Consider the following 72,089-nt stretch of genomic DNA (forward strand, 5'->3'; position numbering starts at 1 on the left):
ATCAAAGGGCTTTTCCCACTCCCACTATAAGGGTTAGGCCTCTTCTTTCCCAAACATAAACTCTCATTAATTGGCATAAACCCATGATCAAGGGATGGCTTCTCCATGTTCTGCTGAAGGTCAATTTGGTCACCTCCATAAATATTGTCAAGATCTTGAAAAGAAGAAAAACCAAGAGGGGAACCAAATTCCTTCATCACTCCCATGTCAGGGATCCCTTGATGAGGTCCAATAGTACCCTTTAAGTTAGTAGCAGCAGATGCCATGTTTTCACCGGCAAGTGTTTGATAAGCCTTCTCCAATATACTTTGCATGTATTTCCCTTGTGCTTCAATCCTTAGCTGAAGGTGTTTCTGAACCTGCCAGATAGATACACCTAAATCCATGTACAGACATGTCCATTGCAGGGAGAGAGTAATCAAAGCGATACAATTGGTGCAAAAGGGTGGTAATGTTTAATTACCTCAAGTTGTTCATGCAATCTTCTCTGCACCTCTATTTGCATCCTAATCGCATCAACCATGTGTGAGTTACTGTTTCATACAGTGTTTCACACATACATTCCACAAGAAAACCCGAATCCCCCCATACCCAAAAAAAAGAATAAAATAAACTTCTTCAAAATCGTTTACATGCATGTTGATTCACAAGAATTTGGATGAAAGAAGTGAGGCATACTCATTCATGTTGCGGCCAATCATGGCAGAAGATGAAGCAGTGTTTCGTTGCAGTTCTAAAGCCGAAGCTGCATGCCAGTACAAAAAGATTTTGTCAATATAAAAAGAACTGTCATGAAGTGTAAAGATCATAAAAGTTCAAACCCAAAAAAAAAAAAGAAAAAAATTGAGGAACCCTAGAAAGAAGAGTCACCTCTCATACCATCCTTAATCGAGTGATCATTGAATTCCTTGTGGGGCTGCTTGCCAAGCCTAAATTTCTATTGAATGCAGACAACAAATAAAAAAAATATAAAGATAAAGGAAGAAAAAAAAAAAAGAAAAGAAAGAGAGAGAGACATTAAGCCAACCTGAGATATTGGCAGTGTCATAAAAGTGTTTCTAAAACAAAAAGCAAAAATTAAAAGCATGAAATATGGGTTTTGTATTAACCAAACCTGAAGGTGGCTCTTGAGGTGGTAAAGGGTAAGACCCTTCACACCCATAACCCTCATGATTGTTTTAGGAGTGGCCTCTGAAAGTTTAAAAGACGTGATCATTAAACAAAAGATCATGGAGATCATCATCATCCAAACATATAGATATAGATATCATAATATGTTCATATATAATATTGTAGAAAATAAAGAAAAGGGTGAGAGAAAAGGGGAGAGAATAGTACTATCAGGCCCTCCAAGCTGAGTAACAGCATCAACAAAGCGTTCATGGAGTTCAACAGTCCAACGAAGGCGAGGCTTTGGGTCAGTGGTGAGGACAAGACCCGAGTCCCCTTGAACACACATGGGTCTGTCATGGGAATTCATAGTTGAGGGCTTCTTGGGAGGGAACATTCTGTCCATCTCTCACTTTCTCTCTCTCTCTCTCTCTCTGATGAGAGGCTCTGAGGAGAATACCAAAGAGATTCAAGAACAAATGCGATGCAAAATAGGGAAGAATAGGGTGCGTTTTGAAGAAGAGAGAGGGGTGTGAACGGCTTTGGTTGCCTCCTCAGGTATAAAGCACAATGGGAAGGAGCCAGCATTACTTAAAAGAATGTATTCAATATATGAAATTTATTAAATTAATAAATATTAAAATAAAGCTACCTATTATTCCAACATGCAGAGTCCTTCCTTTGTCAAAAGACACCTCACTCCCCCCCCCCCTCTCTCTTTCTCTCTCTTCAACCTTGATTACTATATTGAACATGTATATATAATTTATTACATTCCAAATAGAGAGATACCCTTTATTAAATTTTGTAGCATAGATAGTTTTTTTGAGGCATCATGAGGGAGACCCTCATGCAATGATAATGATGGACAATGTTATGGAGTGAAATTTTTTGTCCACTACCTCTTATATGAAATTGAACAAATGTTCTCACTGCATTATGGACATAATCTCATATTTGGCCGTTTATGTATGCATGGGGCATTTCGTGGTACGACACACTTTTTAGCATAATTATTAGTACGAACCCATCTATGACCTATCAGGTACATTGGTAATAATAGAAAGCATTGGCTTTATGTCATTACCATGGAAAAGTTTTCAATCATATATTTGACAGAATTTTTCGTTATTTAGTGGGATAGATCTACGCGGTGAGCACATTGGCATGCGATTCACTGCCCGCGGCTAGTTGATTACCAACTCATTATCTAAAAGATTAACTTCAATAATTTTAAATTAATGTTGCAGGGAAGTCTCAAACAATATCTACAAAACTAAATAACGAGGTTTTCTAATATGGGTATAATAACACAACAAGAATTAATTAATAATAAATTTTCATTAACAAATATAACAGTTACTACAATTAATATATTAAATTTTATAATTTCAATAAAAAATTATTATTCATAAATTGTTATCTTATTCTTAGACACGCTAAAAAATTTACTAAATAACTTGCAGTATGGTTTATATATGCATATAATAATTCGCGTAGTATGTAATGCAATATGACTGTATTAATGAACATTCATGGTACCAAGTAATGATTGCTGTAAACTATCGACACAATAAAGTATAAATTTAAATAATATATATTAAAAGTTTAAAAGATTTTTTATATTTAAGTATAAATTATCCATTTAGCATACATATTATCGTATTCAAACAAATATGTAATAACATTAATTTTGTTCCTTAATAGTTTTTAATAATAATACGTCTAGTCGTTAACTAGTTAATAAAATGATTAGATTTGAGATGCAAGTATAACTCTATCCCACGCAAAATAAAAATGATTAGTTTCGTACCGAATAATAATCTGTGCTTGATTATCCACTTCCACTGAAGATTTTTATTTGTTTTCCCTGTGGACTTATTAATTAATTGCAAGAGCTTTAAGATCGGATCGTGGATCAAGTTGCTCAAAATTCAAGCAGCGATTACTCACTCCACTCCCTCATTAATATTTGGCAAGGATTCGTAAACTATTTACTTTGCTATGTACTCTTCGACATAAGTAATATAAAAGCAAAAGATAAAAATAAAAACAAAAATGGAAAGACAGCAGCAAACCCTTTCCACTTTTCGCTTTTTGTAACCCCCTATATCTCTAACATAGTTTCAATTAATGTCCATTCGTACTCAACTCAAAAATACTTAAATTCGATCGTTCCGCTGTTTTTCGTGTTTTCCCACCAAAATCACAATTTACATATGAATATGTTTAGAAAAACTAATAAATAAGCTAGTTATAAGTTGGGAGTTATAAATTTATAAATTTGTTAATTGAATTAAAAGTTTTTAATAATATTAGTTTATATGTATAAAATATAAGAAAAAAGGTTATGATAATAATATAATAAAGAGAAATATAAAAATAAATTGAGCAACAAACTCATAAGCTTTTATACTACATGAATGAATGTTAAAAAAACCACAATCCAATACTAACTTACTAAAATAAGTTCATTTTTTAAACAAAATTATTTCAATAAAAGAAGTATTTAAGTTAGTCAAATTACTATACATGCTCATGAACTTAAAGTAACAAAATCTTTTGTTATATATATATATATATATATATGTGTGTGTGTGTGTATGTATGTATGTACCTAGCTGAACGGATTGAATGTTGAGTGCAATTCGAAAACATGGAACTCGATGAGTTGATAAGGCAAAATGTACTAATATGACAATCAAAACAAGTTTGTGTAAAGCGAAGATGTTGAGAAATTTATTGGTATTCCATGTCACGACCCGTCACTTTTACAAATGTCAAAGTTAACAGGGGCCGGGAGTGTGCAAAATTTAATATCTTTATTATTATTATTCTCTTTGTCAAAATAAATTTTATTGATAAATTTGAGTACAAGAGGTACTCCGTAAGAAAAGCAATATATACAGTAGTAAATAAATATTATTGAGGTTAATTCTATGTACAAGTAAGATAATCCAATCACTAGTATCACATAGCATCCAATTTTTAAAAATGTTGAGAATGAAATCGAGGAGATATATGCAGTTAAATATACTCTTAGAATGCGTATTTTAAATCTTATTTTATAAGGGAATATATATATATATATAACACCAGATTCTTGTGAAAAAGACCTGGAAGTGATCATGAGTATACATTTGTTTGCACGTTCTTTTTCCCAAGCGTGCATGGCCTTTTTAATATGTAGAATATAACTTTTAGTTTCTGCACTTCCCAAAATAAAGCAAGGCCAATTTGAATATTACGTTATTTTTGCTGTGAACTCTTGCAAGAGACAACTCTTTCAATATGTCAAAAGTTTTAAAGAACAAAATTATGATCGATTATTTAAACTAGTATATTGTTCATAAAATGCCTAACTTGATAATGATGATGATGATGATAATAATAATAATAAAAAAAAGATCACGATGAGATCAGTAACCATTTTCTTTTTTTGTTCTTCCATACATAAACACGAGCTTGCAATTGCCCCTTTTTTAATGCTTTATACAGAATAAACGTTTTTGTTACAACAAATGGAGTTCAAATTGGAGACATATCTATAGGCTGGTCTAAATCAAGATAAGAGTTTGTATATCTTTTTCAAAATAAAAAGAAGTCAAAATTTAACAACCAAATTGTGATGTTACCAGGATGAGAAAGCACAAACAAACAACGTAATATGGAACAAAACTTTAGTGCCTGTGGTTGGTAATATGTGAGGACGTAAACATCAATGCGTAAGGATATTGCTATGTGGAGCTTTTGATGAGAGAAGTGGGGACCTTCTAATTTTGTAAAGCATTTGATCTCAAACCCTTATCACTTACGTGAAATTGACGATTGTCCTTCCATATATTCATTTAAAGATGGTAAAATGAGTTCAATATGACCAATTAATGCATTATAACGTTTATTATGGCAGGATGAATTAGGGTTCAGAGTTTATTGTCCCGATCTTAACCCAACTTACCTAATCCATCTTCTGAATGGGTTGGCGAATGTTGAACTTATTTAATAACTATTATATGATTTTAAAATTATTATGGTTAGTAATTAAATTTATCATGTTTGAATGTGAGACTTTCACATTTGACTTTATAATTTCTTTCGTTTCTAAACATTTTTGCCCCTTTTTTATTGATTAATATATTTTAAGAAATTAAAAAAAAGAACATGTCGCCCATCCATCCTAACGAAGACGGTATTATTTTTAACCCATTTTCTAAAATGATAGTGTTGAAACGATCATTAATGATAGATCAGGTCCAATTTGTTTGTTTTACCATTCCTAATTCATCTTGCCATCAACTAGAATTATATATTGTCATTCATCAATATTGTTTCGACAACTTTAGTGTACGAAATTAAGATGACTAAACTCTTTTTTTAGTCTTTAATAAAATAGTAAGCATTAAATATTTTAGTTTTTAAAATTTTAAAAATATCACGTTAATCTTTAATTTTATCTATGTTCATCATTTTTGTCATTTAAGTTACACATTATCAATATATAATAATGGAATGTTAACATGTTATCTTAAATATCACATCAACCACATGGTAAAAACGATGTTATTTTACATCAACATCACTTCTTTTATGGCAATACTTCTATCATGGGTGGAGGCCAACACATGAGATCGCACCACTTTGCTGCCAACAATACTAAAGTCTCAATTTCCCATTCCATGTTGTATTCTCCTTTTAGAAATTGTGGAAGAGAAAGAAAAAGATAAGGAGAGGAAATGAGGGTAGTGAATGGAGAGATGGTGGGGGTTCAAAAAAGGGATTGTAAGTGATGAAGGTAAAGGTGAGAGCGAAGGAGAAGAAGTTGATGTTGGTGCAAGCGATGGTGTTAGGTTTTTATCATCGATGATAGGAATGGTTTTGATTTGGGTGGTGGTGGAGTTGTTGTCGGTGACTATGTAGGTGCTCTTCCTTAGACTTATGTTATACACTTTGATTTTTAAAGTTTTTGAAACTCCAAGCTTCATCATTAACAACCTTTGTCATCTTCTTCTCCTTTACCCTTACCTTCACCTCCTTCTTCCCTCCACCTAAGCTTACATTTAGACTCATCAAAGGTGATTGCTTACACTTAACTTTTTCCATTCTATCAGAGTTTCTAATATTGATATGGTTAAAAATTTTAATTGGTAATTATGTTTTTTTATGGAGAAGCTTGGAAAAGTGCCAAACAAAGAATACAAATGTTGAATGTGGCTGCCAATGGTAGTTAAGAGTGATGGTAAAAATAAAGAAGAAGAAAGATAGGTAGACAAAATGTTTAAGAAGCAATGAGTAAAATAGTTAACAGATAACAATTTTAGGGTCTAAAATGTCTAACAATAACAATTTCAAAGATTAAAATAAAATAAAAACACATATCACAACACATATGACATTATTTTTATCATGTTATTTAATGTGACATGTTATTATGTCATTATTGTATACTACGGTGTATAACTCAAAAGACTAAAATGATAAACAAAACTAAAAATAAATAATTAACATGACATTTTGAAATTTTCAATAATGAAAATGTTCAACGTTTACTATCTTAAAAACTAAAATAAAGTTGTAGTCAAATAAAAATGGATGAATATTTTGATATATATTATGTAAGTTTTCTTATTTTGAATTTCAAGTGTAAATAACATATAAGTTTTCTTTTTTTGTAAAAGTAATTTACATTATAAACAAATTTATGACACACTACTAAACATTTGGATCAACCAGTTAAGATTAACTACAATAAATATATATAATCTAACAAAAAAATTATATTCAACAATTTTAAATATGATTTTTATTTTTTAAAAAATAATTAATTTTAATTTGTGTAAAAATTATATTTAATCCTTACTTTTTATTTTTTTTATTGAAATACATGTTTTTAATTTTTATAGATATATTACTAGATTATTTTAATAATCTATTTAATAGCTTAAGTAACTTATGGTCTGACTCTAATTAAATTATTTAATGTGATGACTGTTAATTATAAAAGATAAAGTTCATGGATACCTCAGAGGTTGGTCCGAGTAACAAGTGACTCGGTATTACTTAAGTAAGATTTCAGATTTTAGATTTACGCACCATTTCAAGGATTGAACTAGATGGAAAAAAAAAGAGTCAATGAAGGTATAATTGTAAATATTAAAAGGGAATCTCTCCACTCTTTTCGTATAACTAGAAGAACAATTATTAAAATAATAAAAATTACAAATATTAGTACTTTTTAATTCTTTTTTTGTTTGTTTTCTATTCGGTTTAATCCGGATCTAACCTAGGTCGCGCATTTGAATGTGGTGGATGATTCTACCTCTGGAGATTTTTTACATACACAAAAACTCAAATTAAAGACCTTACTTAAGGTATACCAAGCTGTTTATCAATTGACCCAATCTTCATTTATCTTTTTAATTCTTTAATTGTGTAAAAATTATAGTAAAAATGAAAATTATAAAATTTAACATCAATGAATACTAATAATTTGAGAATAATAAATAATTAAAAATAAAAATTACATCATAAAAAATACATTTAAATTAGCTTTTCATTTTTCACATTTAAATTTATTTTATAAATTACAAAAAGTTAAACTACATCGTTCATAATTTAATATCATATTTTATTTTTAACATAAAAATATAAAAAAATAAACACGTATGCACAATAATATAAAATAATCCACAATATTATAAAACACCAAGCTAATAATAACATTAACAGGTGTAAAGGATGACGATAATAATAAAATTTAAAATTATTTTAATAGAATATCTAATAAAAAAAGTTTTTATATGCACGTGTTTGACAATTGACGTTCAAGTCTTGAATAAGTTTTAAAATTAAGAATTTTAATTTAAATGTAATAAAAAATACATTAAAATAAGATCAAATAAAAAAAAAAGAACTTCCATTAAATTTGTGGACAACATATGTATTAAGTAATTAACGTTAACTCATAATCATATTTATTTATAAAATAAATAATACAAGGAGGAGCTTTCAAGCCATCCCTTCCTAAATACGCAAAGCCTAAAAGAGAAAAACAGAAAAGATTTAAATTTATTCAAACCTTCAGTTTGAATATCTAAACTCTTATTAGTTTTGTTAAGTATTTTTGAGCTAGTATACCGAGTAAGTCAGTTTTGCCAAGGTTACAATTACAAAGTTTTTAGATTTTTTATTTTAAAAAATGTAAATACGTTCTATATTCACTGCCCCAAATTAAAATGAGAATATATGCTTTCTTCTTTCACAATAAAAGGAAGATTCCTCTCCGAAACATGTAAAACTGATTGTGATATACAAAATGTTATTAGTTTTTCATAGTTTATATTTTCTCAACTCTCATGTTATTGAAACCCATCATATTTTGCATTAATTGGTCCCACCATTATTAAACTTTGACCACGCCTCGCATAACAAGCCATTAAGCCAATCCATGATTTCCAAGTGGATAGTAAATCTTATATGAGACAATGGAAATCTATATGATTAAGACTCTCCATTGCCTTCAGTATTCCTCTCCCTCATACTTTATATTATTCCAACGCTTAATTTGTAATTTGGTAACTGTCCATTCACCTGTATATGGTCTTGTCATCTCTAGAAATTGTCTAATTAATTAAGTGACAATCTTTTTAAGTAAATTAAGTGACAATTTACTTAGCTGTTGTGGTGGTATTAAGGTGAGGGTTCGCTTTTCAGGTTTCACATTTCGCCTACATCTCATGCACAACAATTTAAAGTTAAAACAAAATCTTTAATAAAGGAAAAAAAGTTAAAAGGAATATGAAGACATGTTATTTCCAATTACAAAATCATAAGATTATGTATAAAAATATGTTTTATTTAAACATAGATTGTCTTATTACATAAATCTTAGTAAAAATATGTATATTTTTTATGTACACTAAGTGTATTTCCTAATAAACATTATATATATATACGGTTAAAAGGGATTATATCATATATCTGATGATACAACTTGTATGTGTTAGTCCAAATATATATAAACTTTTAGATCTCTAGCTTAAATATCAAGCCTAAATTAGGTTTAATACATATGTATGTTTATGATAGGAGAGTTTCCGATTTTAGTGAATGACTATGTTATGGGAGATTAAACACTAACCTTTTCAGCAAATTAATTTTTCATGAATTTATACAACTAAACGAAACTCAAATAATAGGCACGTACCATACACGAGTTGGGCTATATTTGAAATTACTTAACCAATGAAAGTTAGTGGTAATTTGGTGGTTTTAGCAGTGTCAACTCGAATAAGGAACTCGGCAACTTTTGGTTCTTTTTGTTTTTTATAGGATCTAAAGGCGTATTTATTTGAAAACCAATCTAAACCAACTTGTAATGAAAGCGTCTAATTAGATGATCTGTTTTAAGTGGAGTTGTCTCTCGAGAGTGCTATTATGATGGTTGATATATGCTTTTGTGATTTAACCAAGCAAAGTAAGGAGCTTCACTTTTCGCTTCTCGTGTTTAAAAAGGTAGAACTCGGTGGAAAAAAGTGGGTTGGGTTTGGAGTTCTAAGGCCCTGTTTGCTTGAGTTTCAAGCATCGAGCTTTATGGGCTACTAATGAATATATTCCCCATATGAATATATTCCTTGTGAAGGTGATGTTATGGGCCCCATCTTTATGTGAAATTCCAATACTTTTACACAGTCCCTCTCTTCACCAATCTCTCACAATGCATACTCGGTGAGGTGTCCCTTTTGAGAGCCATGAACGGATTAAGGTGGGAACATGTCTCTTTTTATTATGTTTTTTCCTCATCTATATCTCTCCCTTTTTATTTTTATCAGCATCCCTCATAAACTTCATACTGTCACTAAGAGCTCAACATGTTCCATTGTATATTGATATTGAGTGCATATCTAGTCTCACTTGAGTTATGGTTCATTCAAAACCTTTGCTTATCAAAGACCGTGATAGGTTCAATTTCTAGTTTCTTCAATTACAAATCCTTAAAAAAAAGATATATAAATATCTCAACAAAAGAGTGTTAAGTGTTATCTTAAGATCATTTATTAAAAAGGTAATAATAAAATATTTGTATTAAAAATTATGCTAATAAATAATACATTAAAATCACGAAATTGAGTGCAGTATTATAACCTTTAATTAAATGCAGTACTATTAAATCCCTTTATTGGAACAAGTTGAATTTCTTTTGGTCATTTTGGTACACTTGCAATGGATTATAGTACTAGAGAAAGAGAATTATAAAATCTTGTATACGACGAATCTTTTGCATGAAACTGACGAATGGTATACGTAATTGGGTGACATGTTACAGATATAAATATTCCCTCCATTTCAACTTGATTGTTGTTTAGGCATGTTTGTTCGACAAGACAGAAAATAACAAAAGAAAACGCTAATTTCAGTCTTTAGGTTGAAGTTAAACAATTAAAAATAAAAAATTTAAAATATTTATTATATTAGAAATATAAATTATGATTAATGCTTTATTTTTATATAAAAAACTATTAGTATTCTTAAACATCCAAACAAAAATTCTATCCTAAAAAATGAAGATAACAAAACTGATAATAAAATGTGAAAATAAAATATAAAATATAAATAAAAATAAGATATGACAAGAATATGATAAGCACTTATTTTATTTTATATTTGATATATCAAGATAACAAATTAGATATACTGTATTATATTCTATCTAATTTTTAATTCAAACTGCCCATCTTGGAATAGAATAGACTTATCATATTCTATTGGTTAAAAAAAATACTGAAAATACAATATATAAATTAGGAAGAGTTATTCTAACTTTTTTTATCTAGCCATGAGTCCTTAAGATTGTTTACAAAATAAAAAAAAAAATACTTTAATTACTAGAGTATTTTTCCTAAATTTAGTCATTCATTTCATTTGTTTACTAAAAATTAACTCATATATAATAATTAAAAATATTCATATTTATAATTTATTTGAATAAAAATTAGAATAAAAGAATTATTTTATTGAAATCTTGAAATGTCATTTAATATGAAAAATGAAGGGATTAACATTTTTTTTAGCAATATCCACCATGTATGATCATAGGAGAATTCCTTCGATAAAAATTCAAAATTTTCAAATTTCGTAAACTGAGTGTGACATTTCTGTTTATCAATATACACCAATTTCTCATGTTAGATGGTATTTGCTATCATCACTTTGGTTATATTGTACACAAGGAAAGGTTCTGCTCAACTTGGGAAAATTAGAATAAAAGGGATATAATAATATGCATGTTTTCCATTGAGGTGTATGAGTATGTAATACATGATGAAGATAGATGAGAGGATGAATATGGGAATGCATTGTTTATGTTACCAAGCCTCCTCCAATTGAAAAGCAGGGAAATAAAACAAAAGAAAGGACATTACATTAATTCTATTGTCATAATCATGTCTTTTTAACATAAAAAGTAGTCAAATGAACTTGGGTTGGGTGGTGGATGGTATCCCATGTAAGACAGAACCACGTGGTGGGGTTAACAGTAAGATGCATAGAGTTGTGCTCAGATACCAATCACCATGTGGTTACGACTTCAAAATATAGTTTATACAATATATAACAAATTAACATTAATACTCTAAGGGCACTATAAACAAATGATTAGAAAATCAATGTTTGATTCTAAAATGATTCGGTTTTCGTAATTTTTTCTTTTAACATCTTTTTATATTTATAAAAATATAATTAGTTCTGAATAGACATGGTGATAAGTGGATTTTGCATGCCCACCCTATCCAGAATCGTGCCTTTTCAAACCCTCCTTGCAATTTTTTTAAAGATGATAACAAGTATCTATCCCTATCCTTACTTACGACCAGGGAAACTCATCACGATCGCCTAATATTTGAGATGACAAAATTTGTCTCACCCATTTTTTAAAATAGATTATTTATTAAATAAATTTTAAATTAAATTGATGACATATAACAAATTATTAAGAATCTTCAGAAAGTAAAAATGCATATATATAATCAAATCATATTGCTAGTATAATAATATAAACTTAACTCTATGGTTAATGACCAATTAGTGTAAGATATATTTTTTGTCCAGCAAAATATTTAAAAACAATAATCTAATTTCCTATTTTTAAAAGGTTATGATTTAGTCCTTGTAAAATTTTTTCATTCCCCATGTAGTTTCTCTATCAATTTAGCTCGTTTTGTCCACTAAATGTTTATGTGTCTCTTAAGAAGAGATTTGCATTAATAAAATGAAATTTTTAGAGAAATCAAATAAAATTGGGATACGGGTAATTCTTTTATGAATAATTATGATTGATACGAATCTTTTGGTAAGAAAGCTAGCGGAAAGGTAGTTACAAATTTGAAATGTAGGGTACTTTTATTTCTTCTCCTCCCCTTGTCTATGGTTGTGCATGAATTTGATTGATCAAATTTTATTTTATTAAATTTCGTGGCAAATTATTCATACAAACTAAAAACACTTCTTTTAAAGTGTTAAGATAGCATCCAATTTTGGGTTTGTCATTCTGTTCTCTTGTAATTTCCGTGTAAACAAAATTTCTTGAAGAAATGAGTTTGAGTATGCTTTGTGTTCAATATAGAGTTATATATTTATTTTGCTTGTAAAAAAGAGACCAAAACGGCTGAAAAAATGTGCACAATAGACAAAACAAACGAAAGAATATTAAAAGGATTATAAGAAAAAGTTACGATGATTATGTTATAATTTATTCAAAAAATAAAAATTTATAACATTTAAAAAGATAAGAATATATTTCGAACCTGATTATAATTTAAATTTTATTGGATCGAAGTTATGAGCAAAGTTTAGGAACCCATATTTTCAGCTTGTCATTTATATACTGAGAAAAACTCCCTAAACATTGTATTGCTTACCAAATAAACAGTGGCCCAATTAATTAGTCTAGCCAACATTAGGTGGTTGCTTTTTGCACATTTTTAAAAAAATGAAAATTTAAATTTTTAGAATTTTATTTCTGAAAGTAAATAATATCTTCTAAAATCTTATTTTCTAAGGATACAAGAAAAAAGCAATGTGATTAGTAAAAGGAAGAGCAAAAATAAAATGCCCTAACAACCCTAACACTCTCAAACAGATAAAAAGCCAACCCAAATGGCATGGCTTTTCTCATCGTTTGTATGTATGAATGAAATCACATCAAGCCCAGCCAGAATTCACACACAAAATGTATGATTGGGCCAATCAGAGAACCCACTTAGGCCCATCTCAGTGTGGGTGCTTTGTTCTTAATATATGGGCCGTCAAGGAAGCCTACTTTAAGCCCTTTCTCCGACAATAAAAAGTTAGAAGCTGAAAAGATTTTGATAAAATACTTTATAATTTACGTGTGTCTAAGCTTTTGAATAGGGTTTGGGTCTAAGACTTAAGTTGGATTTAAGCCTATGTATTCCAAGCTGTATCTACAGAACTTTCACTCATTTCAACAACTTTATTTCCAATCTCGACTTTAACTTTTTTAAAGATCCACAATACCAAATTATAAAGATTGATTCACTTGTTACGATAAATTTGCCTATAAGATGGTACATTACATATCCCCATAGTTTAGATCCGAAAAACATTAACCAATTCCAAGGAAACTAACTTTACTATATCGTTAACTCGCGTGTAACACTTTTTCTTAGCAAGTTTTTTTATATATGTATACGAAATTGAGAAAAAATTGAAGAAAATTAACTGAAAAATAATAATCTTTTCTTTTTAATTTGAAATGATGGTAAAGAAATACTTTATCAAAGTGAGTGAATCAGTTCTTATCGATCGAAATGATACTTTTTGAATTTTGTTTTTGCAGATCTGGAAACTTTATGAATGTTATAGGGAGCAAATCATGCACGAAATACTTTATATAACAAAGTAATAATGCATATTAATAAAAAGAGTCGAGTTCTGATTCCAATGTTTGTATTCATAAAATGAAACCGTTAAGTTTAACCACTCACTATTAGAAATTGTTTTTCAGTATAATTATAAATTTGGTCCAGTATTTGATATTATTTTTATTTTACATTTTATATAAAAAATTATATTTTAATTTTTATATAAAAATTGTTTATGGATTAATCCTTATTATCTATCAAAATCAAATTAATGATGATAATTTGAGTTTTTAATTTGACATCACATTTTCATTTAAATCCTTGTATCAGTATTTTTTTTTAATTATTTTCTATAAAAATTCTATGTTTAAGTCCTTACGCATGATATATTCTTTTTTATTTTAATTTTTGTATGAAAAATACATTAACATTATTATAACTTCAATAAATAATGTGAAATAATTTCATTATATTTTTTTATTTAAAGACTAAAATATATATATTATAAGCAATAAAAAAATAAAAGATAAGTTAGATATTAAAACTATAATTATAACTTAACCCAATTAATTCAAGTTAGATAAATTTTATTTTGATAGAATTAATTTTAAGACGTTCAATGTAATTGAGATGTATGTCTAGATATATATTAAAACATGTATTTTTTTATATTAAAAAGAGTGATAATGCCAAAAGAAATAAGAGTTTAATCTAAGCAAAATAATATATGATTCTGTATATTTTCAAGCTATTTTATTTTTCTGATAAAATATTTTTCATTCAATTAATTTTGATGGAGTAATTTAAACCTTGAATTCGACTCTTACTGATCACCGATGTATATTGATTTTTTACCTTAGTTTTACTTAGAACATTTACGACCTTCAATTTCTTGCTTTCAAACTCTTAATTGTAAGAAGTCTACTATATATGAACATTTTAAAATACAAATTTTTTTCGTACTCAAACTGTTGTGAGAAAAAAAATGCATAAGCTTTTTCTGGGAAATGTTTCATGGTAGATGACAACGAGAAACTCCAACAGGATGTAATACTAACTAATTCTATAATTTTTTGTACACACGTATAATTCTATAATGACTTCTTTAAAATTTTTAAAAAAATAATTTTTTTTAATTGATGTAAAACAATTTCATTATTTATACTAATTTTTTTATAATTTTTTTAACTTCATTTAAAAATTACATAAATTTTTTTCATAAATTGGTAATAACTTATTTTTTAAATTTATAAAAATATTAAATAAGAATAAATTTTAAAAAATAAAAAAATATAAATTAATTTTAACTTATAAAAAAAATCTTACGAGAATTTATAAACATGCTCACTTAAAGTAATACTTAAAACAGCTACATTCTTATAACTTAGAATCACAAAGTTAGAAAAATTACATTAGTAACTTTTAATTTTTATTTTTGTCTCACGATATGCAGATCAAGCAGTTTCCTATAATAAAAGGGTGATATGACATTCCAATCAATTTTCATTCTTTTCTGTGAAATCACAATTTACTTCCACTTTTTTTTCTTTTTGTTTTTTTTTCTTTAAACGGTTTCTTAGTTCAAACAAATAAAAAAAAATACTATTAATCGATAGTACGTAAACCAAGTTTTATGAATCAACGAAAAAGGTTATGCGTGATTATTATTTAATAAAAAAATTATTAATATAGGTATCGGTAATTTATACTACAAATAATATTGATAGTTTATATCAAAGATGTTAATCTTTAATATTTGTACTAATCATTTAATACAAATATTACTTGTCTATATTTTGTCCCTGAAATTGACTATGATAAAATAGTAGAAAAATGAAAATGATTAACATGGGCATGCAAACATAAAAGATAATTGTGAAAACGGCATCATTGATGAATATCCCATACTTTGTCCATATTAATGGAAGTACATAAATATATGCCATCATTATCTTACCACAGTTGAGTAACTTATTCGATCCCCCTCTTGAATTTGTCATTTGAGCTTAATGACTTGAAACGCAAACTAACTACTGACTTACATTAAAGAGCAAGAACAAAGAAAAGAAAAATTACACCTTCCCACCAATCCTTTAATTATACCACCCCCAAAGTAAAATTACAATTCACATTGACAAGGAAAAGAAGAAGAAAAAAGAAAAGAAAAAAGAAACCCTAATCAAGTTAGGTTATCATGGAGAATTTATATTGTCAAAGATATCAGCTGGAGGAATGAAATGATCCATGGAGAGTCCAGGTACATTAAACATAACATCATCAATGGTCCAAATTTCTTCCATCCGGGTTCTGCTATGCTGCATCGAGAGCTCGCCGAACCGGAACACCGTCGCGATTGATCGCCCTTGATGCGCGATCAAAACGCCATCAACGTCTCTGTAGTCGCCGATGCTGCTCCCTATGGTGGTCTCCCAATACACCGTATCATTGTCTTGAGTTGGGACCCTTGTAAGGTGGGAATCTTCTAAGTATATGAGTAGTCCACTCTTTTGGCAAAAGTACCCATAGAGTATGTGCCTTATCACCTCTGCGGGGCCCTCACTCCTTTCGATCACAGCCGCACGATCGGCCGAAACCTTTAAGACAAAGCAATCAACGCTCCCGATTCGATTCTCTCCCAAGCATTGTGCGTTCGTGAATAAGCTCGCCGTGCTCTTCGGATCCAAGCCCTGTAATGTGGATGATCAACAAAACATGAAACACTGATTAGAGTGAGTGATTACATCTTTAAAAGGAAAGAAATAGAAAAGAAAAATAAAAAATGTTAAATATAGTTGGAGTGAAAAAATACAACATAATACGAGGAAAAGGAGTGACACGTTATCCGAAGCTAAACATTGGTGAAGAGTGAAACAAGTACAAATAGAAAAGGGAATATTTAGGCATGAAAGGAGGGGCAATAATGCAGAGGGAGGAGGAAGGAGTATTCATTAAAGTGTAAAAAGGAAAAGTTAAAGCGAAAGGATAATTCAGGGTACCCTTAGCTACCTGCAATAAGTGGCAATCCCAAGATCATGACTCATCAGCAATACAATAATCGTAGATGACGTCAGATTGACAGTCACGTGGCATGTAAGTTTCCTAATTCCTAAGGAAAACTAGTCCACATTGTAGGGTAAAGCATGGGACAGTTTCTCCATCATTGTCAGCTCGATTTATACCCTTCATTCCTTGGGATTTCAATTTGTTTCTCAATCTTTATCTTTGTTTGGTACAACCTGCTTTGAACCCCAACACCTTGTTCCCCCCGACCCTCAATTCCAACAAATAAAGCCCCCAACTTGTTCAAATTTTGTTTGGTATCAAAGAAAATTTATTTACTTTTATTTCTATTAAGACAAGTCTTAACATGTAAAAATTTAATCAGGCTTTATAGATACTCTTAAATATTAACAACTATAAACATAAATCTTATCTTAACAATTTAGACTTATGGTAATTTTATCTATATATCTTTTGTTACAAATTTATGACCTAACATTATAATATACCATTATGCAAATTTGTTGGAAAGTTAATAAGAATTGGAGCATGTAATTAGCCGTTTATGTTGTTATACCTGAATGATGCGACGAAGGGGTCTTTGAGGGCCTTTGGCTGCATGTGTGCCTAGCCAAGGTGTGTGTCGCCACACGGTCTTGCCATTGCTACCAGCAACCACCTTGTGGCCACCAACCACCAGTTCAAGAGACCACATTCCGGGTAGCATCTGCCAAAGCACAAAGCAACCATTTTCACTGCTTCTAGTTCCCAAACACTTGACATTCTTCCCAGATGAAATCTCCGTCTCACAACAAATCATCTTTACCATCCCAGTGGCATACATGTTTTTGGTGTCCTTTTGCTGTTTTAGGCACCCTGTGGCAGCCAAATACTGCTGAATAATGTATTTGGCAGTTGAAGTTTCCTGCTTTAAGTTACATTAATGGAAAATGTTACCCAACCATATCATATACAAAAATAGAATAATAGTAAGGTTTTCAACTGTTGTCACAAAAAAATTCCAAAACCTTAATGTAACAAAAGAAAGGAATCTTAAGATATTGATTAAAAATTTAATATATAATTTTTTTTATTAAAATAGTGTTGAAATTTAATATATAATTTTTTTTATTAAAATAGTGTTGAAATTTAATATATAATTTCTTCACTAATTTCTTAAAAATAATAGTTAGTATTTGTTAAAAAAGTTACCATAAATCTACAATCGTAGTCATGAATCAATTGTAAGGACCTTTAGATTAGAAATTTAATATTGCAGTAGTGATTTTGGATTGTAATTTAAAACTTAGTGATGCAGAAAAGAATGCAACATTTTGAAGGAGAGAGAGAGAGAGAGAGCTTACAAATGGGGTGTCTTTGATGTGAATATTAAGGGTGGAATCGTGGGCAGAGGGAATAGGGGCCAAGGGACAGCCCAAGACACCAAGCAACAACCTCAAATCTTGGGTCTTGGCATGAATGGTTCCATAGAAAGAGTGTGATGAAAAGCTGGTGCCACCGGGGGAGATCCTCTGAGTCCTAAACCATTCCCTTATGACTTCCCATGAGCTCTCTTTCTTGGTTCCTTCTTCTTGCATTTCAGGGTCAGGCCCTTCCATTAAGGGTGTCAAAGGCTGTGGAGCCCAACTCTGGCGCCAACGTGCTCTAGAACCCATTTGGGTAAGAGACTCAAAATAATAACTAAGAGGAAGGAATTGAACACAAGTAAAGATAGTGAACACAAGAAGGAAAAGAAGAGTTAGGGAGTTTAAAAGAGAGGGTGAGAATAAGGTTGTTGTAGGAGTAGTATTGTGTTGGGGAAGAGACAAAAGCGATGGATTATCTGTTCAACGGCAGAGAAATGACATTATTATTATATAATACAAACTCGCATGTTGGGCTGTCTATTGCTTTATTCCTCTTGCTTTGGGACTCGCTCTTGTCGTTACATTTTTATACTGTTTTTCTTTTATTCTCCCAAGCCAACTATTCCCCATGCCACCATAGGCCCCATGGGGATTGCCCTACTTTCATCAATTGCTATTTGCTACTGTCTCTTTCCATCGCTAAACTTTTCCATTTTTCTCTTTTTTCATTTTACGAATATCTTAACAATATGATTTCGCATATGTTTCCTCGGTTTCTTTCTTTTTCTTCTTAATTAGTGTCTTATGAATAAAATTAATTCAAAAACCAGTAAATATAATTACTTTATTCATATTTCGTATTAGAAATGTATTTGAAATTACAAAAATATATTATCATATTTTTCATAAGATTTTGTTAATTATCATTACAACATTAATTAGAAATTTTCAATTTTTTTTAAATATATTAATGTTATAATAATTTTGTATTATTTTAAATATTTTTTTAATTTACTAATTCATATTCTTAAGATGTTAATATTTTTATTAATTTATAAAGTTATATTAATTCTTTAACAGCTATCTTTAGGCAGTAGTTAACTTGTGTCTTTTATTAGTCTTCTAACTATTGTCTTAAGAGCATTCATTAACAAATAAATTAATAAATTTTTTATTAAAAATATAAAAATATTTTTCTTTTGTGAAATGTTCTGTGCAGCAGTATATGCGTACTCTTTAGATGGAAACTATTTTGCGTTGCCAATACCAACTTAATTGTTTGATTAATTAAAAGTATGTAAACTTTAATCAACAAGAAAAGGAATTGTAATTGTAGTTTTTGTGAGAGCTTTTATCATTTTGTAAGGAAAATTAAAATTGGAATAATAAACAGAGGCCCCAAGTAACGCACCACGTCAGCATCACAAAAGTTATGTGAAAGCTACTTCAATTTTTTTATTTAAATTTTGCACATTTTGTTTTTTTACCAAGGCATCTAAACTTTTTTTAGGGACATTTTACCAACAAGGTAATAGGTAATTCAACAAGTGAAAAATAACACAAAAAAGCAACTATATCTTGTATACATATGCCATATTTTTAACTCAGTATAACATTGTATACATATGAACGAAGTATTTTTATTAAAAATTACAGAAAAATATTATGAGTATACAATTTTAAATTAGTTTTAAAATATTTAATAATTTATTTATATATTAAAATCATTATAAAATATATTTCAAAAAATATATTAAAAATTCTGTAATTTAATCTTAATAAAATTTAAAATAATTTATAACTATAATTTAATGGTTATTTTATATAAAATTATGAACTATAAAAACATAACCTAAATTAGTCTAATTTAAATATATTTATCTTTTCATTTCTTTAAATATACTTGAAGGATTCATTAATAATTTTAAAATAAATATATCTAATTATTACTAATTTGAGGAGAGTCAAATCAGCACCCGACCAAAGCCCAATTCAAAGGCCTAATCCGAATTTGAAACCTACTACGCTACTTTCGAGATGACTTACCAAAGATGAATATAGTTTAGTCATGTGAGCATTTCTTGATAAGATGGAAAAGTAGCACATTATTTAGTAATAAATTCAGTGAATGACATAAGCTTACTTTTGAATGACACAAGGTAAAAGAAGGTTATAATAATGTGAATATGCTGCTGCTGCATTTCTTGATCATCTCTTGATGTTAAGTGGACGATTATTAAAGTGTGTGTGTGTGTGTGTGAGAGAGAGAGAGAGAGAGAGAGAGAGAGAGAGAGAGAGAAGGGTTGGGTAGACAAAATGGAGCTAAGTGCTGCAAACACTGCACGCCTACACCCGATTCCATCTACGCAGCGTAGGACAAATCTACCGTATCTTCTTTTGTGTGTAATCGCTGAATCTAATCCAACAAAGATTTTTCGTTAAGACAATTTATCAAATCCCAAGGATCATCCCTACCTAATCATACTCGCATCTTCCTTCCATCATCATCATTCTTCTCAAAGTGGGTCTTCGTTTCTATCTCATTTACAAATAATGCACGTTCCAATTTTAACTTTGAAAAACGATTCTTTCATTATATATACATAAAGACATATAATAAAACATAATATTTTTAGTGAAAGTATCCGTCCAAGAGTGTTATTATTCTTCTCACTCTTAGAGGATATTCTATGTATAAAAATAATTTTATACATAATTTCATAAGCATTCCGTAGAGAAATTAGGTGGAGTGAATGCGATGAAATTGAACTTATTTTCTTTGGGAGCCCATAACTTTTGACCTTTTCTCTTATACGACTACAGGTAGTTGAATTTGACCCATCTGTTTTTTATTTAGTAATGGTTGCACATACTTCTCTGCTACTCATACTATAATGATCTCGAGCCCCTGAAGTTTCTTTTTCTGCAACAGTACAGATTATGCCCTGATATTTCATATGAAACGTACTTTACCCGCTTCTACGTTTTTCTCCTTTTCTGACACACATTATAGTCCCAAATAATATTGGTATATCTATAAACTTTTCTTTCTCAATAATGTTTGGTTCATGTCATGTCATTTACGTTCCTAATATTATTTTTAATAAAAAATTTATTTATTAATTCTTTAACTATTATTATAGAAAGACACTTTAAAATGTATAATTAAGAAGCTATACACAAGGATTACTATTCCTTTGCGCACAATTTGACGAGGGGGGAGAATCATATAGTGGTGGGTCGGCATCATGAAGAGATAATGTGGGGGGAGTGGTGAGAGAGAGATGCATAAAGAAGAGGAGAAATGGTAGGAGATCCTGGTCTTTGAAGCTAAGCTCTCTGCCTTAATTGATGAAAGGTGACTATCATATGGTTGAGGAGTCCTTACCATATAAGTATAGCCAAGATGTGTGTATTTGTCACTATTGTTAAGAGGATATGTATGTAGAACCTTTGGGATAAGTTTGCTAGGACATCACCCTCTCAAGTTATATGAACTCTTGTGGACACATTATCCTTATCTAGTTATCTTGTTGTCTAATAATAATTAATTTCAACTAATCATTTTCAACATCGCCCTCTTTATTGATTTTTGGTTTATATGCAATTCACTATGTAAAGAAAGTAGTGGAGGATAAATGTCCAACATTCGACAAAGGTATTTTAGGTAAGAAAAATCCATCAGTTTAATAAATGCAACCTCCTTTTGATTTTATTTTTTTTTTAAATTTGTTAACTTTAGTCTAAAAGATTAAATTTAAACATTTAAAACTAGTAAAATTTTATTAAAAAATTATTCATTAGATTAAAAATATAAAAATATAATAAATAATTTTTTAAAATAATATTTTGTTTTTAAATGCTTAAATTAATTTTAAGAATTAAAGTCAATAACGTTATTTTTTTAATAAACTCTTATACTATAAACAAGAGTATTTTTTTTGTCTTAAAAGTGAAACAATCAGCAAACTATTTCTCTTTTGTGAAACAGTCAAGCCAACCTACTCTCTTTTATAATGAGTTATATATATTTTTTAAAATTAAAAATAATTAATTGCAATATATAAATTATACTTTTTCTTATAACTACTTTAAATTTTACCTTTTTTAATTTTATTCTAAAATAAAAATTATTATTTAGTATTTTCTTATTAAATTATATGAACTTCTACTTTTTTTAATATATATATATATATATAACTCTTTAAAAAATTATAAAATTTTATTCTTTAATTATCAATATATATAATTTTAAAATAAAATATTTTTACATTTTACAACCTACCAATTAGTTATATATACATATTTTAATAAATTATCAAAATATATATATATATATATATATATATATATTATACATTTTAATAAGATTATTACTAAAATGCTATACTTATTGTAATAGTTAGGTAATAAGAACTATTCTTAAAATAATATTAAAAATATTTTAATGAGTAGTTGGTATCAACTACTTATAATAAATAAGGGTTGATAGTAAATGATATTTTTTATATTTTAAAATAATAAATAATTTGAGACAAATAAAATTGTTCAAGTGATATTTAATATGAGATAGATAATCACTACGCCAAAATGGAGATTTGAGAGTGGTTCCATTTTAAATTAAAGAGTGTTTAAAACTGCTCTAAAATCTTGCACTATCTGATATATTATATTTAAGAGAGCAGTTAAAGAACTGCTATCAAATGTTAAGATTAGAGAGCGGTTTCGCGTGAAACTGCTCTTCAAAGTACGCTCTCTAAAGTATAAATTTAGACCGCGAAATTTGAAATTGATTTCTTTGTGAGTTTTCTATTGCAAAATAAAAATTTATTATTACATTTAAATCAAAATTTGGAATTACTTTCTTTGTGAGTTTTCTTCATTTTTATCACAAATCAAAATTGAATCTTGAGTTTATGTATTTGGTGTTAACTAAACAGTCCACATTTGCATAAACGAAACACAAGTAAGTAGAGAAAAAAGAGAAAAAATTAATAAGATAATTTTTAATATTAATAGAGAGAAAAAGAAAGAAAGAGAGAATGGATGATTCATCATTAACAAAGAGAAGAAGAAAGAAAGAGAGAATAAAGAAATACCTACATATGTGAAAAAAAAACTAATTTGTTAGCGTAAAGAATATGAAGAAAGCAGACTAATACAGAATGAAGAGATACCTACAGATGGAAAAAAATTAACTTGTTAGCGAGAGAAGACGAAGAGAGCAGGCTAACAGAGAAGATGAAGAAACATAAGAGAGTAGAGAAGAAACTTACAGTAAAAGAGACCAACTTTGTTTGCTATGAAGAAGAAATGCGTTGAGCATGTTCATTTATAAATGACTTCAATAACATTAGAGAGTGGTTCTTTATTAACCGCTCTCCAAGAATGAGATTAGAGAGCGGTTCTTCATCAACCGCTTTCTAATGTGTGACTTTAGAGAGTAGTTAATAGAGAACCGCTCTTAGAAGTATAGTTCTGAGAGCGGTTAACAAAGAACCACTCTCAGAAGTATAGAACAGTTCTCAGAAGTATAGATCTGAGAGCTGTTAATAGAGAACTGCCATCTAAATATATAATTATAAAGCAGTTTTTATTAAACGCTATCTAAGTTAGTGCTCCAAAAGCTCATTTTTGGCGTAGTTAATATAATATATAAATTTTTAATATAATTATTTAACATTTTAAATGATTTTAAAATATAATATAAATTAATGATATATAATTATTTTTTTATTAATTTTATGAACTATTTTTTTTATATTGTAAATTGGATAAAAATAATTTAAGATAAGATATAATTATGTTCAGTATGGTAGAAATGGTAATTATATACAAAATAAAGAATGACTGTAAGTTGAATAGGAAGTGCAATCAAAATATAAAATTGGAATTACAAAACTAGACTAAATTAAAAGAGAAAAATAATGAAAATATTTTTGTATTTTTATTTATTACTATGCAGAAAAATTAGACTAAAAACATATGAAACAGAGGCAAAGAGATCACTCTCCTTTCATGGATGAAGACTCACAATTCAGGGTCAAATTTATGCTTCTCTTGATGATACTGAGAGCATTTTTTGCACAAAGATGCAAAGTGGATTCATAGGCTCCTTAAGCTTTCTTAAATTGATGTCTTGCATGATCATTGAGGATGTTAATTTAGAGAAAATAATAGTGCATAACTATTGGGTATTAATAGTATTGTATGACTGATGGGTAATCACAAGGAAATCGGATTTAGAGTTAAACAGAAAAACAACACAAAGGATTGAATGAGAAAATTCATACGCCCTAGGTTCCTCTCTGATAAGTTTAACTAAGATGTGTATTGTATTCCTTAGTTTTATAATTGATTTTATAAATTCTTGTTTTGATTAATGTCGTATATTTAAAGCTTAAACAATTAAATTAGGAAAATCTTAGTAATAGGAAAACAATCATTCTAGGACGATATTTCAGAAATTTAATTTAAAAACCTTTTATTCCTTCTCGATCGGTACATTTGCCCCTCAAACAAGTTTTTAGCCCTGTTACCCGGATTGTTTTTTCAATATTAAGAAAATCTCAAATTTAATTGATTTGATCAATTTGTGTTTTACTTTATTTTAATTATGTTTTGCTTATTGTTAAATTCTTTTTTTATAGTTTATAACTTTTATTTTTATTTTATTTCATAATTCTTTCTAGTGTATGCTCACTCATTCTAAGTGTTCTACAACTTGTTTATTTGATCCAGGAAATGAGAGAACAACGTGTAGACAAAGAAAAGAAGTGAGAGAGCAAAGAATGACAGAAGGAAGAAGATCAATTCAAGATTACATGACACCCACTGCTAGAGGCACTCCTAAAAGCATCGCGACCCCCTAATGTAGAGACAAACAATTTTGAATTGAAACCATCATTCATAACCATAGTCCAGAACTCGATACAGTTTAGAGGCATGCCTAACGAAGACCCCAATCTCTATATGACAAAGTTCTTATGATTAACTGATACCATCAAATACAATGGAGTCTCCAATGATGCTATTCGACTCCGCCTTTTCCCCTTCTCAGTATTTGAAAAGGTGAATGCATGGTTTTCCTCACTCTTAGCCAATTCCATCACAACTTGGGAGGATCTCACTCAACAATTCTTGAAAAAATATTTTCCCTTATCAAGGTCCTCTAAGCTTATGACAGAGATATGTTGCTTCCAACAATATGAAGCAAAATCCTTATTCGAGTCATGGGAGTGGTTTGGAGAGCTTTTGAGAAGATGTCCTTATCATGATTTTCTAACATGGAGACAAGTATAGATCTTTTATAGTAGCCTATCAATTACTACCAGGGTTACAATCGATGATGCAGCAGGAGGGTCCCTCATAAGAAAAGATCCAGATGATGCATACAAGCTAATAGATGAGATGACATCTTCTAGCTTCCAAATGGCAGCCCTTACAAAGCAACTAGAATATTTAATGAAGGCTCAAGACCAACCTTTAAGAACTATTGCAAGCCCAAAATTTAAGCAATAGGAGGCAAATTTCATGGGTAATCATAACTCGAGGTGGTGGAGTAATCCTCCTAACTCTTGAGGGAATGGTTTTGGAAGTCAAAATTCAAGTGTTTATCACTCTCTCCATATACAAAATCAAAGAGTAAGACCAAAATGGAAAGAAGCTGCTAGATCTCAGTCTAACTTTCAAGAACAGATGATGCAATATGTGCATTACACTGATAAGAGGATGACAAAGCTTGAATCCAAATTGGACCAACATGTTAAGAGAATTGATAAGAAGTTTGCAAAGGTTAAATCTAAAATACAAGCCAACTCTTCTAAGATGAGTGCACAATTGGAGCAAATTACGAACATTCTGAGTCAAAGAGTGATAGAAACACTGACATCTCAGCCTGAACCTAATCCAAGAGAGCAATGCAATGCCATCACTCTTAGAAGTGGAAAGAAATTACAAAAATCGTAGAACAGAAGTACATGTACGCCCATGCTGATTCTACAGGCACACCCGTCCTAACTGATGAGCACGCCCCTGCTACAATAGAAGCATGAACGTGCTTATACAAGCATGCCCATGGCAATGATCACAACACGATCATGCATCACTATGAGTAAGACCGTACTTCAAGCAAAAAGCCTGAAGAAGAAAAGAAGGAAGAGACCCTTGTTCAACCAAGGCCCTATGAGCCTAAGATACCTTTCTCACAGCGGCTACAAGGTTACCCTCTTATGATGAAGAGTTCCATAAGTTCTTGGACTTATTGGGCAAAGTGCACATCGATATGCCTTTCATTGATGCTATCTCCAAAATGTCAAAATATGTTAAATTTTTAAAGGAGATTTTGACCAATAAGAGAAAGTTGAGAGCACATGAGACTGTGAAGTTCACCCAAGAGTGCTCAGCTATAGTCCTTAAAAAGCTTCCACCTAAGCTTAAGGGCCCAAGGAGTTTTACTATTCCTTGCATAATTGGAAAAAACTCATATTGATAAGGCTTTATGTGATTTAGGAGTAAGCATTAATCTTATGCCTAATTATATTTTCAGGAAGCTTGGAATGCATAAACCTAAGCTGACTTTCATGTCACTTCAGCTGGCAATAGGTTGATCACATACCCCAAAGGTATAATGGAGAATATATTTGTAAAAGTTAGGAAATTTATATTTCCTGCTAACTTTGTGGTACTTAACAAGGAGGAAGATGATGATGTCCCTATCTTACTAGGAAAACTGTTCTTGGCCACTGCAAGGGCCATCATATGTACAAGAAAGGAAGCTCACATTGAGGCTAGATGATAAGGAAGTTGTATTTCAAGTTTTCAATTCTTTCAAGTACCCTTCTAGCCAATAATTCTATCACTTTGTGAGCACTGTGGATGTTGCTTTTCCTCCTTTAATTTATGTGAAGCATGGAACCACAAGAAGAAAGAAGAAGCCAAGGAGGAAGTAATATAAGAAGAAGAAAAGACAAAAACTTAAACCATCCATTAATGAGTCTCCTAATTTAGAGCTTAAAATTTCTTCTCTTTATTCTAATCTCTATCTTATGCATAAATTTTTTGATGTAATAGGTGTTGGGGAGGAAAAGCTGTTAGGAGAGACAATTACATATCAAGGGAGTCACCTCTAAGACTCATGCCTTCTTCCCACCATGATTTAACAAGAACGTCAGGCTTGTGACATTAAACAAGCGCTCCCAGGAGGCAACCTGTATCTTTTATTTTATTTCTTTTTGTTTATTTTAATTTAATTTTCTATTGTTATTTTATTTTTAGAATAAAAAATAAGCATATTAAACGATTGTAAGAACTGGATTGATTGTTCCCGCACACACTTTTAAGCTCTGATCTGAAAGCACGCCCGTGCTCAGCCCATACACGGCCATGCATTTAATCGCAGTTGTGAGAGAAAACTTTACATCATAAGCATAAGCGTGCTTAAGATTTCAGCATGGTCGTGCTCCTTCACCCAAAGCCGTTGTACCAAGAATTATCAGGAAACATTTTTCTTTTTATTCAATTGCCCTCTTTGCATGCTTTTAATTTGATTGCTTTCAAACATTGAGGACAATGTTTTACTTTAAGTATGGGGGAGTAGTTCCTAATTATATGATTGTTATTGCATGTTCTTGGGTAAAATGTCTATGTTATTTTTTATGATAATTTAAAACTTTTTCCCTTATGAAACCCAATTTCTCCAGATAGAAGAGCATGTTGAGTGATTATTATTGGCATTATACTTTCATTTGGAAACTAATAATTAACTAACTTCTTTACTTTTATGCTATACATTAAACTTTAACCCACATATATGAGTTCTGAGCCGTAAAAGGGATTTCTATCTTAATTTAATTAATTATATCCTTTTCCTCATTGTTTTGTATGATTATCTCTTAGGATTTATGCTTTAGAACTTGACTTGGAACCGACTTAATACTTTTTTTTTAATTGCATATTTTAATGTGAGTGAGACATAATACGATTTTTATTCTTGGCTTTCTGCATGTTTGAGATACAACTAGTTATCCACTTTGAACTTTATTGATTTTCTTGGTTCCTATAAAATGTTTTAATGACTTTGAGTTTACGAATGGAGTAATTAAATTGTTGAATTGTTTGATAAATTCTCTTCTATATCTCTCATGTGTAAAAAGAAAAAAAAAGTATGAAAAAGATAAAAAAATATAGCAAAAAGAAAAGACAAAGGGTTATATATGAATGAAAAGAGAGAGGAGTAAAAATATTGATTATATGTAAAATATAAAAATTACTCCAAGAACTTTATTTATAAACTTATGGGCTATTTATAATTTTTATAATTTATTACCCCTTTATATATCCCCTTCCTTTCATTTATCTCACCTCAATTATTATAACCCCTTGGCCACATTATAACCTGAAAAAGACCTCATGATTTTTACTTGAATTTTATTTATTTAGTGGAGAGTCGGTTTATAGTCAAGCCTTTGGTAGTACACTTCTCTTTAGGAGAACTGAGTGATATCTCATTTTGTCCCTTAATGAAAGAGGAAAGTAGAGTACCTTAGTTTGATGTTTGAGTGAAAAATATGGAAATATAAGATTCTAATTGGAAATCCTTTTGATTGCTTATGATCAATGATATTACTCTTGTTGCTCTCTTTATCTCCTTTATGTCGGGTTCCTTGTATAGTATTATGTTATTATCTTAATCAGCACTTTGTTTCAGGAAAAGCAAATAGATAAGTATAGGGCTTGAGGACAAGCAAATAGATAAGTATAGGGGAGTTGATAAATCTGTAATTAGGTCATATTTTATAGCTCGTATATTCATATTTGACCTTTATTTTATTTGGAGTTTAGATTAATTTATATATTAATTATGCAGTTTGGTATAAAGATGCTGTAAGTAGACTTTGGGTGCGTTGTGGGCCCAAATTGATGGAAGATTAGAGTTCCACAACAGTCAGCACGCCCAAACCCTTTCAACAAGCACGGGGGTACTTCAAGCCCATGCACGATCGTGCTTAAGGCCTTACACAGCCGTGCTCATCTGCGAGAAGCCCAATTATGAAGAGTCTGTAGGGTTTTCAAACCCTATTAAAAGGAAGACCTCAAGCATCATAGGGGACACCGTTTTACACCTTGGCTTTTGCTTTTTCACCTTATCTCCCTTCTAGTGGGATCTTTGGCATATTCTTGGCAAGACTTAGAGCTTCAAGCGACCATACTTGAAGACAAGGAACTCATCTCATTCTAGTTTGCTTTTCTTTTATGACTTTATTTATGATTGTTTTAGTTCTTTTCTTTAACATGAGTAACTAAGTCCATAACTCAGGTTATGGGAACTATCATTCATGAATTTATGGGATTTTGATGTTTGAATCTAAATTTGATTTCCGTTTTTGTGATTAGATTTTATCCTATTGTACTTCTTTCTTAATCCTAAATTAATTATATTGTCAGGCAATCGTACCTTGGTTAATTAATAGATATATAGGGTAAAACAAGACAAAGGATTAGGTAGACTAAATCAATCTTTCTCTTCTAATTGTTATTAAATTAACAAGTTCATAAGCTCCTTATGCTTTCTTAAATTCATGTCTTGCATGACCATTAGGGATGTTAATTTAGAGAAAAGAATATTAATATTGCATGACCATTGAGTATTAATAATATTCGTATGAATGATTGGTAATCACAAAGAAATCGAATTTAAAGTTAAATTGAAAAATAACATAAAAGATTGAATGTGAAAACCTATACGCCCTAGCTTTCTCTTCGATAAGTTTAACCAAGACGTGCATTGTATTCCTTGCTCTTGGTTTTATAATTGATTTTATAAATTCTTGTTTTGATTAATGTCGTATATTTGAAGTTTAAACAATTGAATTAAGAAATTCTTAGTAATTGAAAATAATCCTTGTGGGACGATATTTTAGGAACTTAATTTAATAATCCTTTATTACTTCTCGATGGATACACTTGCCCTCCGAACAGACTTCAAAATATCAAATGATTTTGTCAACATAACATGGATAAATACTTAAGTCCATTTTATTGACAAAAGGATAGCAGTTCAAAGCGAAAATATACAAAAAAATGAAATCCATGACAAAATATGAAATATTTCAAAATAAATACATCTATAAATGATTTTATAATTGTGGATTGATCATGTCTGCCACGTAGTCGTGCTCATTAAAGTCTTCATTATGGTGTTCATCATTATTTGCAGCGTTATCCTCATCCTCTCCCATTTGTTCTTGTGTTTGGTCCTCAACCACTTGTTCATTTCCCTGAATATCTTCCTCAGCTCCCTCCTCTGGTTGGGCCATATCATCCTCTGCAAATTAGAGGTTAGTTGAAAAAATTGGATTGTCTCCAGGCCAAGATACAATAGTTGCAAAAGCTTTAGGTGTAGGCCAAGGGAAATCAAAAGTCTCTCCATAATGTTAGTGTAGTGTAAACCTGGGAATATGTTAAACAAATTAAACATTTTCAATTAGTATGTAAAAGAAATGATTTAAATAAAGTTAACCTATAGAATGCCTCATTCAATTGCGTGTAAGCTCGGTTGTTTGCTACAATTTGTTACTCTATGTGAGTCAAATGGCGTATGATAGCAGAATTTGTATGTGGCATTTAAGGCATGAATGGTACAATTGGTGGTGTTGTTGTTGTAGATGCTATAGATAAGCTCGGCTAAGATGATGGTGGAATAAGATGCTCTAATGGATTAGTGCAATAATTTCTGATGAAGTAAGAATTTATAGGTTTCTTCAATTTAACTGTTTGGTTGGAGCAGTTAGGAATGCTAACACCTTGTGAAGCACATAGAGCAGTGATCAGAGCAGAGAATCCCAAAGGCTTCGTTGCTGCTGTAGTAGTATAGGTGTTAGACATGACAAACTGGTGTATTTCATCTGAAATGCTTGCTACTATGTCCACAGTTAACTTCTCCATGAAGCTATAAAAAGATATGTTCGAGGCATGCGAACATTTGAGGTGTGTGTGTAGGGCTATATTGGCAAAGAGAAACGATGTCCAGATTTGTGGCAAAGTGTTTAAACTTTGCCTCTTAAACCTCATTGGCTTTCCAACAACATTTGTTTCATAGGATTTTCCAAGGATGTATAAGATCTTAGCTACTTCTTGGTCTACAAAACCTAAAATTCTCTTTCTACGTTATTGGTATTGGCACACCTCTCCGTCGGGTAAGGTCATAGGGTTACCTAAAGATGCAGAACTACCTCCTTATTATAAGCAATTGTTTACCTTTGAACCCAAGACTTTCTCTCTGGCTTGTATGGTATCAACGGCCATGCATTTATGTAAAATTCTTTTTCAATGACTTCATGTATTTAGTTGGAGAAATTTGCTAAGTATTGCCATTTCCTTCTAAAAATTTCTTGCATAAATTCGTCATACTCTCCTTCGTCTAATACTACTTTCCTCTTAGGTAGTAATTCCCTTTGCTTCAATTGAATAAATCTTTCAGCCTTTGCCCTACTTCTGAACCTAAATTTATCCCATGATAGGACTGGTGTATGCATTTGTAGTTGTTCTTGGTCATCCATAGCTTGTTCATATTGTTATGAACCTTGTCAAATTGATTTGGCCGAGTCCTTAGGATTGCAACAAAAATCATTTCAGCTAATGAGCACACTTACAGGACATCGAGCTAATGTTGGCTATACTCTTCTAGATGCAAAAAATTATTTGAAGGCTAAGAGACAAAGGGGAATGTCATACGGAGAAGTCAGTTGCTTAATGGAATACTTTCAGCGGCAGTTAATCGAGAACCTATCATTTTTTCATACATACTAAATGGATGCTGAGGAACAAATCACAAATATTTTTTGGGTAGATGCAAAGATGATAATTGATTACAGGTATTTTGGTGAAGTCATATCACTAAATACTACATATTGCACCAATTATGCTAATAGGCATCTAGCCTTGTTTTCAAGTTTTAATCATTATCAAAGTGTTGTTATTTTCGGGGCTGCCTTGTTATATGATGAAACAATAGAATCATTTAAGTGGTTGTTTGAGACCTTCTTGGAAGTACATAATAAAAAACAACCTCAAATAATTTTTACTGACCAAGATCAAGTAATGGCCAAGGCAATTGTTCAAGTAATGCCTCACACACATCATGCTTTATGCACATGGCATTTAATGCAAAATGTCATAAAACACCTTGGCAATTTGATGAAAGGAGAAAGTCATTTTTTAAGAGATTTGAAAAAATGCATGTATGAATTTGATTCTTCAATTCAGTTTGAGGAGGCTTGGAGAAGGTTTATAACATAATACAATGTTGAAGAAAATTCTTGGATTACTTCACTTTATTCCATAAAGGAGAAATGGGCATCATGTTATCTTAAGGATGTGTTCATCCTTAGAATGCGAAATACTCAATTAGGTGAAAGTTTAAACTCTGATTTCAAGGCATGTATGAAACCTAGTGTTGACATAAAACAATTCTTTGCTCACTTTGAACGAGTTACAATGAGTTGAAGCATGAGTACGAGTCCCGCCATAAGCAAGCTATATTGTAGTATGAGGTGTCACCAATCTTAATACAAATGGCCAAGGTTTACACACATACAATATTTAACTTATTCTAACAACATTTTGCTCAATTCTTAGCTTGTAGCATATCCCAAAGGATTGAAACTCCTCCTTTAATTGAATATGTGATTACTAAAGTCCATCAACAAAGATCATGGACAATTACGTTTGAACCTTCCTCAAGCACTATATATTGCTCTTGTAAGAAGTTTGAAACATTTAGCATACTTTGCTGTCATGCATTGAAAGTGTTTGAAGCTGATGATGTGAAGGTTATCCCTGATAAATACATACTTTAAGAGATGGACAACAAAGGGTCGTAGTGAGATTATTCACAATATCAAAGGAATAGAGGTAAAAGGAGATTCTAAACTTAATACCACACGTCGATACCGTAACCTAGCATCTAAAATGATTAGGTTGGCCTCTGACGTTTCTAGTTCAGAAGAATATTGTCAGCTAGTTGATGATAGTATTATGGATAAAGATAAAGATGATGCAGAATTTATGGTCAAGAATAATAGTACACAACCTAAGGGATTCAAGCGACGACCAAGCACTAAGAGGAAAAGGAGTAAACGTTTCAAAAGCTGGATTGAGCTACAAGCAAAGAGAAAGAAGAGGAGAACTCCAATTTTAGATCAATTAGCATCTCAGTTTCTTTTATTTAATGATTTTGAATGCCAGTAAACACAATTCAGTTAACTTTCATATTATAATCCTATAATATAATAATATGGGTGTTAATATGTTATAAGAATATCAACCAGTGGTTTGTGATCTAGTTAAAGTACATTGTTTGACACATCCATGTTATGATCCCTCTCACATATTACTTAATCAATTAAGTTTCATAGATTTGTTGAGAGTAATAATTTTCATCTTAACTTTACATTGTCTAATCATTGATGGTGGTTCCTAATATCTCTTCTTATTTTGTAGGGACAACTTCATGATACCGATGATTCAATTCTGGATGATATTTGATTGGAATGGAATGGAATGAAATGTCTTAGCTTCTTTTATTTTTGACTTGTCTATGTATTAATGAATTCTTTTTGGGTAAACTTCATCGTGAACAATTGTATACCATTAATGGAATGGAATGACCATGTTTTGCTGCCAGTTAGTAAAAATTGCTTTGTAACTATATATTTAAAGAGCAGTTCTCTATTAACGGCTCTCTAAAGTCATTAAAGTTGTTTATAAATGAAACACATTCAACGCATTTCTTTTTCTTAGTTAACAAAGTTGGTCTCTTTTACTGTAAGTTTTGTTCGTCTTCTCTGCTCTCTTATGTTCTCTTCATCTTTTTCTGTTAGCCTGCTCTCTTCGTCTTTTCTTACTAACAAATTGGTTTTTTTTTTCACATCTGTAGGTACCTCTTGTGACACCCTTACTACTTATTATGCCATCAATATAAATATAATATTAAAATAATCCAAACAGTAAGAAAGCCACATGTATGAGTTTACATTTGTTCCCATTAATAGAAACTAAATACACCATCTGCATCAGTTATCCAAATACGTATATAGCAATCATCTGTCAAAATATACAGTCATCTAGTCATATAAACATATACACATAGCTGATTTACATACAAAATAAAGTGGGGTCACGATATCAGAGACAACAACAACAAAAATGACCTCACAAGCTTTCCCCCTAGACCCATGATTATCAAAAATACCATTTCCTCCAAAAGTTAACAACGGTTAAGGATTTCTATTTATACATTCCCTCAGTCACTAGTAATTATACCTACATATATGTACAAGTTATACATTACTCGACCCTAGCCTACTCTCCTTTCCCACTAGGTTCCTGCTCAGAGGAGTCAAAACTAGGAGGAAATCTAGCCTGAGAATAAGTCCTCTTCTTTCTAGTAGCAGTAGGGGTGTTTGAGCAGTGAGAGGAATCCAGAGAGTCAGAAGAATTAGAGGAAGTCGAATTTGAAGTGGATGAGATGGAGATGTGTCTAGGTAGAGGTATGTTCGCTATATTGGGTCGTACAACATGTCGTACATAAGACCCTAAAGATCTAAGGAAATTCGGGGATAATATTGAGGGCGATAATATAGGGACAGGAGGTGGAACATAGGGTCTCCTAAACTGTACTCCAGGAGGAAATGGAAAAGTGAGTCTCATAGGTACCCTGATGGGGATGGGGTATGCCCGTGGGCCTGGCCCATTTCTATCTAACAAAAAGGTAATAGTGCCGGTATAGGTGAACTGTTGTCGCTTCCAATCGTGCGTCCATCTTCCTTCAGGATCATATCTGACCGTGACGCTGAACTGGTACAGTGGTCGGGCCATTTGTGTCCTCACCTACTAAACATATTCACATACAACACACATAGCAACTAAAAGGGTGAGACAAACCCATTTCAACCAAAGTACAGTAGAAAACACGTCAAGATATTTACAATCATTATAGCAAATAGCAACAACTCAACACGCAATGTATATGCCATGTCTGATTCTGTGCATCACCTAGTTAATTGCTATACTGACACATGCATATGGGCCTAAACCATTTTCTTTTTCTTTTTCTCTTTCTTTCTTTCTGGGAAGGATCAGGAGTTCACTGTCACCAATCATTCTTGGTCATAACCATCTCATTAGATAGTTTCAAAGATATAGCTCAACTGATTCTGAGAATCCATCGGGTTCTGTTAGGATAGTCCAGTTTTGCAGTGAGAACCGACAGCACAGGGTTGCGAGCCCTGGTCTTTGCCCAGTTCAATCACACCTGACTATCCCCAAGACTAACCTGGAGTCTCCCCTAGATTTCGTATACTTCCCATCCAACGGCACCATCATTACATGCTTATGATGCATGAACCTAATTTCAGTCTTTTAATTAGGTATTAAACATTTCTTTTCAATCAATAACAACATATGTTTCAAAATTTCACTGACAATCCGGCAGAGTTTCCTCTATAATTTAGATAATTCCAAATTTTCTTCTCTCTGCAAAACAGCCAAAAAATTCCAATACACTTCGAATTTTAAACAGAGTCTCACCACCACCACATTTCACAACTTTTCTTTCATTTCAATGGCTCTCAAATACCTTTTTCCAATTATCACCACATTTCAAAATACTCATTTAAAATAATACTTTAAAATCAATTAAAATCCTTTAAATTATTTAAATATGTATATAGGTATATTTTAAATATATAAAAACTATTAAATAAATTTTGATCAAACCACTTGAAATTAAAGAAGATTTTTTTTTAAATATCTTTATTTCACAATTCTCCAATTTTTTTGAACTTTCAACAGACCTTCTATATGCTCAGTCCACATGAATGATAGTTCATTCCTCAAGTATTTTAGGTAATCAATTATTTATACTGAATTCAACAAACAATTATCATAGAAATATCATCACATATAAAATCAATTTCAAAAAGGAATATCAAACAATTGTACACTAAGTATGGAAATAATTATAAATTCCTTCAAATAATTCATATATATAGCAAAGAATAAAACACTCATTTCCCAACGTTTTTCTACTATACCCGTGAAAATAGATATGTCCCCCTTTACCTTGAAGTGTATACCGATTTTTTTTCTCACCAATGTTCTCTTTCCACCACTTCTCAAATCACGATCCTAACCAAATAATCACATATAATCATGATCAATGTTAAGAGGCATTAATCACCCAACCCTCTACTAGTGAGTTGAAACTATCCTTTTCTAATCTTCGCAAAAAATGACTTACGGGCCTTACAATTGTTTTCTATGATGTAAATGGAATACTCTAAGCCTAAAGGTGATTAAAAACAATTAATTTTTTTTCCTCATAACACTCTTGGGACAGCACCTCTAGACCAACGATTTTGAACCCTCAAATGCATTTTTAACAAAACAAAAAGCACCAAAATTATTTATTATAAAACATAGAAGAATTAAACAAATAAAAACATAATTTAGAAACAAAATTTTTGGACAAAATCTCACCCTTATGCCACTGTTCCAGCACCCAAAAAGAGAGAGAAAATAAAAAATTAATCGGTTCAAAGTGTTCAAAATGATGAAAATAGATGAAATATTAAAAAAATTTAATGAACTTAGTTGGAAATTTAAGAGATTAAGACCAAAGATGATCAAAGGTCCTTGGAAGAAAGAAAATGGGGCTTACGGAAGTGAAAGGAAGAAATGGAAAGCTTTAGAGACTAATCTTTATCTTAAATAGTAAAAATAATAATATAATATTAAAATTTTTACTAATTCTATAGTAATTAATTGAAATAATTAGATAAAAATCCTAAAATTTAAAAATAATCATGAAATATATTAAACATAATTATAAAATAATTTTTGACACTATTGATCCTCTAATTGGTATGTAAAATTTTTACACGCAATTTCTGCTTGAGCATATAACTAATTTATTTAAAATTAACTAGAAAATCCAAAACTGCTCATTAAATACAAAAAAATTATTTTTATATTCCAAATAATATTTATAAATAAAATATAAACTTTTTATAATTTTTACTATTATTATTATTTTTTTTAAAATAAAATATTATTTTTAACTTTATACAACAATTTTAACCAACACAAATTGACACTTTTTGAAACTTAAAAATTTTAAAATTAAAAATTACCAAAAATTTCTTAAAAATATACCTAACAATTTTTTTTAAAACATCTCATGCTAATTCTATCCTAATTTTTCCCAAAAAATCAAGTACTATATATTAACTTAGAATTATATTAATAAATTAATCGTTTAGCAAAAATGAGGATGTTACACCTCTTCATTCTCTGTTAGCCTGATCTCTTCATCTTCTCTGCACTAATAATTATTTTTTTTCATATCTGTAGGTACCTCTTCATTCTTTGTTAGCCTATTTTCTTTATATTTTTTGCGTTAATAAATTAGTTTTTTTCCACATCTGTAGGTACTTCTTCATTCTCTCTTTCTTTCTTCTTCTCTTTGTTAACGGTGAATCATCCATTGTCTCTTTCTTTCTTTTTTCTCTCTATTAATGTTAAAAATCATCTTACTAATTTATTCCTTTTTTTTTTTTCTATTTGGTTCATGCAGATGTGGACTGTTTGGTTAACACCAAACATATAAACTCAAGATTCAATTTTGATTTGTGATAAAAATGAAGAAAACTCACAAAGAAATCAATTCCAAATTTTGATTTAAATGTAATAATAAATCAATTTTACTTTGTAGCAGAAAACTAAAAAAGAAAGAAGAGATCTCTAGAAAGTGTTCCGCGAGTTACTAGTACAAAGTCATAGTCAACTAGTTGCTATCAGTGTTATTTGTTAGTTACTTAAGACTATGGTTTAAAAAGACTTAAGATGTAGCTACAAGTTCCTTGCTTCTCCACTGGTCTGGCTAATCCATGATAGAAGGGCTACCAGCTATAGCGGTGAATCCTGACCATTTAGAAAGGGTGGTGGAACTCGTTGCCTATGACGACGTATATCAAGAGGTGTCGGTCTACATTTATACTTTGGATAGCAGTTCCACATAGAACCGCTCTCTAATCTTACACCTATACTTTGGAGAGCGGTTCCACATAGAACCGCTCTCCAATCTTAACTTTTAAGAGCGGTTGTTTAACCGCTCTCTTAAATATAACACATCAGATAGCGCAAGATTTTAGAGCAGTTCTAAATGCTTTCTAATTTAAAACGGAACCGCTCTCAGATCTTCATTTTGGCGTAGTGTCAAGTGATATAGCCATTCACTTAAATAGATCCTTATTAGCTTAACCGAATTACAGTCCTGTGCATCAATGCTCTCTATCCCAGATTCGCTTCATTTTAACAAAATTCACTTGCTTATGCTTTAAGCCAATCACAAATTAGCTTAAGCAATTTTAAAAGCTCTTAAGCGAGTAACTAGCCTGAAATTCATAGTTCTCTATCCCAAATTCGCTTAATATTAAACATATTCGCTTGGGCGGAGGGAAGCGATTCTACAATCGCTAAAGCCATGATTTGTCGCTTAAACGGGGATTCACCAACCTCGTTTGAACTCACTTTGAAGCTTGGATCCCATAATTATATCGCTTAAGCCAAAAAATACTACTTAAGCAAAAATTCACTTTATTTTGCTTAAGTCATTCAAAATTTGCTTAAGCGAATGACAACATGAGGCTTATGTTCCCGCCAAAACATGATAGAATCTGAATCCGAAGAGAAGGAGGGGTGTGAGGAAGAGAAAAGAAAATAGGTGAAAGTAGGAGTGTGAGAAGGAGAAAGTAAAGAGATTAGAGCTGTGGGTGTGGGGTAGGGAAGGGGATAAAGTGAAATAATTTTTTTTATAAGTATAAACAAAATTTATATGGATATAAGAGAATAATCCAAAATGTAATACTTTCCAATAAAATTCATTAAAGACATGTTTAATAAAACTAAAGATAAAATACTTACAAAGCTAAAGTTTTAGTTGAATTGATAAAAGATAAATGAATTTCAATTGTTTAGAACCCTATATTTTGAATTTGATTTCAATTTCAATTTTAAATTAAGATAATATTATAATTTATATCAACTAAAAATAATTAATTTTCTAGAAAAAATAAATTTATAAATCATTATAATCTTAATTAAAATTTATTTTAAAATTTCATCCACCATATTATTATAAAAATTAATTTTTATATTTTTCCTCCTAATTGTTTTCTTGATTTGAAAATTTACGTTTCTCTCGTCTATTCTTAATTCATAGAATAAAAATATAGAAGATAATATATACACTATTATCCAATCATAAATTATCATAAGTAAGAATTCACAATTTTTATAATAATTAATATAAAAAGTGTTGTGGTATTTTTAAAAATAATATAAAATTTTTAATATTAATTATTAAAATAATTGAAGTAAAAAGTATTTTTATGTTAGTTGTTTTTTAGCTGATGTAAAAAATAGAAAAATAAAAAAAGTTAGGATTTTAAAAAATTTGTAAACTTTTTTAAAAATTCACCGAAATAAAGTTTAAGACACTTGAGATGAGATTTTTTAATTATTTTATTTATAAATTTGATATTTAATATAAAAAATGCCACGTATTTTAATAGAGAAGATAACATCTTTTTAAAATATTTTCAATAAAGGATATAGTTAATATTTAAAACAGTTTTTTTAGAATATACAAGAAATAAATATTAAATAGTAAAACTTTATTAAAAGTTTTATTATTTAATATTATCAATATATTAGATTTTATGATATATGTAAGTTTTAATAAAAAAAAAATTAATTGTTAACATAATATTATAGTAATTAAACTAATTTTTTAAAAAATCAACATTAAATATTTCAAATCAAGTTTTAATTTTTTATTAACATTAAAATATTTTTATTATATTATAAAAAAAACCAACAATAAATAATTTTGTTGAACAATTTTATAATTACAAATTTTTAAATTATATATATGAGGCAGAATTATTTTATATTAGTATAAGTCTAAAAAATTTTATACTTAATTTAAATTTTTTATTTAATTTATTATTAGATGTAAATTAAATAAAGACTCAAATAAAATATAAAAATTTTAAATTTATAATATATATATATATATATATATATATATATATATGCATGTTAGTAGTATTTAAAGTAGTTAAGAACTCAATACTGATTTATCTGGAAGGTCGGTGATAAATATTAAAAGACTAAATATTCTTTATTCAATGCATTAAATGCATTCACTAACCAGACGCATAAAACAATCAGCATTAATGCTGTGACGGTAAAATCTTATTATTAAAATTGAAAAATCAAGTAAAGAATTGAAACAATTTTTTTTACCTTTTATGATCCTGTTTTATCTTTCTAAAAATTATGATTATTAAAAAATTTGAAAAAAAAGAAATATATTAAATGTGTAATGTTTTTCATTCAATAATATATCATAAAAAAATATTAAAATCAAATAAAAAAATACCACTATTTAATGCACCGTTTGGTTATTGCAAAATACTACCAAACGAGATGGAATTTCCAAAGGTTTACTTAGTTGTGGTGGTGGCTTTCTTGTTTCTTTCTCTAATTCAGAGTGATCGTGCTGCAAACTATGGCATTCAAGGACTAGCTGCTTCGAGTTCTAAGCCATCAAGGTCTACTAATCCATTACCGATTATGAAAGGTGTGTTTCTTTATAGTTCTAAAAGTATTTTTTTGGGCTCCCGTTGTTAAGAAGAAAAAAAATGGCACTTTTTTTAATTTTAAATTACTAAATTACATATGTTAGATGTTAAAGAAAAATATTTTTAAAATATTATAAATTTAATGTTAAATAAAATAGATTTCATACAATGTCTTAAAAAATTATATTATACTAAACCTCTTTTGAATTATCAAACACCTTTTTTTATATTCATTATTTTTTTATCATCTATTGTTATTGATTTTATTTTTTTAAAATTTTTTTATCTAAATATAATATTAGGCTTTATCATGATATAAAGAAATTAATTCTTTTAAGTACAAATCAAGCTCAGTTATCTAACCAAAAAAATTATGTGACACATTATTTTGCTTTTAAGGATTTGAATTTCAAAAATAAGATAAAAAAATTGTTTCTTACAGGTCCAAAACAAGCGCAATCACTTGATCGAATTCATCATGTGGCACATTTTTTTTCTTCAAAGGGTTTGGGTTTCAACTATGAGATAAAAAGATTGGTTCCTATAGGTCCAAGTCAAGAACAATCACCTGACTCAATACATCATTTGCCACATTCTTTTGTAACTAAGGATTTGAGTTTTAATTATGAAATAAAGAAATTGGTTCCTAAAAGTTCAAATCAAGCAAAATCACTATACTCGATACACCATCTGACTAATTCTTTTACTTTTAAAGATTTAAATTTTGGCTATGAGATCAAAAGACAAATTCCTTCTGGTCCAGATCCAGCACAGTCACCTGATCCTGTACCAACTCCATAAACATTTTTTTATAATTTTTTATTATTTATAGCAATTTATGTATTATATGGATATTTTTAAGTTTGAATGGAGTTTATAAATTAAATTAATGTTATTTACTTTTGTTATGAATAATTTATATTTTTGAGTTTAGTTTCACGTACTGCAAGTACAAATATGTTTATATTTTATTAGAATTCACCATAGATATAAATTTTTATATTAATTATTACATAAATCATGAATTTCTACTTATATAGTAATTTATGATTGGGTGACATGAAACAAGAATACATTTGAGAGATGTAATTTTAAAAATTTAGGATAATAAATTATTAAAATTTAAACATATTTTTTATATGGTGCATGAAATTAAAAACTAAATTTAAATTTAAATTTAATAATTTATAAATTTATTTTATCTAGAAAAATATATTTTTAGGTTGATATATTATATCATTATATAAAACAAATTAAAATTGAAACTAAGACAACGAAACATAATAAAACATTGAATTATAAAAAATAAAAAAATTAAGACAAATTTTATAGTTGCAACTAAGGATGGAAATAAGCTAAGTCGTATGATAAAGGCCCACAACATAGCCTTTTCAAAGTTTAGTTTGACTTGATCTATTTAAGTAATAAACTTAATTTAAGTTTTTAAAAATATTTAATTAATTAAATAAGCTAAGTTTGAATTTGAAAAATCATGTATTTAAGACTCACAAAATTTATAATAATATTTTAAACAATTTTATATAAAATTATAACATAATATATTAAAAAATAAATTTTTAAATGAATAAAATCTTGAATTAGAAACTTTAACCCTTTTTATTAGAGCTGGAGAGTGTTCCTATTACATACTTTTTGAGATATGCATAACATTGATATAGATTTATGTTTTTTTGTATATTTAGTGATTTATTTATTTAAATTAAATATGTAATTTGAAAGTGATAAATAAAAATATATAATTTCATTACAAATATTTAAGATGCTAAACCATTTTTCTAATGGCTCATTAGATATAAACCAGTGGTCTTTAAAAAAATTAATAGGTGAAATCAACCTTTTAAAAAGGTCAAACTATATTTAATAAAAAGTTTATGACGGGTAATCAATCAAACCAGGGCTTCCAATTAAATAGGTGAGACCTACTTTTGCAAAGTTTAATCTAGCCTAAACTATAATATTCCTATTCTTATATTAAGTAAAATTGCATTGTTATGATAAATATTCATGTTAGAACTGTAAGATTCTCGTTAGCGATGATGTGTTGCTATAGTGAAAATAAGGGGGCGACATTAGAACATTTTAGAGGCAAGAAAGCTAGATAAGATTATCTCACCTGTAGCAAGAAGTTCCGTTATAGCGAGAAAGATCTCTATATAGTGAGGATCCCTCGCTATAGCAAAAAGTGCATAAAACAGAGTGCAATTTTGTCTGATATTTTCGCTGTAGGGATAGTCTCTTGCTATAGCAAAAAATGACTCACTGTAGTAAAGAATGCTACAAGTAATCTCTCGCTATAGCGAGAGTGTCATGATTTTGAGGATATTTAAGAGTTTTCATGCATGAAAAACTCATTTCTCAATCTATTTCATGTCCCACTTTCGTTTTCTTTGAGCACTATCAATATTTTCTTCGATAAAATCTCTCTAAATACCACTTATTCTCCAAATCAAAGGTTATACGTTCATTCTAAGCAATCTTAAGTAAGTTTCGCTAAGATAAATTGTGTTTTTACTGTTCGTTTTCCTTGAATCTTGTTCTTAAGAAATAAATTTGTGTTATCTAGGTAGAAGTGCCATTTTAGGATGTTATTCATCATCAATCTCTGTTTAGATATTCATTATAAGCTAAAGGGAGCTCTATTTTATCATTATGTGTGATAGGCTATATGTTGATCTTAGGAGATGTTTATGCTAGTAGTAGAATAAATTATGCTTTTAAGGAGTATAGACATATAGTATATTTATATTTTAGAGTACATTTTGAAGAGAATAAGGAGTATACATTAGAAGTAGTATATAATTATGCAGTTCCTTTTGATTTCTCCACCAGTAGTCAAATTCATTAGTCTCTTAGTTTTTATTTATACCAGAGAATAGAAAGACCCTCTCGGATCATGAATAATGTATTTACTTATTATGATCATGATTTGCTAGGAAGACCTAATAGCTATATATTTGAGAGATTCTTTAGTATAGAAATGATGGCAAACTTTGGTGATGCCTATCTTGGAGAGGATGATGAATTAACCGCAAAGGACTTGACAGAAATTGAGGGTTGATATGATATAGATGAATAGTTTCAGATCCTCAGTATGAAGAATATGTATGAACTGATGTAAATTTTAAAATATTCTGTGTGACGATATGTAAATGTAATATATTATGTTGTAATTAAAATATTTGGGCATGTAAATATTGACTTACAATATATCTTATGCAGTTTATTTTCTTAAATTGGCCTTATACATGAATTGATAGTTGTGAAAGGTTTTATCTTTATAAATTGTAATTAATTGATAAAAGAAAAAGTTTGGTTATTCTTTATAATATTTTATAAGCTTAATATATTTAATATAAAGGAATATAGGGTGTTACATAACCTTTTTTCATCCTTAGTTGCAACCAAATAAACCTTTGAATATTCTATCTTGTTCAGCGATGATTTCGTAATGACCAAACAATGTATTATTTAGTGGAGTTGTAAGGATTTTTTTTGTCACTTTTTTTTTATTGAAAAGAATATGTAAGAGTTGTAACAATAATGTCAACAATAAAAGATATGATGAGCGCATGATATAATTACTTTATTAGAAAATTTTACTTGAATATTTTAGTATTTAAAGGATGTTAACTAACTAAGTATATTGTTATGTTTAGGTATTGAGCTTCCATTCTATTTGGAGAAAATGTTTAAAATAAGCATGTCTACTTTGTCTCATTGTAAAAAAGGTGATGAGCCTTTCGAGTTGCAAGAGAGAGGGATCATTAACGAGGGAGTAGTCACTTTTGTGAGAGAAAAAGATAAAAAATTATTCCTGTACAAGGCAACAATGGATAAGGATAAAGTGATTAGTTCCCCTTATAACCTTCATGAGGAGAATGTTTATTGTTATCAGGTTAATAAGCAATCAGTGGAACAAGGCAAATTTGGCCCCTAGATGTTATAAGGGATGAAATGATTACAAAATTTTGGGTTGATAGTTGGGTCTCTTGGTTTAGTAATCTTAGCAAAGTTGCTAACTTCACTGTTTTGAGTGAAGATCTTGATATTCCTTTTAGGTTATTCTCTGTTAAGGGTAATTGGGAATGAAATAGGATTAAATCTCTACTCCTTGAATGTGTCTGAAAGTGTATAACTCAAACTAGTCCTCCCAATAGTAGCAGGGGCTAAAATTTGTTTTTCTAGAATCTCACGAACAATGGGGTGTTCTCAATTAAATCAGCTAATTAATTGCTTACTATTGATTCTCAGATTTCTTTTCAAAATAATGATATTTTTAATTCAATTTGGAAATGGGAGGGTCCTCCTAAAATAAACTTTTTCTTTGGAAATTAGCTAATGGTAAATTATTGACTAATGAGGAAAGACTTAGAAGAATAATGACTAACATCTCTGTCTATCCTAGATGTGGAGAGGCCCATAAACCATAATGCATGTTATCTGTATTGTTTTTATGCTAATAATAATATTTGGAATCATTTTATTTTGCCTGACTATATTGTTCCTTTTTTCAGCAATGGGTTATTTGATTAGCTTAGATTGAATTTATTCTTTTTTGCTTCTAATAACTTCCTTTAATGGAATAAAATTTTTGGTATGATTGTTTTGCATATTTGAAAAGTCAAAAATGCTTTTTTTTTAAATACCTTTGTCTAACCTAATAGTTTAATTTAGAAAATCCATTCTGATTTTGGCTTTTCTAACTTCTGCTACAGAAACATTTCGCAAAACATCTCTAAGCTTGCCTTTGATCAGCATCACATAAAGTGGACTCTCTAATCGCTGGTTAGGTTAAACTTAATGTGGTGGAGGCTGTTTCCACTGCTTTTGGAATTGTTGCTTGTGGAGGGCTTGTAAGAGACTGTCAAGGCTAGTTTTTAGCTGGTTTCTACTCTGCCATTGATTTCTACACTTCTCTTGTTGTTGAATTAAGGAGAATTTTATTGGATATCCAACTGGTTTTACAAAAAGGTTTCCACATTGTGTGGATTGAAAGTGATTAAAAAAAAGTCATCTTACTGAGTGTTAATCTTCAAATGTGTTCCCATCCTCTGTTTAGTCTGATTAATAGTATTAGAGATTTGTTAAAATCTATTCAATTTGTTAAATTTACTTATGTTTGTAGAGAAGTTAATTATTGTTCTGATAAGTTAGCTAAATTATGTTTAGAGGAGTTTGTTCCTTTTATTATTTTTAAAAAAGCTCATTTGACTTTACAATCTTTTTTAGGCCTCAATGTCATTGATGTTTAGACTCTTAGAGAAGTTCCTTGACTTTTGTTTGTTTTGCTAGACTTTTAGCCTCCTTATTAACAAAATAAAAAGAAAAAAAAATTACTAACCTAAGCTTGTTTTAGATTATTTTCAAATTTTTGACTAAATTTTATAACTTTTATTTTGGCTCTTGTTTTTATCTCCTTAAAACTAAATTTAATCCTTGTTTATTCCACTTTAGTTAATTAAAAACCATCAAGTAATTTTAAAGAAATTATTGTACCTTATAATTCTCTTAATTAGGTTTGATTTTGAGTAAATTTACTAATGATATTCTAATTTCCTATTCCCTATTTATTTTACATTTTCTAATTCAATTAAAATAAAAAATTTAATTCAATAAAAGAGACAAAAATTGGAGTGTTTCATTTAATTTGTTAAAAAGTGGACATGTATGACCATAAATTACTTAAGTACTTTTAATAAGCTGAAAACTACTTATTTTAATAAGTTATATCAAGAAGCTACTTATGAAAATCGTTGGATTTAGGATTTTTTTTTATTTAAACACTTTTTTAATAACTTTTTTTTAACAATAACTCGTGTGTTAAATTTAACAATGAAATTTATTGAAATAAGTTAAAAATTATTTACATTGATAAGTTATATAAAAAATTATTTAAATATTATAAAATTTATAACTTATTTTCCGTAAATTGTTTATAAGTTTTTTTGAATTTTTTAATTAAATTCATTATCTATAAAAATTTATTAATCAGAGTAAATTAGCAAAATTTCCTTCGAAAAATGGTAGATTCACATCCTAATTCAAATATATATATATATATATATATATATATATATATAATTTATTGTTGGGATCAAGTTATTGCAAGAGTAACTTGATAAAAATTACTCACATAATAATTCTTTATAAACGTAAAATTTTGTTAATTTAATAATTAAATTTTTTAAATAAATTAGTCTAAAACAATTATATAAATTAAAAACTGATCCGACAATTTTATTTTAATATTTAATATAAAATTTTTAAAGTATAAATGAATATTAATAGTTAAATTATATATAACTTAGCAAGAATATATAAATTTATTTAATAGTTGAATTCTTAAAATTTAATATTATAAAATATTATTAAGGATGTAACTCTTCTGATTATTTTTAAAGTAATTTCATCTCAGTTTTTAATTGATAATATGATATGACGTCCATTTTATTTTATTTTATTTTATTTTATTCAGAAAATTTATGGTGTCTCGAAGAGTTTTCAGATAATATGATACAATAATGATTCAGGATTTTGACAGTTTGTCTTTATTGGGCTTTTATTCAATCTTTGAAGCCCACAACTTTCGCCTGTTGTACAGAAAGAAAAGTCCATTTACTATGCTATGTTGACCAAAATCAATTAGTATAGTATAATTATTTAGAAAAATGTGAATGACTTTTTTCTACAAAAATAATTTGATAATAAAATAAAAATTAATAATGTATTATTCTTAAAAAACATATAATTTATCACAACTATATTTATATCAATTGAATCAATTGTTAATAATTTAAATTTTTTTTATTTTGGATAAATATTTTTTTAAAACTTTAACACCTCTAAGGAGGAGTTTTATTTCCTTAAATATGTTTTTAAATTTTATTATTATTAATAAAAAATATTATTATACAATTCAAATTTATTTATTGTTATTAAATTGTAAAAACATAAAAATTAAAATAAAAAAAACTAAACGGAATTATCATACATTATAATTAGTTTAGTATTTCATACAATGTATTGATATTTTATTTTATAATAAATATAAATATATATAATTTAATAAATAATTAATTTTATATTTTATAAATATAAATATATAATAAAATTATTTTAAATAATAAATATTTTTAAAATTACTTTGATTTAATTCTATAACTATAAAAGGTGTACATTAATAAGAAGGATTTATTAAAGTTAAATAATTTTAAAATAATACTTTTATTGTATTGTATCAAAAATTATTTTGATTAAATTTTAATAATTAATATATGTTAATAACAATAAATTGAATAGGAAAGACTCCTAATTAAAAAATTTCAATATAAATAAATAGAACAAATTGAGATAATTTTTATAAATATAAAAGTAAATATTTAAAAAATTTAAAAATTAATTTTAATAATAAAAAAATTAAACAAAAATTTTAATATCTAAAATTTAGAATAAAATTAATAAAAATGTAAATAAAAAGTAAAATTATGGTTGTTAAATAGAATATAATTCACTTGTTATTTAATCTTTTATATATATATATATATACACAAAAAGTGAGTGAGTAATTTCACTATTACTTTATTTTTTAAATAATATACTCTCATTTATAATATAGTGATTAATTTTATTATTTATATTCGTTAAATTTATATTAATAATTATCATTTATTTATAAAAAAAAAGTACATGATAAGACGGTATTTTTTAAACTAGGATAATTCAACTATTATTATACAACCCGATATTGGTGTTCATTTTTTAAAAACTTATTAAATCTTTAAAAAATTAAATTAAATTAAGAAGCACAATTCAACTCTATTTGTCTCTTTCTATACACACTGCAGTGTGTAATATTTTGTTTGTTTATTATACTTTGTGGTACGCTTTTATATGCCCTCATCCAAAATAACTAATAGGATATGTTTGATTGAACCTTAAAATATTTTGCTGACCAACATATGTTGCTCCATTTTTTCTTTGCCTTCAACAAGTACCATGATGGATAATTTAATTTTCACACTCTATTTGTCAGGTATAAAAATTAACTTTCATAAATCTTGTGTATTGGGGATTAACACTGGTGATGACTTTAAAAACTTGGCTATGGAGTTCTTACATTATAAGATTGATAGTTTTCCCATTAAAGTATCTTGGGTTACAGTTAGGTGTTAACCCGAGAAAGCCTAATGCATGAAAAGGTATGTTAGAGGCTCTTAAAAAGAGGTTAGCGTCATGGAAGCATAGATATTTATCGATTGGAGGCAGGGTGACTTTGATTAATGTCTTTCTTAATTCTATGTCATTGCACTCGTTATCCTTTTTTAAGGTGCCGAAGTCGGTGATAAAGGAGATTGTCACTATCCAACGAAATTTTTTATGGAAGGGTGTTAAGGATGGATCTAAAATTCCCTAGGTGAAATGGGAAACGGTATGTAGACCGCGGAAGAATGGTGGCTTGGGCATTAGGAATGTGCAGTGATTTAACTAGGCGCTTCTTGGTAAATGGATGTAGCGAGGTGTTAATTGTTCTAGTTCACTGTGGGTGCAAGTATTAGAATCTAGGTACGGTAGATTAGCTTCTTCTATTTAGCGTTCATCAGTTCTCAACAGATATTCTTTGTGGTGGTATGATTTGCTAGAGGTTATTTATCAAGGGAATTCATAGCTGGATGAAAAGTTTGATAAGAGTATGGGTGCAGGTTTACACATTCTTTATTAGAGAGATAAGTGGGTAGGCAGGGTGCGATTGTGTGAAGCATTTCTGCAATTGTTTGCGGTGGCGAGGAATGCTGAATCATGTGTATTGGAAAATGGTTTTCATGATGGCAATAGGTGGGTTTGGGATGTTAGTAGGGATGGCAATGGGTAGGGTATTACAGTACCCATCCCCATATCCGTGTTTTAAAAAAATACCCGTACCCGGCCCCATACCCGCGTGGGTATAAACATTAATCCCCGTACCCGTACCCTCTGGATACCCGCATACCCGTCTTGTACCCATTACCCGCGCTTGTTTGAGAAAAAAATATTTATAAAGAAAATATGTTTATATAACTTCACATAAGTAGCATAATAATACAAAAATTCAATATATAGTTGCCGAACAAGGTACAAATATAGATAAAAAACAAATATTCAAAGATCATAAATGTTAAATGTATCTTAATATAATAATTTTCTAAACTAAAATTCTTAGAAACAATAAGCAAAACTAAACACATAAGTTATTTGTCAGTAATAATCTTATCTTGTGTGAGATTTGATTGATTGGTAATGTTAGAACGACAACGAAATAGATCTGTACAATGATTGTCCCTTCGTGTGGGATCACTTAGTAACCTCTCGTGACGGCATTAACAACTAACTCTAATGAATAACATTTCATAGTTATTAAGTTTTAGTGATACAGACATTGAGAATGAGAATAGAGTTAGAGTAGAGAAGTTCAATACTAACAACAGAAAGTTGATACATAAAATATTTTTTTTAACTTTTAAATTTGAAATTGTAAGAAAAATAATAGATTTAATTAAAATAATATAATATAATATATATATATATATATATATATATATTAATACTAGTATTTCTTAACTCATATACTATACGAAAGTATTTTATCAAAAATATAAATTTTTGAAAAATTAATTTAGTGAATTAAATATTTATAATGTATATAAATTTAAAAAAAAAGAATTTGAATAAAAGATAAATAGTTACAATAAAATTTTATAATAAATAAATATATGTGTATATTAAAAAAGTTATACTTTTTTATCTTAAAAAAATTAACAAATAAAAATTGACAATAATTTTTTATATTTATATCTTTTCAAAAACTTCTTTGAATGTGAATAAATAGTAAGAATAATATTATTTAGATTCAATAGATTATAGTTGTGCTTGTAATACATATGTTACATAAAAAAATATTATTTTAAATTAAAATATAAAAATAAAATTTAAATATTATTAATAAATAATAAGTTTACGGTAATAGTAAGTAATTGTAAAATTTATAAAAATTTATAATATATTTATTATTTATCATTCACTTTATAATTTAAACATCAATATGATTTTATTAACAAAAATATTTGTGTAAAAAATATTTTATGTCATATATAAATAATATTTTAAAAAAAGTCAATCTCATATTAACTATGTAATAATTAAATTGTGTTAGCCTAATTAAATGATATAAAATAGTAAATAAATTTTTCTATTAAAAATATAAACTAAAATAAATTTTTTGGTTTACTTTATTATTAAATATATTTTTATATTAATATTATATAACTTCACATAAGTAATATAATAATACAAAAATTTAATGCATAATTATAGAATAAAGTTCAAGCATATATATATATATATATATATATATGCGGGTATGGGGCGGGGTGGGTACTTAGATACCCATACCCGCACCCATCCCCATTAAAATTTGCGGGTTTTTACCTATACCCATACCCGTACCCGTATAGTGGGTAAATACCCTACCCATTGTGGGTAAATTTTGCGGGTGCCCATCGGGTACTTTACCCATTGCCATCCCTAGATGTTAGTTGGTGAAGAGGACTCTTTCAGCATGAGATCTCAAGCTTTAATCTTTTGTTGGAGCTTGTGGATCAAGTTTCTATTAAGTTACTACAAGAAGATAAATGGGTATGGAGGGCAGATTCTTCAGGTTGTTATTTAGTGCAATCTGCGTATTCATGACTATTTGAACTTTTTGGTGGTCCTAATAGTGTAGATCAGTATACGGCAGATGCCTTGCAAAGGCTATGAAGAGGAAATGGTCCTCTTAAGTGTCTGGTATTTTCTTGGCAATTGTTGTTAAATGCACTTCCTTGTAAAGGTTTGCTGATTGATCGTGGTGTTCAAATTGATGATATAATTTGCTGCTTCAGTCATGGTTTTGAGGAACTTCTAACTCATTTATTTTTAACGTGCTCAGTTTCATCTCAAATCTGGTACTTGACTGCGCGTTGGCTTGGATTCTCACTGGTTTTGCCTTTAGATTTATCGACTCACTTGCTTTCTTGGGTTGGTGTTGGCTGTAGTAAAACAGAAGGGATATGCTTATTAATTGTTTGGGTAAGTATAATGTGGTCTTTGTAATTACATAGAAATAGAATTGTGTTTATTAGTATTTTGGATGAGAGAGAAGTCCTAGATTCTATTATTCTGAGGTCCTAAAAATGGCTATCACTTGTTAGTAAGGGATAAGCTATTTTGTTAGTTGATTGGTATTTGCACCCACGAAATTACATCTGTCTTAACTTTGTATAAGTATATTTTTATTTTCTATTTCTCTGAGTAAGTAATTTTTTTCTGTGTATATGAATTTTGAGTTTTTCTTGAACTCTCTCTAATAATATTTATTTTGCCTATCAAAAAAATAAAAATAAAAATAAAAATATGTTAAAAATAAAGTTTTATCACTATATAATTTTTTACAATTGTTTTATTTAAAATATTTTTAATATAGTATGTATATTTTCATAATGATATATTGTCAACTTTTGTTAGTGATATTATAATAAAAAAATATTTTGGGATTAGTTCATTAATTATTTTATTTTAAGTAAAATATTCAATGTATTGTAATTTTAAAAGATATTCAATATTCTTTATTTAATACATTCAGGCATAAAAACAATCAGCATCAACGTTGTGATGACAAAATCTGATTTTTAAAATTAAAAAAATATTATGTCAATAATTGAACACCTTTTTGCTTTTTTCTTTAGTTCCTAACTTTATCTTACTAAATAAGAAATATATTTTAATGTTTAATGTTTCCCATTGTTGATATTTTATAAGAAAATATGTTGAAATTAAATAATATTTTTTCTCAAAAAAATAAATAAAGGAAAAAATTAATCGGAAGATTTGAATTTCCTATAATAAATTAAGCAATTATATTGGACGATCATCATATCTTTTGTTTTAAAAGTATCATCATATCTATTATAACTTCAATATATAATACATCTCTTGGTCATTGCAAAATCACTACTGAACGAGATGGAGTCTGTAAAGGTTTATTTGATCGGAGTTATGTCTTTCCTGTTCCTTTCTCTTGCTCAAAGTAATCGTGTCGAAAGCTATGGCATTAAAGGACTAATTTCTTCAAGCTCTAAATCATCGAAGTCCTCTAGTCCAATATTTATTGGGAAAGGTTTGTTTGTTTATAGCCATAAAATAACTTATTTCAATTTTAAATTACTAAAATTTATATTTAGACGTAGAAAGACATTTTTTAGAAATCATCAAATTTTATACTATACCTGATTTCTTTTAAATTATCAAAAATATATTTTTTTCATATTTAAGTCTCTGTAAAATCATTTCTTGCTGTTAATTTTATTTTACTTTTTAAATTCTAATATTTTTTCTAAATACAATATTAGGTTTCAACTATGAAATAAAGAGATTGGTTCCTACAGGTCCAAATCAACAACAATCACCTGATACACCACCTACAGCTCAATCACTTGACCCAATACATGGTGTGACATATTCTTTTGTTACAAAAAATTTAGATTTCAATCATGAGATAAATAGATTGGTTCCTACAGGTCCAAATCAACAACAATCGCCTAATACACCACCTACAACTCATTCATCTGACCCAATCCATCATGTGACATATCCTTTTGTTACCAAGAATTTGGGTTTCAATCATGAGATAAAGAGACTGGTTCCTACAGGTCCAAATCAACAACAGTCGCCCGATACACCACCTATATCTTAGTCTTCTAACTCAATACATCGTGTGACATATCCTTTTGTTACCAAGAATTTGGGTTTCAATCATGAGATAAAGAGATTGGTTCCTACAGGTCCAAATCAACAACAGTCGCCCGATACACCACCTACATCTCAGTCTTCTAACTCAATACATCGTGTGACATATCCTTTTGTTACCAAGAATTTGGGTTTCAATCATGAGATAAAGAGATTGGTTCCTACAGGTCCAAATCAACAACAGTCGCCCGATACACCACCTACATCTCAGTCATCTGACTCAATACATCGTGTGACATATCCTTTTGTTACCAAAAATTTGAGTTTCAATCATGAGATAAATAGATTGGTTCCTACGGGTCCAAATCAACAACAATCACTTGATACACCACCTACAACTCAGTCATCTGACCCAATACATCGTGTGACATATCCTTTTGTTACCAAAAATTTGGGTTTCAATCATGAGATAAATAGATTGATTCCTACAGGTCCAAATCAACAGCAGTCGCCCGATACACCACCTACGTCTCAGTCATCTGACCCAATACATCGTGTGACATATTCTTTTGTTACAAAAAATTTGGATTTTAATCATGAGATAAAGAGATTAGTTCCAACAGGTCCAAATCAACAACAATCGCCAGATTCACCATCTACTCCGTAGACTTCTTTTTTATGTTTCCTTTTATTGTTATTGAGAATTTGTTGATGTAATATGGATATCTTTAAATTTAAATAAATTTTATAAATAAAATATTATATACTTTTATTATTATCAATAAATAATTTAAAGTTCTGATTTGGTATATTGTAAGAATAAAGATTTATATTATTAATTAATTAAAATCAATCGTTGATATAATTTTTATCTTAATTATTACAAAAATTATGAATTCTTACTTGTGAAAATTCAGATTGGATTACTGTGTAAATTGTTTTTACATTATTAATGTTTTTAATTAAGATTATAATAATTTATAAGTTTATTTCATATAAAAATAAATATTTTTCAGTTGATAAAAACATTATCATAATTTAAAATTTAAATTAAATTTTAAGAAAATAAACTTTTAGACAATAGAAATATTTTTGTCGTTCACTACGAGAATACTGTATTTTGGATTATTTCCCCATATTTGTGTAAAATTTGTTTATACTTATGAAATATATATACACTGTAATGTTTTAGTGCTTGTACGATTCAGTTTGTTGCACTACAGAAGCCTAGAAAGAGACAATAATATGGATCATTAATAGATAAATTTCTTTTTTTGCCTTAAATTTTAATAAATCTAAATTGTCTCAAGCCACATTCATTACCTAATTCAAGCAAGAACAGGTGGTATTGTGTGTCTCTGTTTCTTGATTTAATAAAGATGCACAAATAAAAATATAAAACCCAATTGAAACTAGTTTTTAGAGAATCGTCTTAAAGAGATTATTTGTAATTACTAACTTTTATTTGAAATATCTTTTATTAAGATGAAGATTAAACATTTTTTATTTTTTTTTATAAAATTATTAAAATGTACTTTTAGTTTGTATATATTATTTTTTATTAAAATTCTACCATATAGTGCTTGGGGTGATGAAACTTTTATTCCTAATTTGTCATATACTATTATCTTCGCCCTTTCTGTCATAAGGGCAATTCCTCTATGTCTTGTGTGGTAACTATGTCCAACAGATAATTTAATCAAATCATCACATTATTTTGTTGTATTTAGAGATATTGATTCACTTCAATAAAAAATATCACGATATTTTATAGTTTATAAAAGAATATTTAAATATTACTTCATAGAGTTACTCTCACTTAAATAATTTTTAATAAATTAATCTATTTTATGATAGTTTTAATTTAATTTATGAAAACAATAAAATTAAAATGATTATTTTCCGTGTATTACATTATAAAAGTTGTATTTTTTAAAAAAATAATGATGTAAAAATTTCTTTAAAACAATATATTTGAGCTTGAAAATTTATGTTTTATTTTTTATTTAGTTCACCACAAATTTTATTCAGTTAATTTTTTATGCATTAAAGCCCTCATTTTTTCAGAAAGATCAATCTTTTCTCCTTTCTCTCTCTCCACATTTATTCTATTTTTATATAGAAGTTATAAGAAAAAAATCTACTATCGTTTGTTTTTGAAGATTAAAGTACTTACTAAGAGTTTATGTCTTCAAAATTTATTTCTTTTCTTTTATTTCTTCTTACTATTTTTTTTAAAATAATACAATATTCTTTTTGATTAAAAATGTATTTAAATTTAGTAATATTATTAAAATTCACTCTTCAATTTATTTAATTTAAAATTATTAAAATTCACTTTATTTAAAAGGTTATGTAAAATCATAAAAGATATACATGAAGTAAAGGTTATAACGCACTTTTCATGGGGAATAAAAACATATATAATTCTTTTAAAAATATAATGATGTGAAATTTTATTAATCAAATTTGCAATTAATAGAGATTTATTAACGTTTAAAATTGATTCTAAATATTTTGTTAGTCCAGGTTGCAATTAATAAAGATTGATTAATGTTTGAGATTAATTATAAATATTTAATAAAGATTGATTAATGTCTGAGATTAATTATAAATATTTTACATTAATTATGGACTAAAAATTAAAAAAGGCAAGTGTGGAGTTTTCTTTCAAATATTTTCTCCACAGAAACAAGAAAGAGGAATTGACAGTGATAATAAAAGAATATGTTTTTATAGCTATGATATAAATGACTTGCTTTTAAATGCCCAAACATATTGGGCAAGTAAGTTTACCTAGAGTTGACTAGCCTAACAACATATCAGAAACTAAAAAGTTAGAAATTATAAACATCAAAGTTGCTTTTAGGTTAAAATTTTGCCTTAATGGATATATTATAGGTAAAGATATCATTATTCTGCAAAAATGTCAATTCTTCCATGATTGGTTGTATGTATACATCAATCTTGTTTTTGGGATTGATTGGACTAGGAATAAGGACAGTAATAAACATAAACTCTCTTTTTGTGCAAATCCCATGTGAAAGATTATATGGTATTGGAATGATTGTCCAACATCAGTAAGTTTTACCCTATTGATCAAAAAGATTAAGCCCATTTGCACATAACCTCAATCTGACATTTTAAGGATCATGAGAAAATTTGAAACACATGATATCAAAATACTTCCAAGCTTCTACATCTGCTTGATGACACAACACACTAGGGTCCATTTGATTCTCATAATTGGAAAAAATCATAATTTTTTTAAGCAGAATTATTTTAATACCCTTTCTACAATCTATTTTATATCGTTCCTTGTAACAATATTTTCAACTTGTAACATTATCATATTCATCATTACAAAACAACATGCATTATTCTTGATAGCAATCAATGTTTATATAACTCAATCCTAAATTTGCTACTAACTTCTTAACACAATAAAGATTTAAAGGAATTTAATTTCCATTTGGCATGACCTTACCCATAATTGAACCATGCGATTGAAACATCCTTTTAACATGTTATAGTTTAATTTTAAACTCAAAGCAAGTAAAGAAGCTGATAATGTTGAATAATTATCATACTCATCTTATAACAAGAGCTTGTACACTTGCTAATATATCATAAAAATTTTTAGCATTTGGATTTAGATCTTCTTCAAAGTTTTGTTCTCCCATTACAAGTTGTTGTTCTATAACTTGACAAACTCTGGAACCAATATGATTATCCGAAGCGCAAGTGTACCTGTCGAGAAATAATAAAGGGTTCTTAAATTAAGTTCTCGAAATATCGTCCTACAATGATTGATTTTCAATTACTAAGAATTTTCTAATTCAATTATTTGAGCTTCAAAGATATGAGATTAATTAAAATAAGAATTTATAAAATCAATTCTAAATACTAGAATAAAGAACACAATACACGTCTTGGTTGAACTTATAGGAGAGGAACCTAGGTCATATAGGTTTACTCATTCAATCTTTTATGTTATTCTTCTGTTTAACTCCAAATTCGATTTTCTTATGATTACCAATCATTCATACAAATAATATTAATATCCAATGATCACGCAATATTAATATTCTTGTCTTTAAATTAACACCCCCAATGGTCATGCAAGGCATCAATTTAAGAAAGTATAAAGTATCTATGAACTTGTTAATTTAATAATGATTAGAACAGAAAGATTGGTTTGGTTCACCTAATCCTTTGTCTCGTTTATCCTATAAATCTATTAACTAACTGAGGTACGGTCACTTGATGATATAGTTAATTAGGATTAACAAAGAAATGCAATATGATAGAATCTAATCATGAAAGGAAACCAAATTTAGATTCAAACATCAAAATCCCATAAATTTCTGAACAAAAGTTTCCATAACCCTAGCTATGAACTTAGTTACTCATGCTAAAGGAAAGAACTAGAACAATCATAAACAAAGCTATAGAGAAAAAAAAACTAAAATGACATGAGTTTCTGATCTTCAAGTACGGTCGCTCGAAGCTCAAAGTCCTGCCAAAAGTATGCGAAGGATCTCGTGTAAGAGAGACGAGATGAGAGGTGTATAAGAGAGCCAAAGACAAGATGTCAAAGGTCTCTCTTTTATAGTGTTTAGAAACCCTAAAAGCTCTTCATAATTGAGCTTCCCACAGATGAGCACGGCCGTACAAAGCCTTAAGTATGACCGTGCATGGGCTCAAAACACCCTTGTGCTTGTTGAAAGAGTCTGGGCGTGCTGATTGCTGCGAAGCTCTAATCTTCTATTAATTTGGGCCCAAAACACACCTAAAATTCACTTATGGCCTTTGCATACTAAACTGCACAATTAACATATAAATCAATGTAAAACCCAAATAAAATAAAGATCAAACATAAATATATGGGATGTAAAATAGGGCATAATTACAAACTTATCAGTGATCCAAGATCATTTACTTATATGGGTTGAATTCTTCCCTTCGCTTATTCATATCATAATATGATTCTTTAACCAAAGTAAGAGGGTTTGGCAACATTTGCTCACCATGATTTATCTAGTAGTGATATTTTCTCGTGAATCCTTATTCATAAAGATGTACTATGACATCATTTGTGTAATGAAACCTTTTACACTAACATTTCTTACAAGGACACCTTAATTGTTGTTACTTTTGGAAGCTTTATTGAGTAGTTGCAAATTAAATAAATTCATTAACTCCTTCTTTGATTTGAATGACTATTATGATTTAACCTAGTATCCATTCATCTTTAATTCTCAAGAATTTCCATTATTGCTAACCATAAATAAATGCATTAATAATTCTCTAGGATCACACTGTATTGAGCATTATGTCACGACCCCTTTCATAAGGAACCGAGAACATTGTTTCTACATCACAAACTTATTTGAAATAAATAAAGTATAGAGAATATAATTATGAAATTCTCTTCTCATTCAAAATAAAATAGAGTTTCTTACAACAAATATCCAACAGAACAACATAATATTACATTTAGTTCATAATATTCAAAATACCCAAAATTATACTACGTAGCTCCCTCTACATGAGGTCTCAAAATATAGGGAAAAAGGACTTTGATGCAATATTACTCGACCCCAGCTTCAATCATTTCTTCACTGGCCCCTCAGCCTATGAAGTAGATGCAACACCTGCTACATCTGCTCACCGTACGATCATCGCAGTACACACGCACACAACGACATAGAAAGAAATGCAAGGGTGAGCTTACCAAACTTAAAATAAAATCATATATATAGAGCAAAATACTTCTCACAACAATAATCCCATGCATTTCCAGCCCATCTAATGCACAGCATGAAAACTGTTTCCAACTGGTTTCACAGCCTAAGTAATTCAGAAGGAATTTCCAACTGGTTTCACAGCCTAAGTAATTCAGAAGGAACCGAGCCGGTCCAGGAGCGACCCATTCCGGTATCTGGATCCAGACAGCACAGCACAGCAGCTCAGCATGAACTTACCGTTACACGTCTACCCACCTAAACATGTAACTCGGCTCTATAATGATGCAAAACATATATCTCAGCATGATGCACACTGCTAAAATTATTTTAACAGCTCAGGTAAGGCAAGTTTAGGATAGATCAGCCAAAATCTCAGCATTTTAAATCAATTAATAGCAGTTACAGCTTAGAAAATAACTTTTATTCAATAGATCTAACAAAATCATATCAAAACATCTTGAAATAGCATATTAAACCGTTCAAAATGTAGTTCATAGGTTAAAGTAAACTCTCCTTACCTCTGAAAGATGATTCACACTAGATCTACCGAATATTACGTGTTTTAATGCAAGATTCACCGAAGATTCGGCTTTAGAACGGAGTTTCTCCTAAGAACACCATGAACTTCTATGAGAAAGAGAAGGAGAAGAGAAACGAACGGTAAATCTAGCTTCAAACTTAAAGAAACTTACTTCAAATCCTTCAGAATAGACGTAGGATCTCAGATCTGGCGAGAAATTTAAGTTTAGGAAGGTTTAGTATGAGAGAAATGGTGGTTTTTGGCCTTAGAACTTTTGAGAACCTTGGATAGGGAATTTACTGTTCATCGCCGGAAACACTGTCACCGCCTTACTGTTCACGCCAGAAACACTGTTCAGGACACTATTCACGCCGGAAAATACTGTGCACGCGTACTGTACACACACTGTACGCGTATGTGACGTCAGCCATGACGTCATGATGATGTCACTGATGACGTCAGCAGTCACTGTACATATACAGTTTTCACTGTTCATACGCGGTTTGCACTGTTCATACGCAGTTTGCACTGTTCATACACGGTTTGTACGCAGTTTGCACTGTTCATATGCAGTTTTACTGTTCATCCGACACTGTTCATACGGTACTGTTCACTTTTTTTTTTTTTAAATAATTTCAAATTCCATCTAAATCTATTCCAGTACCAAATAATCCTTCAATTAACATTGAATAAGTATAAAATATTATAGATTACTCAATAATAAATCTTTAGCCTGACACATTACACTCTACTAACAAACAATAATTAAATACATCAAAGACAAACAATCTTAAACTACTGAACATACAAATAGCATCCAACATTATGTTAAGTAGGATCAGACCCTATTTAAGCGTTGCTCTCCACTAACAATCTATAATTTAATACATCAAATACACATATAATCTTAAATTACTTAATATATAACTAAGATCCTACATTAAGTCAAGCAAAATCGCACCATATTAAGCATTGCTCTCAACTAACATACAACATTTTAATATATCAAAGATAGACATAATCTTAAAGTACTCAGCATAGAACCAACAACTAACATTATGTCAAGCAAGATCATACTTGATTGAGCTTTGATCTCCACTAATAAACAATAATTTAATTCATCAAAGGCAGACATAAAATCTTAATTACTCAACATACAATTAACATCCAACATCATGTCAAGCAGGATCACAATGTATTGAGCATTACTCTCCTCTAACAAAAAACAATTTGATTTGGATTTACCTCACAAAGACTGAAAAGATTGAGCTTAGGCTTTCCTTTATGACCATAATTTTGTTACTCTTGTACCTCTCTTTATATATCCAATTGCCCGAACAAACAATAACCAAAATTTTAGTTGAGTAAAAAGAATAACCAAAATAAAATCAAAATATAACTCACATTGGAAATAGTACAAGATAACCAATTTTTTAGTTTAGTGCAACCAATGATGAAATTTTAATCACATTGCTATCAAACAAATAATATATAAGAATATGGAAAACATGAATTGCTTAGTCACTACAAAAAATATAAAACAAGTGTCATGACCCTTTTTTTTTTTTTAAAGGATCAATGATGTCACATATCAATACTCCTAATATAAAAATTTCATTAACGAGATAGTACTGACATATTATAAATAATATAATTTTCTAAAGAAATTTGTTGACTTTAATAACCAAATCAACAAATTAATAAAGGCTCAAAATATTTTACATATCATAGAGATAATATAAGAGCATGTATATAATTCCAACAGTGGCTCCAAATGGAGCTTATAATACAAAATCTCTGCATAATAGTTACATCAAAACCTTAGGTTTGTAACCAAGTGACTTAGGTTTACACTAAAACCTAAACTACTAAAATTAAGATTCATAACCCAAAATCTTCGGCTTGGACTACTCTTTAGCCAGACTCCCTAGCAGGTAAATTAAACACTCTACTTGTCATTTCTACTCAAGTACTATTGTACGATCATTTTAGCACACACGCAATAATCCAAACAAATGCTTTATATAAAAAAGAATCATGGCCATAGAGTATGAAAATATTGAAATCATTGAAAAAATTCATAAAATTCACAGCAATCAGCATAACAGCTTCAATCAATTTATGCAACATTTTCAGCCCATTCGCAGCCTATCTAATGGAAATACAACGATTTAGTTTCCACCAGGTTTCACAACCTAAGTAATCCAGAAGAACTGTTTCGGTCTAGGAGCAACCTATTCCGGTATCTAAAGCCAGACAAATATAGCTTAATGTGCTAGGCAGCTCTAGGATGATAAAGATGAATGTGATGCAGCACAGCTAAATTAGCATATTACAGCACAACAAATTTTTATTCTCAGCCACAACAATACAACAATGCATACACTTTCATTCAGCCTCAATAACACAGCCATACATATATTCATAGCAAAACCAAGCATTTCATAGTATTAATTAAACATTTCAGCGCTTATTACATAATTAAATTAGGCCACTTAAAACATTATTTGAGTCTTACCTTAAAACTTGTTCATACAACAACTGATCCTCAGCATACGAGATTATCTATCTTATAAACCAAATTAGTTTGGTTAAGCAATAGAGAAATCTACTCAACTATGCTACTCTGGATTTTAATCTAGAATCTGACCATTTAACGACTTATTCTCAGCTATAACAAAACTAAGTTCACAATTAACTCCGTAATTATTAGACGAATAAATCGACTCAGATAAGCTCCCTTTACCTGGAACAAGTTCCAAGGTCTTGCTTCTCGTGAGTCCCAAAGAGATAGATTAAGCGTTTGGGTATGGAATACGGCTCGAATGGTTCAGATATACTCAAACAACATGGTATGAGTCTCTTGAGAAAGAGAAAGTAAGAAACAAGAGTAAAGACGAAGAACTGAGCTCTGGAAACTCATATAGATCTTGATAATATAGACGATCTCACTTTGATAGGGAAGGAATTTGGCTTCATGAAGGTTTTTTCTAAGAAGAGGAAGTGAGAGAACAGAGAGAAAATGAGAGAGGAAAGTTGTCTGGTGAGAAAATGAACATTTTTGGCCCTGAGGCTCCTTAAATACCCCTTTAGGTCCGCCTGCACTCGCTTGAGATAGCTAATTCTTGCTTGGGCGAACTCACCCTCACCTGGGCGAGAAAACCAAACAGTGGAACCTCCTAGATTTCTGCTATTCTCACTTGAGCGAGCTCCATCTCGCCTGAGAGAGATAGGGTCTAGAAAGCCACCTAGTTTTCCTACTACTTCTCGCCTGAGCAAAATTCTCTCACCTGAGCGAGATTCTTTCTTGCCTAGGCGAGGGGACAGTTGGAGAGATCTTATCTTATCTCGCTTAAGCGAGAACACTTCATAATGTTCTATTCTACACGACTCAGTCTCACTTAAGCAAGACACTTAGCATCCCAACTTCTCAATTCTTCCTAAAATGAAACAACACAAGTCCTTGGCTATAATTCTTAAGTTATCACACGCACAACATACTTAAAACTCAATCCTTAACCTGCACAGTTAACAACTTTTAACAACACCATCACACCTCACTGCAAATACATTGCTCTTTGTCTGGCAATTATATAGCTCTTTCATGATTCAAGCATATACAACACCATTTAGAAGGAATAATGTGTATATATAAATGTTTGATATCCAATCAAATTTCTCATTACTAGTCTTATTCAACAATCAACTAAATAGCACTGCAATTCACAACTTCTATCCAGTGACTGCACAACTTACCCATTCATATTCCAGCATATGAAATTTTATACAGTCAAAGTATATGTGACATAACTTAATAGGAATAATTCATTTATAAATATGCTGGCCTGACAATTCTCCTCCTGAAAATAAATTTTCATCCCTGAAAATCCACTAATCCAAGAAGAGATAAGGCTGTTACTTCCTCATCCTATCCTCTAACTCCTATATTGCATCATCAATGGTCTAGTTTCTAATAACTTTTACTAGTTCGATGGTATGCTCTAAGTTTCTTAACTTTAGTGTTTTCAATATGTATAGCTAGAAGCTTGGCTAACAAGTCATCTCACATCTGTATAATATTTAACTGAATTACAGAAAACATATTTAAAATGTGCTTCCCCAGATATGACACATAAAAAGTCTTACGACGTCTTACTAATTGAGACAATAAAGTTAACCTGCATGCTACTAGTTCTCTGCAACATAATGTCTAATACCGCTAAAAGAATTTAAGTGTCAGCCTCTCGCTTTTAAAATTTGTCAAACATCCATGGGTAGTAACATTCACTAGAATACATGATCATTCATCCACAATTTCTAAAGGCCTTCCTTCTATAAACTCAACCTTGGTCCGTGACCTTCTAACGTATTTCAGCTCTAACTATCAAAGGGACTCCGCTTGAAATCAACAAATACTTATTCAATATCTCTTGCTTCATAAGATCACAAAAATAGTCGTGCTTCAACTTGCATGATAGTTGTTGCTGTAAGTGACTTCTCCAAAGAAAACTTGTCTTCCCAATTGCCCTACTAATAAAAGAACACAAATTCACAACAAGCCATTCAAGATCTAAATAATTTGCTCTGATTGATCATCTGTCTAGGGTAGTATACTATATTCAACCTCAAATGAATATCCATAGTTTCTTTAGAAGTTTTGTCAAAACCACAAAACAAAACGAAAGCCTCGATCAAAGATGATGCTAGAAGATTCTCCACAGAACTTAACGATCTCCAAAGCATTTGCCATGCGAAGTAGCAAGGAATGCCCCCACTTAGCCAACCCATCAACCATGTCCTAAACAATGTCACAGTTTTTGACAATTCGTAGCAGATGAGATACAAAATCTTTAATTTGTAATTCCTCAAATAAACTCAGATGCTCCAACCTTACTTCTTGACAAGCTTAACAGGTATTATCAAATTTACTGATCTTACTTTTTATACTCAGTCACCAGAAAAATTGTCTTAGGTCCTAACATATTCTTATCATTTCAAGTTAAAAGTTTAGGTTGCCCCTAAGTTCTTCATCTAGGGTCCTTTCTTTTTAACTTAACAACTCTAGTATTATCAGCTCGACCGTAGTATTTAAAAATGCCATTAACGACTCTACTGATCTCATTGCTAGATCTATATCATAGAATCATAATCTACCTTAACTTGGAATTCCACAACACTTTGTCCTAATCTCTTGTAGAAATTCATTAGACACAACAATCTTGCTACATCCATCTTCCTAGGGAATAAATTGATGGGCAGATTTAGGTCTCAATCTCATTCCATTAAAATGGATTCACTGACTTTCAAGGAGAAAGCCTAAACCACGTCCCTACTCAAGATATTTGCCACCACATCTACTTTACCAGAACATTACTAAAGTTGAAATTCACAATTCTTAAGAAATCCCATCCAAAGTTTTTAATTTTATATCCAACTCTATCTATTCAATAAAAATTTCCCATGCTTTTGTGAGGATTGCACTCATTAAATAACATCTTATAAAAATGGTAGTCTCCCACACAGCAAAAGCAACAATCAATACAATTAATTCAATATTGTGTGTAAATTAGTTTCACTTAAGAATTTCCAACTGATGTGATATGCAAAATTCTACTGCCCAATACTGCATCAAAGTAACCACCCATCTAATAGTGGTTTTCAGCTAGTCAATTGCGTCAAAGAAGCAACAAGCTCCGCAATTCTTCCTATAATGTTTTGGTAATATTTCACCGAACCCACAAAACAATAAATCTCCGTAACTGTCCTTAGTCCCTCTTATTGTAACATTAACTCTACCTTTTAAGGGTCACTTACGATTCTTTCAACGGAGATCACACGGCCAATGAACTTCATCTTCCCAAGCTAAAACCCATTCTTAGGTACTTAACACACAACTGTTTTTCCTTCAAAATTCCTAAGATAATTCCTTCATTATCCCGCATGTTCCTCCAGCAAACTAAAGTGACTGAGAACGTCATCAATGATGACTCCTACAAACGATCTCGGAAAGGTTTAGAGTATTAATTCACGAGGTCCATAAACATTGTTGGGGTATGAATGACCCCAAAAAGGTATCATCATATATTCATAACAGCTATACCGACTATAGAAAAAAATTGTCCCTAGCTTGTTCTTGTCCTTGATTTGAATTTAACGACACCCATAATTCACGTCATTCTTAGAGAACTCAGCACCTCTCAGCTAACCCATATTATCATTAATCTATTGCAATTAGTACTTGTCTTTAATAATCAATTTACTCAGCCAGCAATAGTCACCATAAAACTTAAGATTTCTATTCTTCTCCTTCTTTACTCGAAGAATTGATACTCCCTAAGATGACACGTTCAATCCAACCATCTTATTCTAAATTAAATCCCTAACCTGACTTTTCAGATCTAACAACTCCTTTGTCACCATCTGATAGGGTATTTCTAACATTGCCTGAGCCTCGAGAATCCAATCTATACAGAACTCTACCTTTCTAAATGTAGGCATTACATGGATATTATCCAGAAATATCTCAGAAGGATTCCATACCATCAATACTGACCGAAGTCCTTATCCCTGCACTGCATTTCTAATAGCTAAAAGAATAAAGTGGAAAGCTTCGTTCAGTCTTACTGCTTGAGAAAGATCGAATCACATTAGGCATAATCAATCAAAACACAATTGACAGCCAGCCAATTCACACCTGAAATATCATCTAAGCCTAGCATAATGATACTAATCAGGTTCACCGTTCTCTATCATCCTTCATTCACTATGACATACCCAGCATAGGTAATCAATATCATCACTAAGCTCAAAGTAGATGGCGATACTATTAAGTCACATTTGAAGTCATCCATAGGTAACACAAGGTTCTTTACACACACACACATATAATATATATATATATATATATATATATATATATATATATATCTGCTATAAAGAAATGCATGACTTCAAAATCTAAAATTATGGAGAGAGGGAGGTACCTGCCACCACCCATGCTCCATGAACAAAATCCACTGCTTGGGCCACCTCTACCTTAGGAGTAGTACAGATACATGCCTTTGTTTCAAGTCTAGCCCCTTGTGCTGCCTATGAAGTATTAGCTGTAGATGATGAGCTCTACGTCGTGAAAATGGACAGTCCCTAACAATGTGTCCTGGTTGTTGGCAAAAAAAAACAAACCCTAGTTTCAGCTTGAGGACACTGGTTCAAATAGTGTGGTCCTCCACACCTAAAACATTTGACCGTTAAAGGTGTTGGGACTCTAAAAATTGATGTTCCTATTTCTTTGGTTTGAGGGATAAAAGTTGCAATTTCTCTTGGGGTAGAAAATGATGGAGTCACTCTTACAAACTGGGAGGGCCGCAACTGTTGCTGACAATGTGGCTTGCTATAAGGGCCTTCTCTAGCACCCTTACTTTTTCCATAGCTACAAATGTCTCTATTGGACCACATCCTCCCTACCCTTCTTATGTTTCCCATCAGAACATGCGTAGTATTAGTTGCTACCTCTGCTACCTAAGATGCAACGATCGCTTGATTCACAACTTGTTGTTGAATTATCTCTAAGCTCTACCTTACAAATGTTGCCATGGTCTCTAAAGTATGAGCCATCTGGTTCATGTTAGGTGGGGAAAAGTTTAACTTGGATCTTATTGGAGTTCTCGCCATCTTAACATGAAATATATCCAACTTAGAACACTCACGGCCAGCTCTATCCTAGAATTGCTTATTCATCTACAAAATCAATCTACTAAACACAATTTATAATTCTACATATCACACCACATAGCAACACAAATTTGCACTTAGATTCAGCATACAATCATAAAAATATCATGTATTTCATGACAACATAATCCATTCAGCACAACATCATTTTAATACTTTCAAACAATGCAAATCATGTACACAACTTTTCCACAGCATTAGCTTAATAATACATCTCCCCAAATAACAAGACTCACCTATAACTCACCCAAGTCTCATATTACAAAACTCCCTGCTTCTGTTATCCTGGAGAATTGAGGTGATCAAGATCGTTCTCCACCTAACCCGATGTTTAGAAAATTATGGTATATGACTTACAACTAAGACTTTTTACTTAGAATACAAAACTGAAGCCTAGTAACCTCACCCCATAGGTTTACCTAGACCATGCTTTGCATAATAGTTACAACAGTGGCTCAAAATATTTTACATATCATAGAGATAATATAAGAGCATGTATATAATTACAACAATGGCTTCAAATGGAGCTCATAATACAAAATCTTTGCATAATAGTTACATCAAAACCTTAGGTTTGAACCAAGTGACTTAGGTTTACACTAAAACCTAAAGTACTAAAATTAAGATACATAACCCAAAATCTTCAGCCTAGACTACTCTTCAGCCAGACTCCCAGCAAGTAAATTAAACACTTCACCTGTCATTCTTACTCACGTACCATCGTACAATCATTGCAGCACACACGCAACAACATAAACAAACGCAAAGGCGAGCTTAGATAAATAAGAATCATAGCCATAGAGTATGAAAATATTGAAATCATTGGAAAAATTCATAAAATTCATAGCAATCAGCATAACAACTTCAATCAATTTATGCAGTATGTTCAGCCCATTCGTAGCCCATCTAATGCAAAAACAGCGATTCAATTTCCATCAGGTTTCACAGCCTAAGTAATCCAGAAGAACTGTTCTGGTCTAGGAGCAACCTATCCTGGTATCTCAATCCAAACAAATACAGCTTAATGTCCTAGGCAGCTTTAGGATGATAAAGATGAATGTGATGTAGCACAGCTAAATCAGCATATTACAACACAACAAATTTTTATTCTGAGCCACAACAATATAACAATGCATACACTTTTATTCAGCCTCAATAACACAGCCATACATATATTCATAGCAAAACCAAGCATTTCATAGTATTAATTAAACATTTCAGCACTTATTACATAATTCAATTAGGCCGCTTATAACATTATTTGAGTATTTTTACGTATTTTAACATCCTTTGCATATATAACACAGCATTATAACACATCATGTTCAACCACAGCTTTCCAAACAATTGTCAAACAGTAGAGAAATATACTCAATAATACATACTTTGGGTCTTACCCTAAAACTTGTTCATACAACAACCCTCAGCTAATACGAGATTATCTATCTTATGAACCAAATCAGCTTAATTAAGCAACAGAGAAATCTACTCAACTATGCTACTCTGAGTTTTAATCTAGAACCCAACCATTCAATGACTTATTCTTAACTATTGATGAATGCAGATTTTACTAGGTTTTAATGTAGTTTTCTACGTTATTTTTGATAGAAAATGTAATTTGGAAAGTGAAAACTGTACAAAAATATATAAATATTCAATAAAGTAAATTGTTGTCTTTAGTAATTCAAATTATGTGAATTTGATAGAATTCTGATATAATTTTGTTAGTTTTGCAGGAGATTCTAAGCTAAGAGTTTTGAGGATAGAGATTGAAGAAAAGAAAGTAGAAGAAAGTAGCAATTTTGGAGACAAAGAGCAAAGGATTGATGAAGCTAGTTGTTGGGCGTGATCACTATTTTAAAGAAAAGTGATCATTCCAAAGCCTAATTTCAAGGATTAACTTATGTGTTACCAGTTTTTCTTACAATAGTAACCACGCCTTTGAAGAGAGATTTTGCGTTACCACTATTTTTTATAATAGTGATTGTTTCAGAGTTTGGGTGAGAAGAACAACTTGTGAGTGATCACTATTTTGTATAAAAGTGAACATGTGTAAGTCTGATTTGAAGCAATAGGCTATACGTTATCACTATTTCCGAGTAAAGTGATCACGCGCATTATCCAAAGGCAAAATTACCTGCGCATTATCACTATTTCAAAAAATAGTGATTGTTCCAGAGAGCTTTTCAACAGAACAAGGTACGCATTACCACTATTTAAAAAAAATAGTGATTGTTCTAGAGAGCATTTCAGCAGAACAGGATGCGCGTGACTCCTATTTCGTATAAAAGGGAACACGCACATGATACTAGAAGCAATCTACCTCTGCATTGCTACTATTATAAACAAAAGTGATTGTTCCAATCATGAAGGTTACCAAAAAGGCTTCTGCGTGGTTACTTTATTGAAAAATAGTGATCACGCCAAAAAGGCGAGAAATTCTATAAATAAGAGATTAGCTCAGAAACTTGGGATCTTTTCTCATTTTTTCATTTCCACATCTCAGGAGAGTTAGAGAGAAAGATTGGGGGTGGCTTCCAAGTTCTGGACCTTGAGGAATCAGGCTAAGGATTGTATTTATGAAGAAATTATGCAGTTCCTCTTCTTCTACTCTTTCTCTCTCTTTTTCTTTTAGGAACATGTTTTGATTTCTTTTTGTTATGAATTGATGGATCCGATTTTGATATTTTAAATTGATTGTGGATTTGAATTTTAAGATCTTGATTATATTGAATATTTAATTCTTTCCTTAATGCAATTGTTGAATTAGCTATTTAACTGAATTAAACCTAGAGGATTATTATCAATGGAAGTTGAGTTAATTTCTCATATCTGAATTGAATGTCAAGGTATGGATATCTTAGGGATAAGAATTCGTGATCTTGTGATCTCTTAATTTCTAATGCCTAATGCAATGTTTGACTGAATTACACCTAAGGAATTAAGATGGTTTAGTTAGATATTAGGATCAATGAGATAAAGGATTGTCCTTTGATTAAATAAGTGAAATTGATCATTAATCAATTAAGAAATTTAGAGTTTAGATCTACTTCCATTTTGCAATTGATAAAGAGGTGAAATCAGTCCTTTTCATTACTAAAATTTGTAGCTCTATTTTGTTGTAATTTTCTTATTTCTATACTTTATTGCTTTTGTTTGCAAATGCTCAAAATACTCCAAAATTCATTTAACTCAACTAGTTATTAATTTGTGAAGTGGTAATTGATAAAATTAATCCTTAAGGATGATACTTGGGACTCAAATGAATTCTAAATTTTATTACTTGTTACAACTATCTAGTACACTTGCTAGTTAGTGTTCTTCCAGCTTTGTGACAAGTTTTTGATGCCGTTACCGGGGATTATTTACTTTCAATATCATTAGTAGTAGAGAGATAGCTAGACTGAGCATTTCTTTTTGTTGTTTTGCTTTCTAATTTTTCTGCAAATTGTCTAATTTTTTTGCATAATTTCTTTTAGCATTATTGGTAGTTTTCTATATAATTTTTGCACTATGTTTGCTGTATAATTTTTTTGTATTCTTTTACATTTTTCTGCATAATTTCATTTTTTATTTTTCTGCATAATTGTAAATTTAGTACTGCATAATTTAAATGTTTGTTGCATGTTATGTTTTGTAATTTTTTGCATAATTTCATATCTCATTTTGTCTAGTTTTTTTTTATTTGATTTGAATTTTGTTTTCTTTCTTTTTGTATACAAGAAAAAATCAAAAAAATTAAAGTTGCTCTATTATTTGATGACAACTAGCATGTATCAAATTTTCATCAAAGCCAAGTTGCAAGAACAAGAGCTTATGAAGCAAATGCTTTTGAAGATTTAACTGATAATTTTTGAGCTAGAGTTGCCCAAAGTGTGATTTTTACAGTGAAGATGATTTGAATGGAAACTATGATGTGGATGCACCAGAATTTCAGGAACAAATCAATTATGGAGGAAATTTTCAAAGACCTTAATCTACCTTTCCTCATGTATATCAGTATCAAGTTAACATGGGTCAGCCACATTATCAATGGAATCAACAAAGCCCTACAACAAAAAGTGATATTGCAGTAGCAGCATTGTCCTATGCCCATTTTCAACCTCCATAGTCATATTGTCAAGCTTCTTCATCTCAAGCTCCAAGAGAGCCACAATTTTCAAAACCTTTGTTTGAGAGGATGAATGAAATGAAGGAAACATTGCTATAATTTATAGAAGTTACACAATCCAACTTCAAAAATCAAG

General features: G+C 29.7%; 2 protein-coding genes, 1 non-coding gene and 1 pseudogene across 7 annotated transcripts in view; 1 reads left to right on the forward strand and 3 right to left on the reverse strand.

The window, feature by feature from the left end:
* LOC113854612 (myb family transcription factor APL) overlaps positions 1–1,672 on the reverse strand; it is a 2,243-nt gene extending 571 nt beyond the window's left edge. The window contains exons 1-6 of one of the 4 annotated variants that reach the window (XM_027485722.1): positions 1,339–1,672; positions 1,115–1,191; positions 871–937; positions 679–745; positions 464–533; positions 1–359 (exon numbers count right to left, since the gene is read on the reverse strand). The exon at positions 1–359 is cut by the window's left edge and continues 571 nt beyond it. In XM_027485722.1, the coding sequence (XP_027341523.1) occupies positions 1–359; positions 464–533; positions 679–745; positions 871–937; positions 1,115–1,191; positions 1,339–1,516 (818 nt within the window). In that variant the 5' untranslated portion in view covers positions 1,517–1,672. The remainder of the gene's footprint in view (positions 360–463; positions 534–678; positions 746–870; positions 938–1,114; positions 1,192–1,338) is intronic. The other 3 variants (XM_027485724.1, XM_027485725.1, XM_027485723.1) reach the window with 3 other exon arrangements.
* Positions 1,673–15,863: 14,191 nt separating this feature from the next.
* LOC113854822 lies at positions 15,864–18,880 on the reverse strand. 2 transcript variants are annotated; one of them, XM_027486069.1, is made up of 3 exons: positions 18,353–18,877; positions 17,566–17,913; positions 15,864–16,675 (listed from the first exon to the last, which is right to left on the reverse strand). In XM_027486069.1, exons 1-3 carry the CDS (start codon positions 18,662–18,664, stop codon positions 16,181–16,183), a joined length of 1,155 nt encoding a protein of 384 aa, XP_027341870.1. In that variant the 5' UTR covers positions 18,665–18,877; the 3' UTR covers positions 15,864–16,180. The 2 variants fall into 2 exon arrangements, with proteins under 2 accessions (XP_027341870.1, XP_027341869.1); XM_027486068.1 differs by having other exon boundaries at positions 15,894–16,675; positions 17,566–17,916; positions 18,353–18,880.
* Positions 18,881–25,528: 6,648 nt separating this feature from the next.
* LOC113856696 lies at positions 25,529–25,635 on the reverse strand. The gene has a single exon (XR_003502926.1). It is a non-coding gene; the product is annotated as a small nucleolar RNA R71 (small nucleolar RNA).
* Positions 25,636–31,327: 5,692 nt separating this feature from the next.
* LOC113855585 lies at positions 31,328–33,604 on the forward strand (annotated as a pseudogene).
* Positions 33,605–72,089: the final 38,485 nt, after the last annotated feature.

Source organism: Abrus precatorius, unplaced genomic scaffold, assembly GCF_003935025.1.
Source record: "Abrus precatorius isolate BTA unplaced genomic scaffold, Abrus_2018 Scaffold11, whole genome shotgun sequence".
NCBI lineage: Eukaryota > Viridiplantae > Streptophyta > Magnoliopsida > Fabales > Fabaceae > Abrus > Abrus precatorius.

Excerpts from the sequence above, each read along its gene's own strand:
- LOC113854822 (XM_027486068.1), bottom strand. The coding sequence starts at position 18,664 with ATGGGTTCTAGAGCACGTTGGCGCCAGAGTTGGGCTCCACAGCCTTTG. Across the intron at positions 17,917-18,352 it reads ACATCAAAGACACCCCATTT|CAGGAAACTTCAACTGCCAA; the intron begins GTAAGCTCTCTC and ends TGTAACTTAAAG. Across the intron at positions 16,676-17,565 it reads CCCTTCGTCGCATCATTCAG|GGCTTGGATCCGAAGAGCAC; the intron begins GTATAACAACAT and ends TCCACATTACAG.